The sequence below is a fragment of the Solanum lycopersicum genome, chromosome 5 (genome assembly GCF_036512215.1).
Source record: "Solanum lycopersicum chromosome 5, SLM_r2.1".
NCBI lineage: Eukaryota > Viridiplantae > Streptophyta > Magnoliopsida > Solanales > Solanaceae > Solanum > Solanum lycopersicum.
The window spans coordinates 4,624,160-4,694,490 of NC_090804.1; the positions used below are offsets into that span (position 1 = coordinate 4,624,160).

The window sequence follows — 70,331 nt, forward strand, 5'->3', positions numbered from 1 at the left end:
GCTTCTCGTCTCTCTTTCTCATCTGTCATCCTGTCAAAGTAATCACCTCTTAATCCGTAATACGTTTTACAGGACCAGGATGACGGTGACGATGATGACCTTCTTAGTGGTGCCGACCCCCTTAATGAGGTATTTGTTCAGACAAGTTTCATCATATCTTGAATCCTATCGTTCCATTCGTATAAACTGACAATCCAATTCAACCACATCAGATAAATCTGGTGAATTATCTAGTAGATTTTCTCAAGAAATTCTCTCATAGTGAAGGAGCAATTTTCAGTCATCTGTTACAGGTCTGTTCAAGTGACTCGATGTAACGTATTTACACGAATATCTTATCTCGAAGCCCTAGTTATCGTTTTAACAATCGATCTTTGCAGAATTTAACGAAATCTCAACACGATGCTATTCAAATGGTGTTGAAGCAATGAGGATTCTTTTGTTGTACAAAAGGTGAGTACAATGTTCATTGTGAAAGTATATCTGGTTTTGGCCTAAAATGGTTCTTGGTGAGTGACTATGCGTTTGTTTGTAAAGCGAAATTTTATAAATTTTTTGATTATTTTCTTTCAATTAAAACGCTTGTAATTTAAGGTAACGAGTAACAACTTGTATTTGTTTGAGGCAATGTAAATTTACGCGATGTGAGGCGTTTCTTTTATTGGTAATATTTGATTATATTCAAACTTGATTCGTTATCATTTATATTCGATTATGAGAAACATATATATCAAACATCGTTGTGATTGACCTTTAGGAGCTATTGCACTTATAAGCTACGATGATAGCATATTTAGTGTAATTTCACAGATCGTGTTCGGGGATGTCTACTTTGTGAAGATAAATTGATTGTTTATGAAGAGATTCTTTTTATTGAATAATGTAAGTCAAATAATGTAATTACTTTACTGAAGTAAAAGAAACAAGTTTAAGATTAATTTTAAATTTAGTTTTTAGATATTTGAAAAGGAAATAAAAGTTACTACAAAAATTGCAAATATTTATATCAATATGGTTTAAAAAAATAAATACATAAAGTTTTAATTATTTAAATTTCGATAAGTGAAATGCTGTAAGTATATAAAACGAAGGGATTATGATATTTATGAGAATAACACCTTGCATATTACATATTTTTTTAAATAGGAAGAAAGATAAATATACCCTTGAACTATCGTAAATGGTATGTAAATACTTTTCACCACACTTTAGGGATATTGGTGCTCATATCATTCAAAAACTAAAGCATATATACCCTTTATACTAAAGGAAATATATGTGTCATAATCTTATCCACCTACCCAACATCGGATCAATGGATAAGATTGCATCACGTGTTCCTATTTAGTCTTTCGTTAGAGTGAAGAATATATACGCTCTAATTTTTGAATCACAGAAACACCAATATTTCAAAAATATGATAAAAGTATCTGCTACCATTTATAATAACTCAAAAGTATAATATAATGACTACCACTCATCTAAAGTCTAAATTCCTCGTAATCAAAATGTACTATGTACTATATAATTTAATTAATTGACATAATTGCAAAGCAATCTTGTTCCACACATTTTTTCTCTCTCCAAATTTACCTAACGTTGCAAAGTGTTTGCTCGTCATTTAGGTTCACACATAATAAATCTTCTTGTTGTAATCATTTTCAATGTTCTTCACGAGATACAAATGCTCGTCATTTAGGATCACACATAATATACCTTCTTGTTATAATCATTTTTAATGTTCTTCACGAGATATAAATGTTCGTCATTTAGGTTCACACATAATATATCTACATGTTGTAATCATTTTCGAGATATATATCGCAAGAAACTAAGTTAAAAATATTGTATGGTTTACATAATTTTGTATTAAATGACAATTTTAAAAATTTTAATTTTAAATGTCAGATATATCTATCAATGAAAGGAAAGTTGGTTAACACAATTAAAAATATATCTACATGTTGTAATCATTTTCAATATTCTTCACGAGATATATATCGCAAGAAACTAATTTAAAAATATTATATGATTTACATAATTTTGTAATAAATGACAAATTTAGAAATTTTGACTTTAAATTTCAGATATATCTATCAATAAAAGGAAAGGTGGTTAACACAATTAAAAATATATCTACATGATAAAAATGTAATTTTTGATGTTAGCAATAATAACCATTCGTTTAAATTTCATAATCCAAATATATAATAAAAATTTACTATATTCTAGTATAATTTTTTTTTTTTGATATGATAGTTAAGTAATTTTGTTTCACACATTCATTTCTCTCTCCAAATTTTAAGAACAATTCATGACCTAAACACTTTTAATATTCTTCACGAGATACATATTGCATGAAAAAATAATAAAAATATTTGTTTTTTCTAAAATTTTAAATTATATGGTTCTGATAATTTTGTATTATATGATAGTTTTAGAAATTCTGATTTCAAATCTGATCAATGCTACTAACCAACAAAATAAATGGCAGTTAACACAATAAACGATGTACCTAATTAACATGATTTTCTTTAGTAAATATATATTACTTATATAAAGAATTTTCAACTTACAATTCACTTTTTTTCGTATATTTATAAATCGATAATATTTTAAATGACTTGAGGATATAAATTAGTTTGAATTTGAATTTTTTTATTGATCATTATCCTCCGCTAGATCTAATCTCTATTTCTTGTCTGATGTGAGATGTTCATATTGAGGTTTTAATTAAATTTCGTTTTACATAAAATTTATTAAATAGAAAAGTGTTATCTATCTGATTTTTTTAAATCTTTTTCCTAGGGGTATACATGACCGGGTTGGTTCAGATTTTTCAAATATCAAACCAAATCATTTGTGCTGGATTTTTAAATTTATAAACCTCTAGGCGTAACCTTTCGCTTAATACTAGAAATCAAACCAAACCAATAAAACTCGGGTTTTTTCTGGTTCTTCGGATTTTACGGATTTTTGGATTTTTTCGATAAAGTTCTCATACAAATATATAATTTACTTGTACTTCAAATATTTCTTTAGTCCTACCAAAATGCAACTATCCAAGTTATTTCTCAAGAAAATAATAAAAAATATGATATGATTAATGACACTAAAATATTCAAAAATAATAATAATAATAAAATTGCGTAAAAAAATATTGCAAATTAATAAGTCATAATGAAATTGATCATTAGTTAAAGTACTAAATCATACTAAAATAAGTTTAGTAAGTATTAGTTACATGACTAAATATTAAAAGAAGTAAAATTAGATTATGTATTTTAATTGTCTAAATCTATATAAAACTAAAAAATAAATATTGAATATTATTGTCATTCTTAGTGTTGACTTGATTTTCTTTTGCATTAGTATTAAATTTATTTTTATTTAAACTTTGTTATAATTACCAACATGTATGGACTATACTCTTTATTAGATTACTAAGAATTCTAACTTCCAAACATGAAATAAATATATTAAAAGATAAAAACTATGAAAAAGTATAAGAGATATTTAAAATTTATATCGATATAAGTATTTTATGTATAAAATAAAAATTTAAAATTTTATATATAACGTCGGGATTGATTTGGTCTCGGGTGCATTTTTTTACTTGAAACCAAATCAAACCAAATTACTAGTCATTTTTTTCCGATTTGACTTAATTTATGGCTTGATTCAGTTTTCAGTTCGATCTTGTAAACTTTTATCTCATGCGTATTCAAATTATAATAATTTCGATTAGTTAGAAATAAAAAACATTCTTTAATCAAATTAAAACTTTTTAGCTGACTATAATTACTCTACTATCCTCAATCCTTTTTTTTTCTTTTCAAATGGGAGTGTTTGTTTTTATTTTAATATTACCTGAAAATGGAATTTAAAAATAGAATTCTCTTTGACTCACTTAAAGAAAGTGAAATTTTTATTAAAACTACCACCTTGAATAAACAAAAAAAAATTATAATATTGAAATTTTCCATACTTGACTATCAATTAAAAAAAGAACTTGCTTCATATTTGGTGGCTGACAAAAAATTGCTATTGAATTAGCATATCATGTGACTCTACTTTCCATTTTTATTTTTATCAGTTCCTTCTAGGAAAAGTCCTCTTTTAAGTTTATTTAATTTTTTTTATATGAAAAATGAAATTTGCGGTCGCTATTCTTTTGGTGCGCACAGGGTAAAATTCTCGTTCTTATGCAATAGATCGTAAATCACATAGGAGAGGTAACCCGTATTAGGCAAGTCACTATAATAAAAATAACTTTTAGCGACATTAATAAAGAATACTAAAGTTTTTACTCGGCATTAGTTAAATGTTATTACAACCAACGTTGCTAAAGACTTTAGGGACATATACAAAGAGTGACAATTGCCGCTAAAAATACATATTTAGCGGCAATTAAGAAATAATTGCCGCTAATAATCATTTTTGTCGTAGTGAGCCTGATGCAATGAGCTTGATCCAGAAGGCAAACCCCTTGTCTTCGAACTTAAGACCTCCAACATGGAAGTTTCAAGCTCAAACCACTGGTTCACCCCGAAGTTTATTTAATAAATATTTTCAAAATGTTGTTGGGTTATACATTTGAATAATTCTTTATCAATTTTTCAAGTGAAATTCTTTTCCTACTTAAGGATGTTTACAATCAAACGATAATCAACCATCAAAATCGTAATTGAATAATGGTTGAAAGTGATTGAGAATCTCATTAAAAAATAGTCTATCTATTTGGAAAAAAAAAGATTATTTAATTTATATTAAATAATGAAATAACTCGATTATTAATTTAATGAATGAATAATCGTTTAAATCAAATCAAATCAATTGATATAATAGTATTGTTGACTTAAAGTTTCGAAGGGAAATAGAAGAAAAAAACAATAATTAACATTTGATTAAACATATGTAATTTCCGTCTGCTGAAATGACAATTAACTTTGATTAATTAAGAGGAATTACTAGATGTTAATTTTATCAAGGGAAAAGGGTCTAATATATCCCTAAATTTGTCATTTGGAGCTGATATATCCCTCGTTATAAAAGTGACTCATATATGCCCTTACCGTTATACAAACGGCTCACATATATCCCGGCCGTTACAAAATGGCTCACATATACCCTTCATTTAACGGAAGTTAAAAAATTAGTTTTAAATTTATATTTATTACTTCTATTTTTTTTAAAAAAAAATTATTTAGGGGTATATATGATTCTTTTATCAAAGTTCAAGGTATATTTTAATTTTTCATACATAAATTATTTTTTGACTTCTTTTATTATAATTATTTGAATTTCTTATTCTTATTTTTTTTTCTTTCATTCCTTAGTTTAAAGAATAAAAAATTAATTTTTTTTGTGTATATTGTAATTTAATTTCATATTCGAAGAAAAAAATTGATCATCTACAATAAGTTTTACAAGAATATTAGTGAAACATAAATAAATTTGATTATCAAAATAATAATTATAAATTAGTCATTAAAACAAAAAAAGTAAAAAAAAAATAATATGTTTGACGAGGATTAAATTTACTCATATGAAATTATATTTTTAGCAAAAGATAATAAAAATTTAGATTAAAATTATTATTTTTTCATTTTCGTTTGAGGAAAAGGATATATGTGAGCCATTTGTTTACAAGTAGGGGTATATATTAGCCACTTTCATAACAAGGTGTATATCAGCTCTAAATGACAAAATTGAGGGATATATCAGATCCTTTTCCCTTTTATCAAAAAACTTAAGAGCTAAGATGATTAAATTTCTTTTTGATTTAGTTCACCAAGACATTACAAATTATTTTTATGGTATTTTTAGTCTAGTTTGAATTTTAAAATTATACATTGTGATATTTGAATTTTTTTTAGGATTTTTATTTTAAGAAACACGTTTTATTACTAAATAACTTCTGTGGCTAATATTGTTTCTTGAGATTTGCATCATTAACGCACAATTATTCATGATATTTAAATACATTTGTCCTCTTTTAATTCAAGCTTCCAAGAAAAATTCAACCAACGTTTACAATGTTTATATATATATATATATATATATATATATATATATATATATATAAAATCTAAAATTAGCAAATTTAGAAAGGAAAATGGTATATAATGCCAAACTATTAATTCAAATTAAATGTTATTAATATAGTTTAATTTAATTGTATCCAATAGCAAACTGTTGCTATTTCACCTCTCTCCCTGGTGAATCTCACTCGCCATTTTTGTTCTGTCCTTCGCCTCTTTCGCTTTTATACAAACACAAATGTATAAAATGTGTTTGTGTTCGAATAAAGCGAAAGAAAATTGTATATACACATATATTTTCGTTCCCCTCTCTACCCTCTCCTAGATCTCGCTCGCCACTCTCCGAGATCTCGCTCGTCACTCTCACTTGCCTCTCTCACTTTATACAAACACAAATGCATACATTGCGTTTGTGTTTGTATACAACGAGAAAAAATTGTATATACAATTACAAATGCATATATTTTCGTCCTATACACTTATGATTATACAAATGCGATCTTCTACTGTCCAGTTTTTCTTTTGTCTTTCTTTCTCTCTCGCTTTATAGAAACACAACTTATACAATTGACTTTTTGTATATGTATACTGAAACAGATGATATAACTGTTTTCTTTTGTATATGTATAGCGAAATATATATATTTCTGTTTGCTATGGAGCGTAATTATGCAAACTATAAATACCGTAATATAAATATAATTTTTATGTTTGCTATATGTGAAAGTTAACCATGACATCTTATACTCTTAATTATTAAAATATCTAATTTAAGTGTGTATGCTATAAAATCAATTCAAGTTCATAAGAAGGAGGTAACAAAAGTATTGTGTTTAATATTAGTACAAAGTAAATTATCTAGGGTTTTATAACTTTTATTCAACTGAGTGCTCAAGCTTTGATCAGAACAAACCTATTAATTATATTATTATTTATCTATTTTAAAATAATTTATAATATATAGTATTAAAATAGGTTTTAATTTACTTTTAATTAATCTAGAAGTCTCATTAAGCACTTCAAAATGATTACTTCCTTAATTGAAGATTAAAAGTACATCAAACTCGTATGAATTTTTACCATGAGCAAAATAAATCAATTTGAATTAACAATATAACAAAAGCTAAGGTACATCAAATAAATTAGAACGTATTTATATTATACGTGCAAAAATTATATCGAATATATAGGTTAAACATATATTTTATTTATATTTTTTCCGCAATGATATAATTTATATGATGCACTTTATAACAAGACACATAATTCTACAAATAAGGAATAACTTATAATTAAACTTGAGATCCTAATCAAATTAGAGATATTTATTCTTTATAGATTATTTTATTAATAGTAAAATTATTTCTTTTAAATTTGAAAATGTATTATTTTTTTGGGAAAACTAAAGAGCTATGAATAACCAAACATTGAGGTTCTAACCTAATGATTGCAACTTCAAGTTGAGTTATATATATATCAAAACCTATATTACACACTAATTACTATAAATAGCGATGTATAATAATCTTAAAAAATGACTCTTTTAACCTTTCAACTTATAATTAGTTGTAATTACCAAGTGATTCAAATACATGCATATATATATATACAAAATCTAGGGATTTTTTCTTCATCATCATCAAGCTAACTTGCCATTATTTACAAAATAAAAGTAAAATAATGGCCATAATACATCCTAATAAGTAAGTAATTAACAACTATATATATTATTCATCTTTCATTCCACCTATGTTATTAATATTCTTCAAAAACGTCATCAGATGCATGTAATTTTTTGAAGAACCAAACAACCATGCAATTAAACGTTCTTTTCATTTATCGTAACCACCATTGACAACGATCTCTTGACCTAGTCCCCTCCACGAAATCAAACAACACAACCTCTTGATGCAAATTCACAAGTAGACGAGGTTGTTTGAGATGGTTTCGACACAACGGACACGTCATACGTCCCATACCTAACCACCTATCTAGACAAACCCTATGAAAAAGATGATCACATCTCAATTCTCTAACTTCTTCACCTTCTTCAATCTTGCACAAACACACTGAACATTCTATTGAACCCGAATTAGAAGACCCCGGTTCGGGTTCATAATGCATAACTTCAAGCTCATGATCATCATCATCATCATTTTGTGAAGAAATTGTATAAAGGTTATGAGGATGAGTAAAGGATTGAAGGAGAAGTACATTCCAAGCCCATTTCAATTGAGTAACTATAAAAACAACATAGTTTAGTACTATAGTTATCGATGATGATCGATGAACCATTTTTAGAGTTTTTTTCAAAATATAAATAGAAGCTAGAAAAAACATAAAAATAGTGATAGCTGATGATGCTGATCGCATATTTTCTTGTTTTTGTAAAATGTGCAACCTTTGTGATTTTTTCAAGCTCACAAAAGCATTTGGGTGTATATGTTTTTGGGAATATAAATGTGGCTATATATATATATATAGAATAAGAGGACTAGTAGAAAATTGGGAAGGCTAAAGAAGAAAATAAATAAAATAATGTTTTTTCTTTTTTTGTGTAATTGGATAATATTATATACACGTTTTTTTAAGAATAAAAACGATTAAAAATTATTATTAAAATGGAATGCTAAATAATGTCTGCCGCTGTATAATTTGGATAATAAGAGGGTCCATAATATGTGGCAGGTGACTTTTACTATAAGATTATTTTTAGAAAATATATGATACTTTTTTTTATATAATAAAAGTTAAAAAGAGAAAAGACAAAGAGAGAATATTATAATTATTATTATTGAATAAAATGGTAAAAAGGTATGCTTGGAAGATAGATTTTCAACTAGGGAAACTAAAAGGTACTGTCAAAACTTACTATTCTATATTTATATATATAAATATAATTCGATAAATTTAAATTTGAAGTTTATAAATTTATAAAACGAACTCAAGTATGCATATATATAGTAAGAACTCCATTAAAATCATTTTGATGGATTCTGCTCTTATATATACGCTATTTGTATTAATTTATATTGCATTATTTAATTTGATGTACAAAATTTTAAAAAAGAAAAAGAAATAATTTTGAACTTTGTGATAGTACTAAAACACTATCATTTGTGTGATTATAATTTACTTTTTATTAAAATTTAAAAGGAAATTTTATACTTAAATTATTTTCAAGTATAAAAAGATGACATTGATTTGAGGACAAATCAAATCAAATATTCAGATGTAGAAAATATTAATTAGTTTATTCTTTTAATTAATACGTTAATTAAATTGATTAATTAACTTTGATATTTTTTTTTAATTGAACTCTTGAAATTAAGAAGAAATTAATTATATAAATTTAGGTACTCATGTAGAAGTAGTGACGTTAATCTTGTAGAAGTAGTGACGTTAATCAAATGTATATAATTTTCTTATTTAATAATGTGTAATATTTAGTTTCGAAACTATTTTATTGCACCTTTTCAATACTAAAAATAGGACATATAATCTCATAAGATGGGACAAAATTAATAGGACAAAATTAATAAGACAAAATTAATCAGTATAACTATAATAAGCTCAATTTATATATTATTATAAGAAAAATCGAAGGTAAAATAATTAATGCATGAATTATTATGAATTTATTTCCTTACTATCTTGTAACTATTTTTTTTTTCTTGCTATAATATGATTGGTGTCATGTCAAACTCGTGACACCATATAAGTTGAAAACTTGGGTTGTTAAATTTAATAAATAAACAATTAAACTTAGATATTTTTTTCCCAAGTTTTGTTTATAAACACACTGATTTCTCTTGGGACTTTTTCCTGATTTATTAGGTATAGGGTAAAATTTATCTATATTGAGTGTTTATATTAAGTTTATATATATAGATTGTGTGTTTAAATTTATAGTTTATTTAATAGGAAATTTAGCTAACTAGTTAAAAAAATTAATTTATTTAGTGATAATATTTATATTTTAATAATATTAGTAAATATGTCAAAATGTCATTATTTTAAAAATAAATGATTATTCTGATATTATTAATATTTTCTTTCTTATTATTTACACCTTTTTTTCCCTCTCTCATAGATTATACATTTTTCTATATTTATGTAATTGGATAAATATTAATGTCATTTTAATTTTTTTCTCTCTTACTTTCTTCCTAATCAATCTCCAGATTTTTCTCTCTTTTCTTACTCTTCTTTTCAATTTCTCTCTCTAAATTCTTCCAAATCAATTTCACAATTTTCGATTCAATATATTAATATTTTCTATTATTCTCATTTAATTTCATTACAAGATTTGATTTGAAGATTAACATTGATTTGGGTATTATGTTTTCCAGATTCCTTATTTATTTACTTACTGATTTTGGTGTTTTTTTTTGTTTTTTTTTTGGTTTTGTTGTTGTTCTTAAAACATTTTTTAAGGTTTGAGACTACATAATTCTCTCTTTAATGGACATTTTCAAGAGAAATACTAGATGTATTGGACAAAATAATTAAAGTTCCGTTGATTTTCTATCATTTAATTTTTTTCACTCAAGAATTAAACAACAATTGGGTTCCACTTCTAAATCTAAGGAAGATATACGATGAAAAAAATGCCTGAATTATTTAAGTAACAGATCTGGAGGTACCATCTAAAGTAAGTATTTAAAGAGACTTGTCGACTTTCTATACGTTTAATTTTAATCGACTGGAAAGAGAATTTCTTAATTTATTTTAATAACTAAATAAGCACAATTTAGTGAAAGATATGTTTTCAACCTTTATATGAGGTATGTGATCTATTAAGCTATATTTATTAACTACTAATGTTGATTATAATAAATCAATAATCTCAATTTTGTGTGTAATTATAATGTACGATCATATTAATGACCATCAAAAGTGATAAAATTATAATTATTTTGAAGGCTTGAGGTTGGGCCTCATTATTGATAAGACGATAGATTTGAGTTTTATCGTACCAAAAGAATAAGATGATAGATTTATGTCCAATCGCAAAAAGAGGGTAAGACATTGGGTTAAAGTCTTGATACACCATGATGATAAGATATTGGGTTCAAGATCCATTGATTTATGACCTAAGACACTTTTATATAGATAAGACATTGAATGTGAGTCTCAATGCACCATACTGATGATATAATAATGACTAAAGAAAAATTAATGTGTTTTTTATGAGAAGTCATGAAATTTACTGAATTTGCTCCATTATGTAAAGTGAATGTGGTTGCAGTGCATAATATATCTGAAAGAAGACAAGTGATTGAATAATGTACATAGTTATGGAATGAGGTACTAAAAGTTATCATTAGATATTTTCACATTTTTGTGTTTCATTCATGAAGAATGATAACTTTTGACAAGAGCTAAAAATATAGATCAATTCTCTAAAGAGAATGATGTGTAAGCCACCATGCTAGGCATGAGAAAGATTACGACCTTTGGTTAACGATGTGGTATCATCAAGAATGTCTATGAGAAGACATGTATCATAGAAACGTTTCATGCTGTATTTTCAGGCTTGTATTGGACAAGAATTAGTTCAATTGAGGCACATTCTACGATAAATAAGAAGTTTTTTAATTTCAATACTTTTTTAATTTGACATGATTGTCTGAGACATTATTAGTCTATAATGTTTAGACGAATTATGAAAAATTAAAATGGACATCCATTGTAGAAACTAAAAAATCTTTTAAATGGTGAGTTTTCTTGTAATGGTTGTTAGCAAGACAAGCTAATTGTTAGACCATCACAAAAAAAGTTGAGATTGAATTCTCTGCGTTCTCGGAACGTATACAAATATTTGTGGACCTAGCCATTCACCTACTGGATTGTTTAGACATTTAATGGTCCTAATAAATGTTTCTTCTATATGGTCCGATGTGTGCCTATTATTATCTCGCAACTTGATATTTCTTCTATATATATATATATATATATATATATATATATATATATTTATTGATTATCGCTAGAAATTATTTTTATGATAACGTGTTTCATAATTAATAGATCAAAGGTCAAAAAAAGTGTCACCAACCAAATTTAATTTAATTTGTCAATCCAAGTAGAGAAGTACCAGTGAATTGAATTATTTTATTTCCAAAGAAAATAAGTGCTAGAAATTCATATAAATAAACCTAGTACTGCCAAATCCATGCACATGCACAAAGACCTTGAGGCCACTAGACATAAATTTGTACTAAAATTTTAGGGTGGGGAAATTATATAGACTTTATGATATTGAATTATTGAAAAGGGAGGAAGAAAATATTAGGGGTAAAAAGGTTATTTATAAAAATATAACTTTTTTTAATTTATCACTGTATGATAGTGTGATGTTATATTAATAAATATAATTATAAAGCTGAGAGGAGCATAAGCTTAACTTACTGTTTTCAGATCGTAATCAATATTTACTTCAATAAAATAAAAACTCGAATATATAAGATATCTCAATTATAGTAATTTCTATACAAATAATTCTTCCTCTACTTATGCCTTATGGACTTCATATATATATATATATATATATATATATATATATATATATATAAATTACATTTTTAAATTTTATACCCAAATTATGAAATCAATTATAAATCAAGATGAACTAAGTAAATAAATAAATATAACGATCAATTTACACATGCTCACCTTTTATTGACATCACCGAATCATTTATATAGATTTAATTTCATGTCAATAGGAGTTGAGCATGTGTAAATTGATCGTTATATTTATTTATTTACTTAGTTCATCTTGGTATAAAATTGATCTCGTAATTTGGATATAAAATTTAAAAATTTAATTATTTCAAGCATTGTTTTTTTGATATAAAAGTATAAAATTAAATGAATATTTTTCTTCCATTGGGTAGCATGATTTTTTAGGCCCAAATTTTCTAGCCACATACTCAAGTTAGCCTTTTAACAACAACGATTTTTTACTTTATTTTTCATGTCTCATATTTTTATATTGATTTCAAATAATTTGAATTTTGTATAGCATAATTCATAATCACAATTCTTACAAATTAAACTTATATCTTAAAGTAAAGAGGTAGATACAAAATAAATTTTGTGAATTAAATTTTAAAAAATCCTTTATACCCGCAGATTTTTTTTTTTAATATGTGGATACATAAATTAGCAACAATCCTTAATTTTAAGATGATCATTACTTGAACCAAGTTGCTACAAAATGATCATTATTTTATGAAATAGAAAATAATTTTCTATAAATTGTCATATACTTTATGTCATCTAAATCATATATGTCAACACTAATTAGTTTAAATAGTACCTTGGATGAAATAAATGTTTTACCTTCAATCTCTCCAAAAAAAAAAAAAAAGATTTTGTGATTGAGAATTAACTTTGGTTCAAAATATAATTTGAAGTAATGATAAGAACAATACATTTAACTTATTGGGAAAAGGTAGAAATATCCCCAGACTATGAACGAAATTTCTGGGACATACCTTAGTTAAATTAAGATTTTATTATTCCCTGAATTTATTCTTTTTTGTAATTTTGTGACCTTTTTAGCTTACGTGGAATCCAAATATCTTCCACGCGCCTCAATTACGTGGAGTCACGGAGTATGCCACGTAAAACAAAAGGTGTAAAGTTACAAAAAAAAAGGTTCAGGGGAGTAGTATGACCTTATATAGTATAGTTAAGGCGTCTCTATGAAATTTTGAATATAGTCGAGAGGAATACTTGTGCATTTTTCGTAAATTATTTCCAGTTTATGAGTTTCGTATTTTAATTATTTATTATTATATGAACGTACCAACCTACACTATATCACTCCCTTTTTATACTAAAAATACATCTCAATGTTGAGTTTGTTTCCTAAAGTGTGTACGTTAACTTAACATTAATATGTATTTTAATATAAAATAATAATAACGTAGATTGATAGATATAACAATAGATAATTAAAATATGATACTCATAAAAAAATAAAAAATATTGTTTAAATTTGTTCTTGACGGTTAATTCAATGACTTTTATTTTACTCTTTAAGTCCCACCAATTGCGCACCTAATACTAAAAACTTTATTCTTATACATAAGTTCTAAATATATGAAAGTCTTGTATGGTAAAGAAAAGTAAATAAGATTGTAACAAAAGTAGAACTTGTGAAATAAAAAAAGACTTTTCACTCTCATTGTAAAATTTATTTTATAATTTTGACAAGTCTGTTTTTTAAAATACAAAGGTTTAGAAATTTTGGATATACTCGATATGGATATATATTTTAATATAGTCTTAATTATTAAAATATTTCAATTTTGAAAACGTATAAATACTTTGATTATTTTGACTATGTTTCGAGTATATCCAATGCTGATGTAGTATATAAGTTTTTGTGGATATCTATTTATTTTCGTGATCATTTTGTAAGTTGAAGAATTCGATTAATATAATAGAGATAAATTAAGATGTTTAGTTATATATCCTCAAAATTCAAAATCAAAGTATTTAATTACCAATCAAAATAAATTTAAAATATTTATCCATGCATAATCATGACAATTTTTATTTTTTTTAAAAAAAGAGAGTAAAATCACTAATCAAATACATTAACAAGGAGATAATTCAAACCCCTCCGATAAAATAATTAGAACATAACTTATTTCAATTATAAATCAAGAAATTTAAACGACCGCTTCAAATACAGTATCAGAAATATCATCCATGGAACCTCAACCTCTAAAGACTTATTAACTATATAACAATTAACACATATAATACGTTGAAGAACTTTTCGTAGATTTTCATAATCATGTTTTGCAAAAATGGAATGTGCACTTAGAATTAATATCCAAGTTAAGATATATATATCATGTATAATACGAAAATAGACCGATTAATCTGTTTATTTAGCTAAATAAAAACATTTTTTAATTTATTATTGATCACAAAAATTTCTAAAAAAATTGAATAGGTTGCTAGTATAATTTTATAGACACAATAATATAATTTATAGGAATAATACATGATTGAAAGGAGAAATAAGAAGAGTAATAACAATATTTAATATTATCTAATGTACAACTATAAAATAACAAGCATTTTAATTGAATTAAATTAATATTTAATGGGTCATATTTTTAAAATGGTAATTCACAATGTTACAAAGAATAAATTACCCATGTGGGTAGTTGTAAATTGTAATCATATACTTTGAAGTTTCAAGAAAAGAACAAAATAAGTCTATAATTTTCATAAGGAAATACTTTTCAACTTTTTAAGAAATGATTGATGGGTATATAATAATTAATAAGCCGTTTTTCCACATTGAATTTGGAAAAAATTATAACTATCAGAAAAAAAAAAAAATTCAACGTTACACCAAAAGCTAGGAGGATTCATTGCACATAGCTAATTAACATTTTGTGTAGTCAATTTATTTCACTATTTACCTTTTATGATTTTAGGAACATAATGTATATATTGCTCCCGTACAATACAAACATTAACTAATTAAATAAGTTGTCACGATCCAAATCCGGGCCGCGACTGGCACCCACACTTACCCTCCTATGTGAGCGAACCAACCAATCTAAACCTTAACATTTCAATGTAATAACAACAGAAAGTAATGCGGAAGACTTAAACTCATTAATAAAAACCAATTCAATAACTATCAATATTCAACATCTATTATTCCCAAAACCTGGAAGTCATCATCACAAGAACATCTACTTTAAACTACTAATTCTAAGAGTTTCTAAGAAGCTAAAAATACATAAGAAGCTAGTCCATGCCGGAAGTTCAAGGCATCAAGACATGAAGGAGAAGATCCAGTCCAAGCTAGAAGCGTTAGCTCACCCTGAAGATCCGGTGTGACGAAGACTGGCTTGAGTTATGTTGAGTCGAAGATGACGGCACGTTTGCTGCACTCCACAAATAACAAGAAGAAAAACATAAAAGTAGGGGTCAGTACAAAACACGGGTACTGAGTAGATATCATCGGCCAACTCAAAATAGAGAACAGTATATATATCAATATTATCGTAAATCAACTATAAAACTCAACATGTAGCAACAACAAGTATTATAATCATCAATAAGTACCATCAAGTTCATCCATGAGGGCTCAAGGCTCAACACCATACTCATTTGGGAATTAAGTATATTAAGTTGAGTATATTATCATCTTTCAAGATTCATTATCTTTCCTCTTCTTGTGTCGGTACGTGACACTCCGATCCCCTACTACTATTTGTCGGTACGTGACACTCCGATCCCCTAATTCTATGTGTCGGAACGTGACACTCCGATCCCCTAATTCTATGTGTCGGAACGTGACACTCCGATCCCCTACATGTGTCGGTACGTGACACTCCGATCCCCTACATGTGTCGGAACGTGACACTCCGATCCCCTACATGTGTCGGAACGTGACACTCCGATCCCCTACATGTGTCGGAACGTGACACTCCGATCCCCTAATTCTATGTGTCGGAACGTGACACTCCGATCCACTAATACTATGTGTCGGAACGTGACACTCCGATCCACTAATACTATGTGTCGGAACGTGACACTCCGATCCACTAATATCATTCTGTAAATTATCAAGCCTTCTCTATTCCAAGGCATCATCAATCCCATTACTTTAATTCATCAAGCCTTCTTCTATACCAAGGCATCATCATTAATAATGTATATTAAAGTTTCTTTTCGAGATTTGGGATTCAATATTTTCATCATGCTTATCTTATCACAATCACATAATCATATTCATGCAAACATACCATTAAGCATATAGTAGGGTTTACAATACTACCAATACATATCATTCATTATTAAGAGTTTACTTATGAAGCATGAAAACCATAACCTACCTCCACCGAAGAATTGAAATCAAGCAAGTTAATCCTCAAAGCTTGGTGTTTTCCTCTTCTTCTCGATCGTTTCTCTCTCTCCCTTCTTGTTCTTTCTATTTTCTTATTCAAACCCTCTTTCTTTTACCCTAATTAGTATATAATTAAGAATAAAAGATGACAATAATACCCCACTAATTAACTTAGGGTTACCTCTTTTAACCCCCAAGAATTTGAGTTATTAATATAAACCCACGAAATCTATAATTAAGGAAAGAATAGTCCAAAAACGTCCCTTAAAACGTATAAGGAAATCCGATTCTGCCTGGGATTTGCGCAACCTGTGACGGGCCGTCGTGCCTGCGACGGTCCGTCCTGCAGGTCGTCGCAAGGGTCAAAGAGTCAACTTCCACTGAACAATCTGTGACGGTCCGTCACGCCTGTGACGGTCCGTCCTGCCATTCCGTCACGAAGTTCAGAGAGTCGATTTTCAGTACCCAATTTCAGATTTTCTAAGTGTTTTGAAACGAGACCCTGCGACGGTCCGTCATGCCCATGACGGATCGTCGTTTGGTCCGTCGCCTCAGCCAGTTTTTCCAGAATTGAAGTTTGTTGCTCAAAACGACTAAACAGGTCGTTACATAAGTACACGTAAAAGATAAAATGAAAACTTTCATGTTCTTCGTATAGTGAAATGGAAGACTGAAATGAATAGTGACTGATTATATATATGGATCGTTTGTGATTGCTACAATGTATCGAAGAAATTTCTATGTCACAATCTGAACTCTAATTCTTTTTATTGTTGAAACGACTCTTAACTTAACGCAAAGTGGATTAATTTCGTATCATCTTAGGAGCTAGTTGTAATTTGGAAAACTAGTTGGAGTGTGGTTGTAGTTTTACTAAATCCAATAGGGGTATAAGTGTTATTTAACAAAAAAATGTAATATATTTTCTCCGTCTCGAAATACAATTCGTGTTTTTCATTTACACGTTATTTAACAGAACATTAATTATAAGAAGTATTTGACCATCCATTTGTAAATATCATGTAAATATATTATTATAAGTGTTAGGGTTTTACTCCAAAATATCCCACTGCAAAAACAACTCATACAGATGTATTTTTCACTTAGGAGAAATTCATAAAGTAATCTCTTAATTAAACTATTTATAATAAAACTACTACTTATATATTTATAAAATATAATTTCGAGCTTATACTTATTGGTATATAAAATATGTTATGGTCTACGAATACAATATTGAGTTTGATATTAAAATTAAAATTTTTATTAAGCGTATTGAAAATATAAAAAAATAACTTACGTGAATATCAATAAAATCAATATTTACTAAATAATTATTTGATCAGATTCACCTTTATAATTGTGTTAATTAAACTGTCATTGGATCCCCTCATTTATAATAGTATATCCTATAAATATATACACTATTATAAATGTTGAAATCCACTAACAATTATGTCGTTAGGATTTTACTTCAAACAGTAAAATAGCTTATGATTGTTGTAGATTTATTTTTCGCTAAGAAAAAATTCATAAATTAATATTTAAGGTATATATTATTTATATAATATACATAAAAAATACAACTTTCAAGCTTTATATATATATATATATATATATATATATATATATCGAAAAAATTCATAAATTAATATTTAAGGTATATACTATTTATATAATATACATAAAAAATACAACTTTCAAGCTTTAAGTACATAATTTTCAAATTATTTCTTAAGTATTTATTTATTTATTTATTCATAACTGATGACTAAGGGACAAAATTTGCTAAAAAGATCATTGAAATATTTGAAGATCGAATTTTACTCCACTAAAATTAAATATAGTCTTCTTTAATATTGATAAAACATTTAAACTATTTTTAATATACATAGAAAAATACGTTTCTATGTTTAGCGTTACAAACCTTTTATTGTCTTTATTATATTTATTAATTTTTATCGTATTTCTTTTATTTATAAATTCTCAAAATTCATGAAGAAAGACAATGAATAATTCAAATTTTTACAAATAGGTATTTCTAATGATAAATAAGTACGGACTCATTCGCTCATAGAAAATGGAATCAACTCTCAGTATTGATACTTATCGAGTTTAAATCTGCTTCTCTTAGAACAAAATTGTTCCATTATTACTAACATAAAAGAAATCCTTTTTCAAAAATAATTGACTCAACAAGAATAGTCTCATATGTTCATCACAAGATATTTCTAAATCCCGATATATCCAATGCCATATAGCTGTCAAAATACATAACAAAAATATAATATATCTCAATATATCAAAATTTTATATTATTAAATCTTAAAATTAAACTTGATAAAAACAGAGAAATTTCATTCATCTCATCGTTCTCTAACATGTTTTCTTCTGCCATTAGTTATACATTTGGTATGATTTTCTAAGTTTTTAACATAATTATAATAATTATAATAATAATAATAATAATAATAATAATAATAATAATAATAATTCCTTCTTGACAACAAAGACGGCGCCCCATACTTTTATTGTCTTTATTATATTTATTAGTTTTTATCGAATTTATTTTATTCATAGATTTTCAAAATTCATAAAGAAAAACAATGAATAAATTTAAATTTTTACAAATAGGTTTTTTTAATGATAAATAAGTACAGATTCATTTGCTCATAGAAAATGGAAACAACTCTCCATTGCGTATTGGTATTTATCGAATTTAAATCTGCTTCTCTACGAATAAAATTATTCTATTATTACTAACATAAAAGAAATCCTTGTTCAAAAATAATTGACTCAACAAGAATAGTCTCATATGTTCATCACAAGATATTTCTAAATCTCCATACACCCAATGCCATATAGCTGTCAAAATACATAACAAAAATATAATATATCAAAATTTTATATTATTAAATCTAAAATTAAACTTGATAAAAAGAGAGAAATTTCATTCGTCTCATCGTTCTCCGACACGTTTTCTTCTGCCATTAGTTATACATACTTGGTATGAATTTCTAAGTTTTTAACATAATAATAATAATAATAATAATAATAATAATAATAATAATAATAATAATAATAATAATAATAAAACTAATTATTCCTTCTTGACAACAAAGACGGCGCCCCATACTTTTTATTTTCTAGTTGTAAGTCAAAATCAGTTCACCCTAGATTCAAATTCTGTGTACAATTTACAACCTATGTATAATTTGAAATAATTAGTAAATATTTCATAACATCAACTATACCTTCTTTTTTTTTAAAGAAAAAAAATCTATATAAAGCCAAGTGTCCACATTTTTCCCTTACGTCAAAATCCAAAACTAAAAATCACCAAAATAAAATAAAATAAAATTATGAGTCCTTCATTTTCACTATAATTTTGAGCTACATATTTAAAATAACATTAAAAATGTTTCCACAATCAAAGTTACTAAACTACATAGATTTCATATTTTTACAATTGAAATGGGCATGGAATGTTGTACTTTTTCAATCTTTCTCTCGTACTTGCATTAATTACAATTATTTCACTAGTCATTCTGAAGGTACACTTAATGGACGTGAACATAATGAGCTTAGAGTAACGCGTTTTGAGTGCGATAATTTGAAGGAATCATCAGTGGAGTGTGCAATATGTTTATGCAAGATTGAAGGTGGTGAAGAAGTTAGAGAATTAAATTGTGATCATTTTTTTCATAGGGCTTGTTTGGATAGATGGATGAATTGTGGACGTATGACATGTCCATTGTGTAGAAGTCATTTAACTAAGCCAAACACAACTTACTCAGAGCTTTGATATGAAGTAATCAATTTGAATTTGTTATCAGGAAGATCGAGAGATCGTTGTGAATGGTGACTAAGGTAAATATATCAAAGAGGCGCGGAAAGGGTATAATTGTAAATAATTGTTGTACATATGAAAGTTTGATTTTTATAGTTTTGGCGGTTAATTTTGGCATTTTAGTTTTTTTTTTAAAATTTATTTTTGTGATGAACTCTTTGAAAATTGAGGAAATAATGAATAAATATGATTTTTCAATCATTTCATTTTTAAAGAGAAATCTTATTTCAATGTTATATTATGTTTACTTGGAGAGAGACTTGAATCTCAATATAATCACTTTTTATTAACCAAGCTCAAATATAATTTAACTCACCATTTTGCTAAAACACGATTCAAAATTTGCATAATAGAAATTTAATTACACATATGAACTAAGCTAGTTATAATTTTATGATGTAAAAATCATAATATATATGGTTGATAGGGTTAACGAAAATGGAGATAATATAAATTAAATGACTCAATCACTCGTTGTATAAATCTTACTTTGTGGGCTATGCTAATAATAAAAGAATGTAACCAATATATAGTGAACATCATACATGTGTAAAGTATCGATCAAATCATAAAATTTAGTTCACTCAACTTTAATTTTTTATAATATACGAATATGGTGTAACGAATAAGATTGCGCCTCTTTTAGTTAAAGGTCTTGAATTTGAGTGTTGGATATGAAAAAACCCTTTGTAAGAAGCATTTTCCCCAAATGAGGTCTCACACCCCATAAATTCAAAATAATCGAGCTCTAATATGAATAGTAAAAATCGAACAGGAAACAAAAATAAAACTTTTCGTACATAACTATTGTATTCCAGACATATGTTTCAGTTGGTCTAATTAAAATTCACATCATAGGTATATATAAAATTACTTTACTATAAAAGAATACTAAATCAAAATGAAACGTACTGCACAAGTACCTTTCAATCTATGCTCGAAATTTCAGAGACAACTTATACTATATAAAGGTCCTATTATCTTCCTGAACTTATTTTATTATTAATTTTTTACCCTTTTTCGGTCTACGTGATACTATCTTGTTGGCCCAACACTGATTGATTTTTTTTTCAAACTAGTGTCACGTCAACCGAAAGGGGGTTAAAAAATAACTTATAAAATAAGTTCAGGAAGGTAATAGGACTTTAGTATAGTATGAGTGTGTCTCTGAAATTTCGGACATAAATTGATGGGGTACTTGTGCATTTTCGTGTTCTTTAATAGTGATTTAACAAGAAAGTACTCTCTACTAAATTTTCTTTCATTTCAACTAATAAAAGAAATCGCATACATTCACTCTCTTGCTCAAACTAATTCATACACTAACACAAAGTGGTTAGTTTCAATATTTTTTTTTTTAAAGATAATTGCTACACTTCCTTTTTAAAAATTTTAAATCTAATTGCTAGGACAATTTTGTTGACCTATTTCTGAAAGTTGAAGTATGGCACTCAATCTAGCGCACACACACAAAAATAAAAAATTATCTACTACACACACAATACAAGAAAATTTTTAGAAATTTGATATGGTATTTAAATGTTCATACGACTAAGGTCCAATATGGAAATATATTCACAATGCAATGTGATTGGTACATATATATATGTACAATCATATAAAATTCAAGGATATTAAAAGTGATCAATTTGCCAAAAGAGAAATTCAAATTTATCAAACATAAATTTATTAATTTAACATTTTATGCTAAAAATCTTTGGCGGTTGATGATAAAGAAATAAAATAAGTGCTACTATCAAACAAATAGTGTGCTATATGGACTAAGATATACTTTTATTATTATTATTATTATTATTATTATAAAAACATCATAATATTGTTGCTTTTTGTCTAGCTATGTGGACTATGCTATCAAAAAAATATTTGGTGATGGATAACCTAGTTTTATATCATAAATGAGTTCACTTAGCTTTCTCATTTTCTTTTATAACCACTTGATATATAGACTCAAGTATTAAGTTAACGAGTTGGATTGAATTTGACAGATTAGTTAATAAATAGACACTCATTAACGCGCTAAAATGTTACTTTCCTTAAAAAAAGTTACAAACAATTGGTTTCGTTGATCAATTTAGACTACATACTAATTCATCCAACCATAGAAAATAGGCTACATTTGTCACACCTATTATTTATATATTGAAATAATTATGAGTTGAAATCAATCGATACACAACACATACATTGCTAAAATATTAAACTTGTAATTGGTCAAAAAGTATATCTCAATGATTTTTTCATCTCTATTCACGTCTTTACTCGGATTATTCCTATTAAAGATCTCGAATTTGAAATCTTGAACAAAAATATAAAAATGAATAAAACTTATCCTACCACACTCCTTATTGTTATTACTCTTTAAATATTTTATTGATCAAATTTGCTAGGATACTTTCATTGACCTATTTCATACACCAAAGAGTCTGCAGACATCATAGAAGAAAATATCACAAATAATATATGTATAATTCATGAGCATGTATTGACTGCACTCAAAATTTTTGAGACACAATTTTTAGCAAACTATATAAAGCTAAAATATACATATTATTCATTCTAAAGTATTATTTTGAGCTACATATTTAATTGATAAAAAAATGAGTCCATCTTCATTAGCCATTGTTCTTATTCATTCTAAGCATCATTTTCAATTACATATTTAAAATAACATTACAAATTTTTCCACAATCAAAGGTACTAAATTACATAAATTTCATATTTTGCCAATTGAAATGGACATATAATGTTGTCCTCTTTCAATCATTCTCTCAAATCTTGTAGAAATTACAATTATTTCACTAGTAATAATTCTGAAGGCACCTCATGACCATGAACATAATGAGCTTAGGGTAACGCGTTTCAAGCACGATAATTTGGAGGAATCATCAAAGGAATGTGCAATATGTTTGTGCAAGATTGAAGATGGTGAAGAAGTTAGAGAATTAAATTGTGATCATCTTTTTCATAGGGCTTGTTTGGATAGGTGGATGAATTGTGGACGTATGACATGTCCATTGTGTAGAAGTCATTTAACTAAGCGAAACATAATTTACTCAGAGCTTCAATATAAAGTAATCAATTTGAATTTGTTATCAGGAAGATCGAGAGATCGTTATAAATGGTGGCTAAGATAAATATATCAAAGAGGCGCGGAAAGGGTATAATTGTAAATAATTATTGTACACATGAAATTTTGATTTTTATAGTTTTCAATCTCAAATTAATTGCTATTATTTCGATTAATTGTTAACACTTTGTTACGTATTCCATATGTTTTTATTGATTTGCAGGATTAGTTTTTCATTTATTCTTTAAAAAAATAAATACACGCACCAGTGCATCATTAGGTCAACGGATTAGAAGACATGACCAAACTATTTTGTTATACTAATGTATCTTAATTTTTATTGGGAACTTATATAATTCTTGCTAATCTAGAAGTTACTTATTTAGTTACACTTTAATTTGTTAAATTACATATTTTATTAGATTTTGGTGCCTCCATATACATCAGATATACGTATATCGGATATATGAGATCAAATTTAGGTATTATTTATTCTATATACGTTGTATCCAAGTGAATTCACATGTATTCGACGGATACATAACAAATCTCGTTAGCCTCTCTCGCCTCTCTCCCATCTCGTTCGCCAGTACTCTCCCATGTACTAATGTGAATAACTCTAGATACATACAAATGCATATATCTAGTGTGGTTCACATGTACTTGGGATACATATGAATCTTGCTCGCCACCCTCCCTAATCTCGCTCGCATCCCTCCCTAATCTTGCTCGCCTTTCTCCCTACTTTTGTAAATCTGATAGTAAAAAAGTATATATCTAAGTGTAGGATACGTAGAAAACTCTTAACTAATGATAAACAGTGTAATTTTTAAAAGTATATAATAATATTAGTATATATGCTAGTAAAGTATATCGTAGATTTTCCTTTTTAATTAATATTACTGTAAAATATCAAAATCAATAATGAGATTTAAGTCTCTATCCAAATAAATACTGATAAATAAAATATAAAATTTCTGAATAAAGTGAAATGATCAAATCAACTCATATACCAATTTTTCCCTTTAATTTGCAGAGTTATAAATCATCAGTACTCAAATAAATCGAATAAATCATGTGACGGAGCCGACTTCAAAAACCATGGCATAGCCAGCTTCCCATGTAAATTTACAATTTTACCCTCTCCGTGACGTTATTTTTTTTTTGGTTGTAAATTTACCTTAACCACCATTCACAACGATCTCTCGATCTACCTGATAACAAATTCAAATTGATAACTTCATGTTGAAGCTCTGAGTATATTGTGTTTGGCTTCATTAGATGATTTCTACACAATGGACATGTCATACGTCCACAATTCATCCATCTATCCAAACAAGCCCTATGAAAAAAATGATCACAATTTAATTCTCTAACTTCTTCACCATCTTCAATCTTGCACAAACATATTGCACATTCCACCGATGACTCCTCCAAGTTATCGCGCTCAAAACGCGTTACTCTAAGCTCATTATTATTACAATGATGACGAGGTGCACCTTCTGAGTTAATAGTGAAGTCGTAATTACTACAAGAATGAGAGAAAGATTGATAGAGGGCAACATTCCATGCCCATTTCAATTGAAAAAATATAAAATCTATGTAGTTTAGTAATTTTGATTGTGGAAACATTTGTAATATTATTTTAAATACGTAGCTCAAAATAATAGTGAAAATGAAAAAGGACATGGCTAATGAAGATGGACTCATAATTTTTATTTATTTTTTCTTTGTAATTGTTGAAATCTTGAGAGAAAATATTAATTTTGCAAGATTTGGTTTTGAAATATATATATAGAGGAGAAATAGTTGGTATTTAATTAAAGAAAAGTATATATATTATAATTAATTGTTTCCAACAGTGAGCATGTTATGTTATGTGTACACAATTTTTGACTATATAGTATTATAGTATGCTAGCAGATTTGACTGATTTTTCAGTCAAGATTAAACAGTTATATAATTATGTGGTGCATGAACCAACTTTTAGTTATTTGATATTAATACTAATTAATATTATTTCTTTGATTTTATAAGAACTGAATTTCCTTTTTGTCTGCGTAAAAAAGAAAATTAATCTTTATGAAAAGTTGTTATAGACATATGGTAAATATAATGACGTTTCAAAACTTTAATAAAACACAAAATGTCACTATAAATCACAAGTTTTGAAAAAATTTCTTGATTAACTCAGTGTCCGTTTAAATAATCACATAAAATAAAATAAATTATCATAAAAGATGATAGCCAATTACTAAAAGTAAGCTCTAGAGTTGTCTTGACCAAGGGGTGAGCAAAGTGAAAGTAAAATTAAATTTTTAATTAAAAAATCGTTATTAATAAATTAAATGTATTGGCGTGGAAAAAAATTATGGTGTTCGATTTAGCTTGTTGTATGTAGCTCAATGATTTCATAACAATTTTTTTTTTATGAATAGAATGAGTACGACTGCCAATGTACAGTGAATATTATAGAAAAGAGTACTAAGTACTTTAAAAGTATAATCATAAACATGCATTTAATTTGACTTTAGTTTATATTTATATTCTTCAATTTTGAGTATACACAAATCGATGCTTTGACTTATATAAAATTGAATAAGTAGCTACACGTGTTGTGCATAAACCAATAAATTCGAGAAAATGGCACCATTAGCAGCAAACCAGGAAAAGTAGAGTCTTTATAGCACATGAGTTGTGTAATTTGTGAAATTAGGTCTTAGGCCTAACTCACACCCCAAAAGTTAGCTCGAAGAATTGCCCAAGCCTTATAAGGAGTCCACCCATCTCATTAACCACCGATGAGCAACTTTTGTCGTTCTTTAACATAATTGGTGGTGAATGTCCTGGAAATGTGCCTTTACCTGTAGACAAGAATCAGTTGGTTTAAAATGAGTGTGAAATTATTACATAAATCGATACTCGAACTTGGATTCAGATGGTAAATAAGTACTTCAACTTTGAATACGCACATCTGAACACCTCAACTCGTCTTCACTTTGTTAGTTGAACACTGTAACTTACAAAATGATCATCTACATTACTACATACCAGTTTTGCTTCTTATACAAACATGTTACCATCTCGAAATATAAATACACGTAACAGACTGAGTATAATATAAGCATGTTCTGGTGTAAAAGAAAAATGAATGAGTGAAACATATACGCGGAAAGAACATACCAGCCAAGCAAGATCGTTTTAACCCCTAGGCCACTAAAGCAATCGCTTGGAACCCATGTTGCCACTTCTTTTCAATCATTAAACAAATTGTACAAGCTGAAGTAGAATATATATATTTTCAATAATGTAAACAAAGGTAGGATGAATTGTACAGAGTATAAACAATGTAAGGATTTATACAGAATGAATCAAATTTTTCAGTACTAAGAAAAAAAACTTAACAGTCTCGAGAGTCTCCTCGATCATATCCCTATAGCATCAAGAAGGCGCGAATGTTCTGACACAGAAACCAATGAATTCGCGACAATGGCACCACTAGCAGCAACTGCAGGAACTCCAATGCCAGGAAAAGTAGAGTCTCCACAGCACATGAGTTGTGGAATTGGTGTTGAGTGTCCAGGAAACGTTCCTTTACCTGCAGATCGATGAGTCAGTAGGTTTAGAATGAGCGTGATCTTATAATTCGAGTAGAAACTAATGAGTTCAGCTGAACACGACCATAGGTCCACCTCTATTTTACCTGCTAATATAGCTGGCCCATAGGTCCCTCTGTTTCTTCTAAGAAATCTTTGATGTGTCAACGGAGTTCCCACTAATTTCACCTCACACTTATCGCGATTAAATCCTGGCCCAAGTGCTTTCTCTACAGCCTTCCACATTACCTGTCATGTAACCGGAAAATCAGCTGAAGGTCACAAATTGCAAAGATACATATAGACGGAAAATGAATATGTGATAAACGATATCTAGAGTAGTGGAGGATGCAGTACTGAGTCATCGAGTTCATTTGAGCTCAGTATTTTTAACGAGGAGCATATATTTACATGTAAAGGTTCACTAAAATTGCGACAAATAATATATTTGAACCTGTAGTACTAAAATTTTAACGGATTCAATTCTAAATGTTTATAGATTGAACCTATAGCTGATGTAGAGCATAAATCAGTTAGGCACGATGGCTTGAACATTGTGAGTAAGCTTCCGATTCAAGATGGAAAATGCAACATCTAACGATGTATTAGCTAACTTTACACTAATGTGACACGATAAAGCAAGTTGATCAGCCATACTATCATCACAAAACTATGTAAACAACGAGAGTTGGACCATTCTTTGTCACCCCAATTTGTGGGACTATAATGGGTAATGTCGTTGTTGATGGACCACTATTTGTCATTAATCAATGAGAAGTTAAAAGAGTACCTCGGATCTTTCAGCCTTGAGGTTTTTGTACTCATTGCTTCGGCGATCAAGACCTTCCCAAATTTCAAATGGCTCAGTTCCGGGGGTATAAGCATGCAAAACGTGCTTTCCAGGTGGAGCAAGATCTGGACTAAGCACACTCGGGACAGATATCAGTACAACGTTCTGATCAGCATCAACCCCTCGGTCCCAGTCATTAACTACTATATGATGGATTCCCAGGTCATCAGATATACCCTATAGATCCATTACATTGACGGTTAAAGAAAACAATCAGTTCACTGTCCACGAAAGCTATTACAATGCATCATTGTGCTGTGCCTTACCTCTGCATCAAAACCCAAATGCAGATGCATGAATGATTCACACTGTTGAGTCGTTTTAATCCCGTCCTGGTATGACTTCGGGACAGCTTCTGGAGGCAATAAACTCAGTGTATCCCACATAGATGCATTGCTGACTACAGCCTTCCTAGCACGGACAAACTGCAACATCACAAAGAAACAGCACAACCTTAATAAAAGATATATATCATGTATCATTTCACAATGCAACATACTTTTTATTTACTTACTTGGCCACCTCTTAGTTTCACTCCAACAGCTCGACCCTTTTCAACAACTATGTTTTCTACGTGACTCTTGAGAGAAATCCGTCCACCAAACTTTTGTAATCCTCGAACAAGAGCCTCAACAATTGCTCCACTTCCATGAAGTGGATATTCTAGAGTACAACCTGGCTTATACCATTCTGAGAACATGTACACCTATGAAACATCAATTATGATATTAATGAAGTTGTATGATGATACTTGCTCCAATAAGTTAAACTCAAATGTAAGAACGTTAAACATGAAATCGAGTACAACACTCGTGAAACGGTGAAGATGAGACTACGTAATACCATATTTATTCTTTTTTAATGTAGAGTATAAATATGTTACCATTTCTGCTGAGAGTATGCCGTTAGTTTTCACCCCGGCAAGCAAGAAAGCTAGGAGATCCAGCCAATTTCGTATAAAAGGGTCTTTTATCCCCAAAGAATCAATGATATCTGAAAAGGGTCTGAGAAGCTTGGTAGCACCAAGGGCTCCTTGAGGTCCCATTTGAGCAAAAGATTTTAAGAGAGAAGGTGCATATCTAGCTGCAGCAGTCGAAAGAACGCCCAAGTCCCCTCGGATAGATAGTGGAGGCAGAGCCATTGCAGCTGCTGAGATTGGAAGTATCGCGTCCTGTAAAAACAACACTCTATGCTAATGAGATAAGATTTTAAAGAAGAAAGGACAGTAAAGAGCTCTTGCAAAAGTTCGAGAACAAGGGACTATCAAGAGAAACATCTCTGGATATTAGAACAATCAATAACGTAAGAAACACCAACATGTAAGGGTAAGTTTGCAATACTCACAAGAAGTTTCCGCCACTCTCTCACTGAATCTGGTCCTGCATACTTCTCTAGATCCTGAATTGTGACAAAGATTATCACGAAGAATGTTATTATGAAATGTAACCATTCAGTTAAAAGATAAAATGGTTTCATTCGGATACGATCACCATAAATATACAGGAAGTCTTACTGTCCTCTACTGTAAGCATCATACACTAGCTCAACATATAAGTTACAACATGAAGCTTGCAAATACTGAAAACACACAGGAAAAACTTCAATGATGTCTATGAAAGATGTTCACAAAAGCAAACAGGAGGTCAGACCTTAAAAAACTCTGTTGGGCCAATGCGTGACAGGAATTCACCTTCAGGTACATATACCATCCACGAGTCATAATTGACACAGGGAATCGATTCACCTAATGCATCAAGAACCTGAGAAACATATCATAAGTTGAGTTATTTGCTAACAAGAAACCACACCAAATGTAAACTAAATTACAGTAAAAATTTGTTAACATCTCATACACTTATTTCATGTGTAGTAACTTAAGAACATTGATGGGACAAAGAAAATGCTAGTATACAAGGCCCTTAATTATAGTTCTATCCACATTAGACAAATACTACATTAGGAAGGAAGGTCTAGGATACATACGAAAAGAAGAAGACTTATATACTAGTACGTTTCGATTCATTTGCATTCTGAACAAACAAAGCTAAATTATAAACATATACGAGTATTATAACCTGTGCTAATGGATTAGCCTGAGGACCTCTTGATTGGAAACCAGAGAACAGCGATGGACCAGAGTCGAATTTGTACCCTTTAACATCAAAAGAGTGAGCTGCACCTCCAGCTACATCATGGCTTTCGAGCACTAAAACATCTTGTCCATACCTAGCAAGAAGTCCAGCACAACATAGCCCACCTATACCGCTCCCAATAACAACGATATCTGCTTCTGGCTCGCCTGCACATTATTCTGCAGTCAAATAAACATGTTCATGTAGTGAGAGAACTTATCCGCATTAAACATCTACACATACAAGATCCTTAGAAAGACGGTATTTTCCTTCAATGGAACATCAGTTTACACCTTGAGGTCCATATTCATGCAAAAGCAAGTGGATACATCATGAGTTAACATGTCCTCCAAATGCCAATTTGTTGTACGCTAGTGTTATCAAAAGCAAAAAAGCGCAAATAGTTCTAAGGTCCATTGGGACTTCAAGCGAGAATAAAACGTGAGCTTTTTAATGAAAAAGGATACAAAGGGAGAAAAATACAAATACATATGTTTAGTCTAAGACAACTAGTCATAAGCATGAATGTCAGATACATATGTGAAAATAAAACTTAAGAATTTTCTTTTAGTATAAAGTGAAATATCAATTGTTTAGTATCGCCTCTTCTAAAGAGGTTCATTGGCAAGAATATGTATGTCTTAGAACCTTGATGACGACATAGAAGCACACATTAAGCGAGACGAATCACATCATCACTTCACTTTGTTTTATACATGTCAATAAATGAAACCAGGTGTTATGGTGTTGAATTAGCCCATAAAAATATAATCCGCCTAAACGGATCCATGAAAATCTTATCAAAATGTTTTAATTTTCTTATTTAATATATATTTTTAAATTTTATATTTACCCCTCCCTCGAAACTCCTGCCTATTTTTACCCCACATCGTCGTCTTACAGATGAAGGATGTTTACCACCCGAGCAACCCTTTTTTGTTTTTGATATAACATTTAAAGACATAATTATAAAGAAAGTTTTATTACTTGAGTTAAATAAATGATTTTTAAAAAAAAAAATTCTATAAAAAAAGTAAAGGAATTGGGTTGTGACACATTTTTGACAGTCCAAGTTACTAATGCCCTATTCATTTATAATCAACCAACGGAAAAATTCGTAGCTCAGCGACTCACAGTCTCCCTCTTGCCCAAATAAATGAAATGTGATTAATCAAATCAATAAACTTCAAATTCAAATTAATGTGTTTTAAAACTCCTTTCTCAAGATTAATACTACAACAACAAATTCAGTGTAATCTCACCTGAGACGGATTGTTTGGAAGGAAGAGTAGCAGAGGTAGAAACTTCACTACGCATCGAAAATCTACGTTTTCGATTCGATGAGCTGAAATTGAAGAATGGAGAAAATGGAAGTAATCTCAACGCCATTGATTATGAAAATTTTGAATCTTTGCAGCTAAATTTGGCTAAAGCACAAAATTTATACTGTTACATTTCCATGGCTAAGTTTGTTGATATTTAAATTTCCACGTTCTAAGTTTCTTCACCACAGATTTATATTGTATCTCACATAACTTACTCAAGTTGTGTGAGGCTCCTTAAGAATTTGACACGTGGAAGGTTTTAGGTTTTATAGATTATCTAAATAGAACATAATTAAATAAATAAAAAATATGCATTCTTTTAACAATTTGATTATTTAAGCAAAAACGATTATGTAGATTGACATTGTACTAAAAAGCAAATAAAAGAACTACTAGGTGCGTCGAATCTCATCGCCACCTATTTATTGTAAACGATTCGAAGAATGATAATTGAACAACTTAGTTTTTAATATTGCGTACGATCTTCATGTCGCTATTTGGAAATAGTGTTTGAGGGGTTGATGGTGGCAATGAACCTTGAATGGGGCAAAAACTTTTGAGTGTCAAGGGTAAAAGTGCACCAAAAGGAAGAATTTTAGGCCAACAACTATCGTGAATCTCTAATACAGCTTTGCAACATTGAGGTCCGATTAATCGAAGTCGAATAGTTAAGAAAGATGTTATAATCTCTTCAACACATCCAGGAACATTGAATACTGATGCTAAGCATTTGGAAATATCTGGGAAAAGACCATTATCAAGCTGACCTCCTAAACCTGGTAAAAGACCTTCTCCTCCGAGTAACTGTGAGACGCTTGGAGAAATCTCGATCGATATGCATAAGAAAATGAGCGCATACGCATACTGAAAAGTCATTTTTCTTATCGAATATATAAGTTTATTTATAATTGTATCTTGGATTTTGATGAATATTTGGAAAGGGGGACATGCCATATTTATATGGTAACATATATGGTTACTTTTTCCCCCTTTAAATTAAATGTCTTTAATATGGGAACTTTATTGTACATTTTAATAGTTTCAATTAATTATCTTTTAAGTTTTAATGCTTTTAAAGAGTGCCATTAATCTATACGATATTTACTAAGTGAGAATATTTGTTATGTTTAGTATTTTCGTTTAAAAACGGTAAACATAAGGATTATATTAAACTAAATGTGTTAAATATTATATTCTCATGTTTCTGTTTTATTCATATACCAAATAAATATTTTTTTATATAGACAAACATCGTTAATCAATTTGAACAAAATAAAATCCTCGATAATAATTAAAATTAGACTTCCAATCTGGGTAAGTAACTTTTTGTACTAAATTTCTAATTTCTGTTATAATATGATTTATAGAATAAATAAATACATACTAATAAATAAAACGATACGAAGACCCTAGCCCTCGTTGACCCCCATTCAATTTCCTTGATGCATTCAATTTATATAACCTTTTGTCTGGCTTAATTGGTGGTGTTGGGTAATCTGACGGACTCTCAGCCCTATTAGGGCCACTAGGAACCAAACGGTATGAAGACCCGGACCCTTGTTGAACATCATTCAACTTTCTTGATATCTCGTGAACAGCTAAAAAAGGTTGAAATATTTTTTCACTTTTTGCTAATAAACTCTCATGTGGTTGAATAGCTTGAACCATTTTTTTATTACTAGGAACAAAGAGAGCAATAAGAATGAAGAAGATTAAGTTAAAGAAATTCATTTTTGATTGTTTATTTTTTTTGGATGAATGGGTCTTAAATAATAATTATTGTAAATGTGAACTTAATGGTATATATGGAAAAAATCTTTGAAGATTAGCTTACTATAAATTCATAAATTTTATCTACAAATTTATCATGGAGATTTGTAAAGATTTTGCAGTACTAATTTAATTTTTTTTCCTAATTAATAAATGCAGTATCATGCTCTATATATGTAGAATCTTTTTTTAATTAAAACCCAAATTATGTTAATCTTGTTATGAATTTGGGCTTATTGTTTAATTTCATTTTAAAAAACTTTGAATATTTTTCTTCATCGTAAGTTCTGCAAGATTCGATGCATTTAATTGAGTGTAAAATATTTCATAGACAATTTAATAGATTTGATTTTTTCATTTCGATTATTTATGGTGAAGATAAGTTTTTATTTTATTTTTCATTTTTATATTATTAAAATTATTATTTACGTATTCTTTTAAGAATAATATTTTAATTATTTTTTCAACTCAAATCCTTTGACCATGGCTTAGACTTCTCTGATTTGGTTTTTCATGAAAAAAATATAAATCAATCGTGTTAATTTATTAAATCTAAAATTCAAATTAAATCACATAAAGTTTTTTTTTTTCAGTTTTTCGAATTCTTACAACTATATAGTATTTGGAAAAAAAAATCAAATATATTTTACATACCTATGTGATAAGCTAAACTTAAAAAATATTAAATGAACAGAATTTTTTGAAAGACGATAAAATTCACATGGGTACAAAATATTATTTTTGAAATATCAATGTTTATTCTGTTAATTAATAAGCTTAAAGGCAAAAAAAAAAAAAACTGAATACAAAACAAAATATTTACAAAGTAAATTGTTAACTTCGAATTTGAAAACTATGACAATGTAATTATAACTTCGGATCTTAATACAAAATAAAATATTTACAAATTTTACAAACCCAAATTTGAAATAAAATATATAAACAATGAAAACTATAAACTAACTAAGAATATATTAACAAACTAGATTATAAATAATATTTTTTATCTATAAATAATATAAATGTTGGTTAGGTTTGGATTTGGTTTAGCTTTTTTTTTTTAATACCAAACCAAATCAAGAGTTATCGATTTTTTTTTCAACCGTCAAATCAAATCACAAATCATTTTTTTTCGATCTAATTTGATTCGTTGGTTTAATTTGAATTGTACACCCCTAGTACACCCTTTAAAAAAGATAAACTAGGAAGCACTTTTTTCCTTAACCATTTTTTATATAACGCCAATTTGAATTTGTTGAACCCAATGCGAACTTACGGAATGAAAATAAAAATTAAAATAATATATACTCTTTCCATTTCAAAAAGAATGATTTTATTTCCTTTTTAGTTTGTTTTTTTAAAAAAATGATCCCTTTTTTTTTTTAGCACCATTTTAACTTTAACTTTCCACGTAACATGTTTACGACCACAAGATTAAAGGACATTTTTGTACATTTGACATAACTTTAATTTAGAACCACAAGATTAAAATGTATTCTTTCTTTTCTTAAACTCCGTTTTAAGTCAAATTAGGTCATCATTTTTTAAACGGAGGAAGTATATAATATATATATATATATATATATATAAATTTTGGGTTCTTTAATTTAGAGGATGTGCTATGTACTATAATAAACATTGAGATTAATGCTGAAAAACATAAAACTTGTAAAGATATTCGATTACAGTTTTACTACTGTTAAAATGTAAATAATAAAGTCTTCATATAAATGACATTTAAAGGGCATAACACATAAGCGGCCCCTTGAATTTGTCAAAAATTTTCGTATAGACACATTAACAGGAGCTCCTTCCTATTGAACACTTAAACCATTCAAAATATGTACCTATCAAACACACTTGGCTGACTTGTCACCTGTCGTTTGAGGCACGCCTTTGAGCGCGTGAAGTAAGAAAAAAAAAGCGGATGTGTCTGATTGACACACTTAACGGTCCAAATCTTCCCCTTTTATTTATCCAACCCTAGATTTTTCCTATTTTTTTTATTTCTCATCTCTTTCTTCTCCACATCTCAACATTGTTGCTGAAAATCAAAAAAAAATTCTTCATTCATCTTTATGATTAAACAAAACTCATAAACAAAGTCACTAAAAATAACTAAATACGGAGTTGTACCTTTATTATTTCTTGGTAATTTCAAATTTTAATCATATTTGTTAATGATAAAAAAGAGAGGAAGAAGAAGAATTGAGCTATGCAAGTTAGAGAATATTGTATGGGAGGAAAGGGAAGAAAAATTATGAAATAATTTTAGTGTTTGGGAGGAAAGGGAGGATAAATTATGAATTATTTTTATAATAAAAATAAAAGGAACAAATAGAGAGTTCATAAAATTGTTAATGGTGGGATTTAAGTTGGCAATGAGGAGGGGTTTCAAAGAAGAAGATGCAGAGGGGGCTGCTGGAGATATTTTTTTTTAATTTGCCACATCTCACGGTATGATTGACTCTTTTTTCATATTATAGTGTTTGAAAGTCACGCACTCTATATATTTTCGGGTAATGTCATTGAAGTGTCTAATAGACACAACTTTGTGTATACATAAGGTGTTCAATAGGAATATGACCTCATTAAGATGTCTAAACAGAAAAAGCGTGCAAGTTCAGGGACCGCTTATGTGTTCAACCCATTTTAAGAAATTAAAAGGTCACCATACATTCGAGTTACATCCTACACTATATAAATATGAAATCATCCTTCCAATTTTTCTATCAAATTCCAAATCCTCTAAAAATGACTCATATCTATGCTTATACGTTTTTTTTTATGTATATCAATTCAGGTTTCTCCGAGCGTCTCACAATTACTCGGAGAAGGAGGAGGTCTTTTGCCAAGTTTAGGTGGTCAGGTCGATAATGGTCTTTTTCCGGATATCTCCACATGCTTAGCATCAGTGCTCAACGTTCCTGGATGTGTTGAAGAGATTATAACATCTTTCCTAACTATTCGACTTCGATTAATTGATCCTCAATGTGGCATAGCTGTATTAGATATTCATGATAGCTGTTGGCCTAAGATTTTCCCTTTTGGTTCACTTTTTCCTTTAGCATTTAGAAGTTTTTGCCCTATTCAAGGTTCATTACCACCAACATCCCCTCAACCTCTAGTTCAAAATAACGCGTAAAAATTGTATGTGAAATGAAGAACTAGGTTTGTTCAATTATCGTTTTTGGAATTCTTTCGATCCATTAAATAAGTGGCGATTAAATTTGCACCTAGAAGTTTTTCTATTTTTAGTATAATGTTAAATTGTGTGATCGTTTTTCGTTTTGTGTTACATATATATTGCACATGTTGTAACACTTGCTAGTACAAATGCTTTATTCAAATTAAATAACAAAAACTAAAGCTTATATGTACAATCTTAATTGTTGTGAAAAAAAAAATACTTCAATAAATTTATTTCATTCTAATTACTTATCAATTTTGAAAACAAATAAAACGTAATTAGTACTCCTATTAGCTCAGGAATGATAAGTAACAAACCCTTGTAATTAGCCTATTCTGATTCATTAGTCTCCTAATCAAAATATAATTCCTCAAACACATGGTTGTCTCTCCAGATTATTATATTCATTTAATAGATTTATCGTTTTCCATGACAAACACACATCAAGAATTTGAATGATAAACCAACTCAAAAATAAAATATGATTATTACGATAAATAAGGTACACTAAATTAAATAGGTGTTGGTCATTTTTTAATGTTTTCCCCTAGTATATGTTAGGAAACTCATAATCCCTAACTCTTTGTTCTAATAGATTTGGGATAGGAATATTTTGTTCTTTTAGTATTGGTAGAACCTTTTTCTTATAGGTTTGAGATTACTCGGGATCTAGATGTAGTTGGGATTCTAAATCATTGTATGCTTTTCATTTTCTAGTAGAAAACATTATGTGCTTTTGCTTGGAGGATTAGGCTTAGCAAAAGAGGTGAAGTCCCTGTTAGCTCCACGTGATCTAGAAACTTCATCCTACAACTTGGCAGTAGTAGAGTTGGGGAATTATCTATGTTTGTGTGATAGTAACAATACAGAGTATATTGATATATGGTGGATAAAAGTCAGCTCCATCGGGATTGGTAAATCCACCCTGGAACTTGAAGCTAGTAAAGTTGGGGAATTATTTATGTCTGACTAATTATTACAACACATCATCCACTAATATTGATATTTGGTGGATGAAAGAGTATGGATTTTCTGAATCTTGAACTAAAGATATCATTTTGGTGGATTCTGTTATGCGTGGTATGGTTCACATTAATTTTGAACCGATTCTTATGTGGAAAGATGGAGAAATCTTAATTCAATGCGGGCAGAAAACTAGCTTCGTACAACCCAAAAATGAAGAGTTTTAAGGTGGTTTATATTTACGGTAAGGTCATTACAGCGATCACATACACTTCAAGCTTTTACTCGCTCAAGAGTATCATGAGGGACAACCTTGAACTCACAAATGTTTATCCAAATAGTGAGATAAACATTTCTGAGTTGAAAGTCGCCCCTGTGATAGTCATGAGAGAGTAAAAGCTTCGAATGTATATAATCGTTGTAGTGACCTCACCGTAAACGTTAACCACCCTGAAACTCTTCATTTTTGGGTAGTACAAAGCTAGTTTTGTGCGACTTTGAATAAAGATTTATCCATCTTTCCACATAAGTATCGATTCAAAATCAAAGTCAACAATACCCCGCGAAACAGAATCCAAAAAATTATATCTTTAGTGCAAGATTCAGAAACCCCATACTCTTTCATCCAACGACAATATATGTACTTTCTTTGGTGTAGGAACAAAAACTGCTAGCTATAAATTGGTAATAGATTCAATAGAATCTCAAGAAAGACAAAAGAATTATATATTGTTTGAGTCTCCAAAATAATACCTTATATATATAGGTTTGAGTCTCCAACAACAATATATGTACTTATATATATAGGTTCCCTCCAACGGCTAGCTAACGGCTAGTTAGACTTTCATTAATTACTAAATATTAAGTTGGTGTAAAAAATAATATTAGGAAAAAAAATTAATATTAGCTAACGGATAGTTAGACTTTCATTAATTACTAAATATTAAGTCGGTGTAAGAAATAATATTAAGAAAAAACTTTTGATATTAGCTAACGGCTAGTTATTTCAATTTACTTGTGAAACTCAAGTAGCCTCTATAGTCAATTTAGAGTCTATATATAAAATTCCAGTCAATCATAAGACATAAATCCTATATAAACTAGCTCCCTTTTATAGGGTTTCTATAAGAAAAAAAGTTGTCCTTTTGGCTGCGGATTCCTAAATATTGTATGAATCAGAGCATTAACATGAATCATATATTATTATTATAAGTGGAAAGCTTCAAAGTGAAAAGTTAAATTATCATTTTGCACTTTTTCTAAATTAAAAATTTGATAGTTCTAATTAAATACAAATATATTTCAATTACATTTTGGTATAATTTAAGTCCTTAAGCACATTAATAATGTAAATTATTATTTTCTTGATCATAATCATGTTTCTCATAATGGAAGAATTTGAAAAATTATGATTGACAAAACAATGTATCAAATCATCATCATATCATATATTATTAAAAGTGAGAATTTCTAAAGTGCAAAGTTAGATTACCATTTTACTCTTAAACTAAATTAAAATATTATGAATTATCTAATAAATTATGGTTCATATCCTTTAAGAAAAAAATGCATCATTTAACATTAATTTATAACTATATTTCTAGGAGTTTACTTTATATGGCATTTATGTGAAGTTTTTATACCATCTTAAATTATACTTTCAAATATTTGTTATAACAGTTTATTTCAATATGAGATAGAAATACATGAATCCAAATTATCAGCGAAAGCAAGAGATTTGACTTCTGAGTCGAGTTCATCGCATCGGGCTTGCCTAGTGCGGTTTACCTCTTTTATGTGATTTGCAAGCTATTGCATAGGAGTAAGATTTTTACCCTGTGCGCACCCAACAATTAAGTATGAATTTCATGAGTTGTTTTTTTTTTGGTTAAAATATCTTTAAATTTTGATTTTCTTCAGCTTCATAGCTTTAATAATTTCATTCTCTTCAACTTCTTAGCTTTAATAGTTTGATTCTCTTCAACTTCCCTTTTATAAGCCCTTATTTAAAGTCACACAGAAGAGCACTAAATTTGCAAATCTCATTTGAGCATTTTCTCAATTTTCTTTTATTATTTCTCTTTCTATATTTTTTACTTTTTTGATTACTTTACCGATCTTCTAGGTACAGAAGAAAAAAATACCATTGTCTATGAAGAACTGTTAGGGCTAGTACCATTAATGTTGCATTGGGATCAAAGACGTCATCGCATGTGATAATATTGATAGATAGAGAATGAATGTTTGAAGATTTCAATAAATTTTTATCATTATGTATGGATTAGAATAAAATAAAGATATATTTTTTTATACACTGATAGTTTTTATTTTAATTGATGTAGATGAAGGATAATATCTTCCCGAAGATGTTTGAAAATGTTCCAAGAATTTAAACTTTGGTATTATTTCATGTAAATTGGTTTCATTGTAAGTGATTTTTATGTTTATTCTTAAATTATCTTTTTAATGTTTTCAAATTGGATATGAGAACTACGTGTAAAGTGCGTAATGAGAGATTATTGAGGATATGTTATATCGACATATTCATATCATTACATGTTACATTATCTTATTAGCTTTACAAATTTAACATTCAATTGTTATGGATTTTATTTAATGAGTATGATGTAAATGATAAAGTTAATATTGTTAGTTTTAACATTTTCTACATAATAATCCAATAATATAGGATATACATGCAATACATGTTGCTAATGACTAGTATTATTACAACTGGAAGCTCCTAACTTAAAATTTGAATTACCATTGTGCCCTTATTTTATCCCTAAACTAAGTTAAATATTAATATAAAATTAATTTAATATTAAATATCATATTTAAATACATACATCTAAACACAATGGTTTAAATTTTAATTATCTAAATACTAAATAATAATTATATTAGGGAAAATGCACAAGTACCCCCTCAACCTATGTCTGAAATCCCAGAGACACACTTATACTATACTAAGGTTCTATTACCCCCCTGAACTTATTTTATAAGTAATTTCCTATCCCTTTTTAGCCTATGTGGCACTAGTTTTTTAAAAAAAGTCAACCATCATTGGACCCACAAGATAGTGCCACGTAGGTCGAAAAGAGATAAAAAATTATTAATAAAATAAGTTCAGGGGGGTAATAGGACCTTAGTATAGTATAAGTGTGTCTCTGAGATTTCAGGCATAGGTTGAGGGGGTACTTGGGCATTATCCCATTATATTATATTATACTAAATAGTTAAATACTAAAAATAAGTAGGTGTAAAGTCAAAATTTGAAAGACAAATATTTCATAGAAAATTAACTTAAACAACTCTTCACCTTTTCATCTTATCCTACTAATCTTTAGTTATATATATGTATCAAGCAAAAGTAATTTTTCTTTACCACTTGCCTCTCATTGATGTCAATCATTAGACAATTTCATGTACTTTTTTTTGTTTTAAATATTAATATTTCTTTGATCCTAATTAGAATGATATGATGTATCACAGTTTTAGATGATTTTTTTACGGGAGAAGGTATCATCAAGAATTCTATTTCTTATGTATTTCTTTTTACAATATATATTGTTATAATTAAAGTCTTAAGAAGGATATGAATGTTGTATTTGTTCTTAGCTGTTTAATTTTTTTTTTTTGTATTCTTTACCGATTTATACTTCTTTAATTTAATCTCCTATGAAATTATGAATTTTATAAGATCTATTTTTATTAGTGCTGAAATTACTAATTTATGACTTTTATAATCGTTTTTAAAGGTACTTTTATAATAGTTCTTTTTTCTTTTATCCTTTCCTTACTGATATAGTTTTAGCTACATATTTGTGTACTTACTCGTATGGAGCGTAATTAGATATTATTAAGGATAAATCATATAGATATATTCATATTATTAGATGTTATAGTAATATTATTATTTTTCCATCTTGCTTGATGGTCAATATACCATTCAATTATTATGAATTTTATTTAATGAGTAAAATATAAATTGATAAAACAAATATTTTTAATTTCAACATTTTCTATATAATAATTCAACTTTATAATAATTGTACGGGATAAACGTGCGTTGCACATTTCAAAAACTAGTATTATTTTACGCAGGAAGGATCTAAGTAAAAAGTTGACTTACAATTTTACCCCTATATTGAATTAAAATTTTAAAAAAATATTTAATAAATTAAATAAATTTGACATGATAGTTAATGCATACAATATTTTATTCATCTTCCTCTCTACTCAATGTGTGACAATTTATTCTTTTAAGAGAACTTCTTAAATGATAATTTTGCTACAATAATAACATATCCAACTCCCATCTAATTTTAATTTAAGCAGAGCATAACACATGGTAAGTGTTGAGGATTATTCATCTTATAATAGTCAGTTTACTTTTTAGTTTAAATAGTTTTGACTTTTGCCTTCCTCTAGTAATACTAATAATTATGTATAGTTTCTTATATCTTTTATTGCGGTACATAAATGAATAGCTTATACTTTACCTCTTCTTTATGTTAGAGTTTTACCCCTATAAAAATTGTTGACCCTCTCATTTGAACTTGCAATGCTCCATACCTAAATCAGTTAAATTTATGTTAAATCAGTTTTGTGTTCAATTTATGTTTACATTTACTATTTAGGTTGTGTATTTATGTGTATATTATATCTATGAAAGAAAATATTGTACTTATAAGTTTCTTATGAAGTCTTTCCCAACAACAAATTGTTTCTTGGCATCCGTATGATAAGATGATCTAGTGATATAACCCATGTTGAATAGGTGTTGTATGATTTATTTATTTTCCACCTCCTTCATTTTTGATGACCAACCTCTCAAAATTTTATGATTTTGGTTGGTTGGTTAACGATCATATCATTTTTTTTTCTCGATTGAATAAAAATATTTGATCTAGACAATTATATAGATATTTGAGTGTGATTATAAACTAAAAAATCTATTTGATAGGTACGAAAGCTTGATAGTGGCTAAATTAGCACCAAACTGTTGTTTGATATATCCTCTGTATTCTCCAATTTAAACTTCCAGTTTAATCATGGTCTCTCCTAGAAAGATTATCAATCGAATTAATTAGAAGACTATCATTAATGTTTTGAGATGTAGAAATACATTATATATCTAATAAGTAAGAACAGACATAATATGGTCTTCGGCTTTATTCCTAAGGGTTTAAGGATATGTAATTAAATTAATCTTTTTTATATCTTTTAACGTTTAATATATATAGCTCAATTAAATAATTTTTATGTATAACTTGTAGTTATAAATATACAGTTGAATAATAATAATAATAATAATGATAATAATAATAATAATAATAATAATAATAATAATAACAATAACAATAATATGGGATACACGTGCAAAACATATGTCAAGATACTAATATACAAAATAAGTGAATGTGAATTATAACATTCATTTTAAATTTAATTCTATGTTATAGGGTTTTCGAAAGATAGTTTTTTCTTTTCAATTCATGAACCTATAATAAATACTTAAACGATTCCAATGCGAAGCACATTAATGGACAATAACATATATCAAGATGTTTTAGAACACCTCTTTACTTTCTTTGGTCGGTAAACAATAAACCGCTAGCTATAAATTGGGAATATATACAATAGAATCTCAAGAACGATATATAAAAGAATTATATATTCTTCGAGTCTTTAAAGTGATAGCTTATAGATATAGGTTCACTCCAACGGCTAGCTAACAACTAGTTAGACTTTCATTATTTACTAAATACTGAGCCGGTGTAAGAAATAATATTAGGCAAAAAAAATTAATATTAGCTAACGACTAGTTAAATTTCAATAAATACTTTCAATTAGTTATTTTAGAGGATCACACTATTCATTCCATAAGGCCCAAACGTTATAAACTAGCTCACTTTTTGTTCAAACGAAGTAACAATCATGGATGTCCAAAGCTCTAAGCTTTTCAAGGGAGATTGGGAAGGAAATAGAATTTCTCATGTCACGACAATTATGGACCTCCATATAGTGGTTATGGTTGACATTCTTTCACGGTTGCCAATCAAGTTAAGTTTTTGTTGTAAGATTGTTTGTAAGCTCTGATATCATCTTCTGACTTCCGACCCTTTGTTTTGGAAAATGTATTACAAAAGATCATCTTATTTTCCCAGCATTTGAATTTTGATAAATCACTTAGTTCGGTTACTTGTGGAACTCAAAGATGATGTTTCTCACCCCCTAAACAAACCATTCTGTTGAGCCCTAGGTTTCACCTCCCCCCAACTTTATATAGACAAAACTTGATATTAATTAGTTCATGCAATGGGTTCATTTGTTTGTTTAATGGTTTGAGGCATAGCGTAAATAATTTGGTTTACATTAGCAATCCTCTTTTGGGTGAATATTTCGAGGTTAAATTGCCCGAATGGGACAAAAGAATTGACTGTGTTGCTTATGCATTTTGCTTCAGTGAAAACTCTAGACAATATAAAGTATTGAGATCAGTAGTTAGTAAGTTTGAGGGACGTCCACATATATCAGAGTTGGAGGTTTATTCTCTTAGATTTGATGAGAGAAATGTGGGTGAAGTTCCAGAACCTCTATGCGGACCATTTTGTAAGGATAATGTCAATGGTGTTGTTCATTGGTTGAATTCGGAAAAAAGTGACAGCATTTACTCTTTTAACAGTTGGACAGAAGAGGTGAAGTCCCTTTTAGCTCCGCGTGGTCTGACAACGTCATCCTACGGCTTGACACTAGTAGAGTTAGGGAATTGTGTGTGTTTGTGTGATCATACTTACCATAGTGAGTACGTTGATATATGGTGGATGAAAGAGTATGAAATCGCTGAATCTTGGACTAAAGATTGCATTTGAAAGGACACTATTCAACCAGATATCAGTTGTGATAGATTTATACCAATCTCAACTTGGAAAGATGGAGAAATATAAATGCAAAGGTATCGTGGTACACATGTAGTTTCGTACAACCCAAAAGAAAATAAGTTTACGATGATTAAGGTGTACCCTGGATTTGCAGGGACTAGCTACATTCCAAGTTTTCACTCACTCAAGACTGTTATTGGGGAGAGTTTACAAGTCTCATATGCTTATCCGAAGGTTGAGATAGTTTAAATATTTAATTTGTCTTATTTCCTCCTGGATATTTTGTTTTGCTACTATGTGTCTCTACAAGCGTGCAGAACATATATACCTTGTCCATTTTTAAGGTTTCTATTCATTTTGTTCAATTCATTCTGCACTTGTCTGAATAGAACAAACTAAGGAACAAAATGTACGATGTGGAGTATATGAATGATCAATCTATTGTTTTATGAAATATATAACCCCTAAAATTAAAATAACATTTATATAACATAGAACAGTTGAAAACGTAAGAATAATAGTGCACAAAGCCTATCAATTTGATGAATGTTGCGAAATTCATGCTCCTAAAATAAAATTACACTAATTACTTATAGCGTAAAAAGAATCATTATCACACAATAAAGAAATTAAGTGTCAAAATTATTTTTCTAAAATGTGATTATAAAGTCATGTCAATATACCAAAATGAGAATTTTCAATACTCTGTAAGAATATAGGCATAATAAAAAGCAAGAAAAGGCAATATGCACAACATTTAATCTTTTGTACTGACAAATATCAACTACTATACCTCACTATCTAATTCAAAGACTTGCATTACATATTTATGTTTATATAGGGATATATGAAAAAACACAATAAATTATCACAAATTATACACATTTAATTTGGGGGTTGTAAATATAAAAGAAATGAAAACTACAAAGATTATTAAAAAATAAGTTATGGCACTGAAGAGGTGCGAATTATTGAAATGTGACCTTTTAATATAGATGAAATATCCAAATTAGAAAAATAACAAAACTTCTATGTTATATATATGCAAAGTTAATTAGAGCCTCAATACCTACATGTGAAAATCAGGAACACATATAAACTATTTATAATAGCTAAGATTTCTATCAATTTCAAGACCTATGGACATATTAAAAATACTTGTGATCTCAAAAAGAAGGGAGAAAAAATAATAGAATGTCAAATGGTAATTGATCCATGTTATTTTGGATAGTGACTTATCATTCAATCAAATGTATCATTCAATCTTATTAGAACATAATGTCAAGTGATAATGGATAATATCAGATTAAATTAAAAATATGTACATAAATAATATAATTTTACAAAAGAATATGTATTTATTTGCATCATAGACTACAATTGACTTTCTCTATCGATATATTTATCAATCTCATTGTTATTGGCCTTTCAATTTGTCATAACACCTATAAAATGATACTACAATCTAAAATTCAGTCCAAATTCATGTAAATAAATAATAGTAACAATTACTAAAAGTTGAAACATAAAGTAATCAAAGAAAGAAATTTGACAAGGGAACTTATTGTAATGACAAGATGTTCTTGGATAAAAATGAAAACGATACAAAAGAATGCATATGACAAATATTATATTTGTAAATCTACATATCGTGACCCTTCTTCGACTATTACAACTTTTAGTTTTCTTTTTTTATTAAAGCAATAAGATCCAAACTTCGTAAAAAGTGAAACAAACTCTTAATAAATCTCACTTTATTGAAGCAATAAAAGTCCAAATTTCGTAAACAGTGAAAGACCCTTCATGTGTGTGCATTCAATCAACCTTTTTCGTAACCCAAATTCAATCAGAAAAAATAATCTCGATTTTAAATTTTTCTCAAATCAGAGTTCAAAATTTAGCTGATTTCTTCTATGGAGATTTTGGACCATGTTTTATGATATTTATTTGGATTATTTGGATTGAAAGTAAAATAAAATTGATGATAGATATTGAATCAGGTGGTAGTGATGGGATAAATTTGGTAGTGGCTAGATTATAATTTTCAAGGTGATTGTTAAGAGTTCTAATGGTTAAAATAAGTGGGTTTAGCAGTTATGGAGTGAGTGCTGATAATGAAGAAACAATCAAATGACATGGAATTTTATCTTTTTTTATAGATCTGATCATTTATTGACGTGGTGCTGACATAAAGATGATTTGGAGGCGAGTGTAAAACACCTCCTATCATCTAAGTGGCTAAATAAGTTTTAGGATGTGTTAAGGGTGCGTTTATTATACTTAAAAATAATTCAATGGTAATAAGACTTATGCATAATTAAAGTATGACATTCAAATTTGCTTATAGTTGAAGGAGATACTTCTATATTTTTCTAATAAAATATAATAAGTTGTTGATAAGAAGCAAAAAAGATCTCAACCTTGACTATCATTACGGTATTACGGTCATAAAGACAAACAAGGCCATTGCAATGATTTGAGCAAATAAAAATCTCACTATGGTTGAAATAGGTTACAAGAACCCACTAGTTGTAAAGGGAATCATTCAAGTTGTGTTTAGGAATAGAAGTTCTTTTAGTGCTTGGTACGCAGTGGCGTAGCTAAGAATTTCAGGAAGGGCGTCCAAATTTTTAATAGTAATTTTTTAAAACAAAAACGATGATTTAAATTTTCAAAATAGATAATCAAGTTAAATAATATTTAATTATATATAAGAATATTTTTAGTAGAATTACAAGTGTATAATTCAAAATAAACATAAAGAAAATAACTATTACTGAAATATAATTTAAATATATTACTACAATTGTGCTCAACAAGGTTTCATGTACTGAAACATTTTTATAATAGATTCCTTAGAAATAGTACGAAATACTTTTTTTTCTACATAAAGAATTATACAACCGTCTAAAAACACTTTCACAAGTCATTTTAAATATACTTCATTGCCGAGAAAGTTCTTGGTTGCAGTAGCAATTAACAAAAGCAAAACAAATTTCACTAAGCAAAATATAATTTAAGTTAGTGGAGAAGGGATTCGAACATGGGTCTAATTAGAGAAAAAAAAGAACACTCCTATAGAGAATCAAACCGGGGAAAAGAGTAGGATTGTGTTAGCTATTACCAACTCCGCTACGTATTACCTTATTATTTTAAGAGGTCCAAATTTTATATATATCAATATAAAGTCAAAACTTTACGGGTATATATAGTATAATTTTCGTATATGTCAAAACAAGACAAGGAAAATATTAAATTAATTTCAAAAAAGAAAATTCCACTATGTAGTAATCCTGAAAAAAAGAAGAAGACATAATTAGAACTATTAAATAAGGAATAATAATTAATAGTCCTTATTATAATAAGGCATATTATTCTCCTAATCAAAATATAATTCCTCATACAGACGGAATATATTGTTTTAATAAATAAAACAGGATTATTACGATAAACCTAAGAAAAAATTGTGCTTCTAGGATTGAGATTGGTTATAAGAATGTATTTGGGGATTTTGAAAGCAGTGTGCACTTTTATTTTCTTTGAGAAAACTGTCTCTGTTTTAGTTTGGGGGATTAGGCTTAGTCGAACCTCGATTTGTTCAAAGAAAGTGATAGTCATGGATCCCGGAAGGGATTGCAAAAAAAGAATCTCTAATGTCACCACCATTATGGACCTTTCGAGTGATATTGTGTCGGAAATTCTTTCGAAATTATCAATCAAGCCCCTTTTTTGTTGTAAGATGGTTTGTAAAATGTGGTATAATCTTTTAACTTCCGAACCATCATTTTTTAACATGTATCAGCAAAGATCGTCAGCTTATTTTCCGAGGCTTTTGCTTTCGGTTAATTACTCTGTCTACTTTCTTGTCGATCTCAGATGATTCTCAACCCTAAAGAGAAACATTGTGTTGAGCCCATATCCCTTCATCGAAGTTGAGATTAATTGGTTCGTGTAATGGGATTGTTTGTTTGTTGAATAGTAATAGTGGAACTAATCATTCGGTTTACATTAACAATCCTGTTAAAATGCATGGACAGGAGGAAAGAAACCATGTTGCTTATGCATTTTGCTTTAATGAAGCTTCGGGACCGTATAAAGTATTGAGATCCGTACTTAGAAATTTTGAAGGATATCCAAGCGTATCAGAGTTCGAGGTTTATACTATTGGGGTTGATGAAAAATGGAGATATGTGGGCAAAGCTCCAAAACCACTACATGAATCATTTAGTAACAGTAACGTTAATGGTGTTGTTCATTGGATGAATATGGATAAAAATGACAGAATTTACTCGTTTAACAGTTGGACAGAAAAGATGAAGACTTGACTCTAGAGTTGGAGAATTGTCTATGTTTATGTGATACTAACCACAACCAGTATGTTGATATATGGTGGATGAAAGAGTATGGAATAGCTGAATCTTGGACTAAAACTCGCATTTTGAAGGATACTATTCAACCAAATATCCGTTGTGATAGATTTATACCAATCTCAACTTGGAAAGATGGAGAAATATTGATGCAAAGGGATCGTGCCACACAAATAGTTTCTTACCACCCAAAAGAAAAGAAGTTTGTGTACCTTGGATTTGAAGCGTCTAGGTACATCCAAGTTTTAGTTTTTACTCACTTAAGACTATCATTGGGAAAGATTTACAAGTCTCATATACTCATCCGAAGATTGACTTAGTTTAGAGATTTAATTTATTTTATCTTATGTCCTCCTGGATATTACGTTTTTTCTTCTATGTTTCTCGTGTAATCTATCTTAAGACCTGTCAACATGCTTTTAATTTATGTCAGTGTACATTCGTTTTGTTCAATTCACTACGCACTTGTCTGAATAGAACGAACTAAGGAATAAAATGTTGGCCTTATGGCTTTGTTTTAACATCTCGTACGCATCTGCAGAAACAACAGGTTTGCTTGTTTTTTGTGAACAAGTAAATGCTTTTCTGCGGAAAAAAAACATTCAGAAACTTTAGTGAATGACAGATATGGCATTCTACAAAGATCGATTGGATACATCTCGTCATCTAATGAACATATGTGTCCTAGGTAGATCGGATTACATCTTAACCATTCAACAAACAAGTGAACCAATTACTTCCACTATTGGTTTTTTACCGAATTTATTTATTCTCGATTCAAATGGAGGGAGGTGAAACTTAGGCCTCAACATAATCAGTCTGTTTAGCGGGGACAAAAAAATATTAATACTCGAGTGTTGCTTATGCATTCTGCTTTTGTGAAGTCTCTAGGCAGTATAAAGTATTGAGATCAGTAGTTAGTAATTTTGACAGACATCCACAAGTATCAGAATTGGAAGTTTTAACTGTTGGAGTTGATGAAAAAAAGGAGATATGTGGGCGAGGTTCCAGAACTTCTATGTGTATCATTTAGTAATGCTAATGTTAATGGTGTTGTGAATTGGATGAATTCAGAAAAAAAATGACAGCATTTACTCCTTTAACAGTAGGACGGAAGAGGTAAAGTCCCTATTAGCTCCGCGTGATCTGGAGACTTCATCCTCCTGCTTGATGCTAGTAGAGTTGGGAAATTTTCTACGTTTGTGTGATAGTAACGATACTCAGTATGTTGATATATGGTGGATGAAAGAGTACGGAATATCTGAATCTTTGACTAAAGATTGCATATTGAAGAATACTATTCAACATGATATCAGTAAAGAGGTTTACGATGGTTAAGGTGTACCTTGGATTTGTTGGGACTAGCTACATCCCAAGTTTTTACTCACTCAAGACTATCATTGGAGAAAGTTCTCAAGTCTCTTACACTTGTCCGAAGATTGACATAGTTTAGATATTTAATTGGTCTTATTTCCTTCTGGATATTATGTTTAACTCTATGTTTCTCGTGTAATTTAGATATAGACCTGTCGACAATTATACCCCTCAACTTTGTCATTTGGAGCTGATATACCCCTTGTTATGAAAGTGACTCATATATATCCGTACTTATAAATAAATGGCTCACATATACCCTTTTCCTCTAACGGAAATGAAAAAAAAGATAATTTTAATCTAACTTTTTATTATTTTTTTCTACAATATATAATCTCATATGAGTAAATTTAATCCGAATTTTTAACCGAACTAAGTCATTATATAAAACAATTTACCAAAGTAATACATTTTTCTAAAATTTTACAAAACTAGTATAAACGTATTTCACGATAACGTTTTAGGGTATATTTATTTTTTTAAAACTAACAGCATTAGGTTGATATACGTTACTGTAAGTAACATTTTACTTTTAAAACGTTATTTTGAGTAACGTTTTACTCCTAAAACGTTACTGTGAGTAACGTTTTAGAGTAAAACGTTACTGTGAGTAACGTATATCAATCTGACGACATCAACTTTTAAAAAATAAAATATATCCTAAAACGTTACTGTGGAATACGTTTATACTAGTTTTGTAAAATTTTGGAAAAACATATTATTTTGGTGAATGACTTTATATAATGGTTTAGTTTGGTTAAACATACTCTTTTGACTTTTTTTGTTTCAATGACTAATTTAGAATTATTATTTTGATAATCAAATTTATTTATGTTTCACTAATTTTCTTGTAAAACTTAGTAGATGACCAAACTTTTTTCTTCGAATACAAAAATCAAATTACAATATAGACAAAAAAAAATAGTTTTAATTTTTTTCTTTAAACTAAGGAATGAAAGAAAAAAAATAAAATAAGAATAAAAAACTCAAATAATTATAAGGGAAAAGAGTCTGATATACCCCTCAACTTTGTCATTTAGAGCTGATATACCCCTTGTTATGAAAGTGACTCATATATACCCCTACTTGTAAACAAATGGCTCACATATACCCTTTTCCTCTAACGGAAATGAAAAAAAAATTAATCTAAATTTTTATTATTTTTTTCTAAAAAATATAATCCCATATGAGTAAATTTAATCCTCGTCAAACATATTTTTTTGACTTTTTTTTATTTCAATGACTAATTTATAATTATTATTTTGATAATAAAATTTATTTATGTTTCACCAATATACTTGTAAAACTTATTGTAGATGACCAAATTTTTTCTTCGAATACGAAATTAAATTACTATACACACAAAAAAAATAGTTTAATTTTTTATTCTTTAAACTAAGGAATGAAAGAAAACAACAAAATAAGAATAAGAAATTTAAACAATTATAATAAAAGAAGTCAAAAAATAATTTATGTATGAAAAAAATTAAAATATACCTTGAACTTTGATAGAAGAATCATATATAGCCCTAAATAAATTTTTTTAGAATTAAAAATAATAAATATAAGTTAAAAACTATTTTTTTAAACTTTCGTTAAGTGAAAGGTATATGTGAGTCATTTTGTAACGTCAGGGGTATATGTGAGCCGTTTGTATAACAGTAAGGGCATATAGAGCCACTTTCATAATGAGGGATATACCAGCTCCAAATGATAAAGTTGAGGGGTATATCAGCTCCAAATGACAAAGTTGAGAGGTATATCAGACCATTTCCCATGTTTTTATAGATGCTTTTGAGTTATGGTAGTACAACTCTGCCTCAATAATTAAGCCGGGGATACCTTGTCCCATTTTAACGTTATTCCTTATGTTTCTATTCATTCTGCACTTGTCTGAGTAGAACGAACTAAGGAACAAAATGAGAACAGAGAAAACATGGAGGAGCTCGAGCACGAGATATGTTCATGCATTTTTGTAGCATAAGCAATACTTCATAAGCGTAAGCTATTTTCGTAATATATGGGCATTCTATAGCTATATAAAAGAGATCAATAAACGCATAGAAGCAGCAACAAAACACTACTCCACCTTTCTATGCTTTCAAGTGCAGCAGTGACCCTGAACTTGTTATCGAACTAGCCAATTTAATTACCTCCAACAGTATAATTCAAGAAGACATAAAAGAGAAAAAGGTTAATATTACCTCCATTAACATAATTAAGGAAGACATAAAGAGCAAAAAGGTAAATATTACCTCCAACAACATAATTCAGGAAGACATAAAGAGAAAAAAGGTAAATATTACATCCAACAATATAATTCAAGAAGACATAAAGAGAAAAAGGTAAATATTACCTCCAACAGTATAATTCAAGAAGACATAAAGAGAATAAAGGTAAATATTACCTCCAACAACATAATTCAGAAAGACATTAAGAGAAAAAAATAAATATTACCTCCAACAGTATAATTCAGGAAAACATAAAGAGAAAAAAAGGTAAATATTAACTCCAACAGTATAATTCAGGAAGACATAAAGAGAAAAAAAGGTAAATATTACCTCCAACGGTATAATTCAAGAAGACATAAAGAGAAAAATGTAAATATTACCTCCAACAGTATAATTCAAGAAGACATAAAGAGAATAAAGGTAAATATTACCTCCAACAATATAATTGAGGAAGACAAAAAGAGACAAGTAAATATTACCTCCAACAACATAATTCAAGAAGACATAAAGAGAAAAAAGTAAATATTACCTCCAACAACATAATTCAGGAAGACATAAAGATAAAAAATGATAAATATTACTCCAACAATATAATTCAGGAAGACATAAAAGAGACAGAAATAAATATTACCTCCAACAACATAATTCAGGAAGACATAAAGATAAAAAAAATGGTAAATATTACCTCCGGCAGTATAATTCAGGAATATTACCTCCAACAACATAATTCAGGAAGACATAAAGATACAAAAGTAAATATTACCTCCAACAACATAATTCAGGAAGACATAAAGAGAAAAAAGTAAATATTACCTCCAACAACATAATTCAGGAAGACATAAAGAGAAAAAAGTAAATATTATCTCCATCAACATAATTCAGGAAGACATAAAGATAAAAAATAACAGTATAATTTAGGAAGACATAAAGAGACAAAAGGTAAATATTATCTACAACAACATAATTCAGGAAGATATAAAAAGAAAAAAGTAAATATTACCTCCAATAAGATAATTCTGGAAGACATAAAGTGAAAAAAGTAAATATTACCTCCAACAACATAATTCAGGAAGACATAAAGATAAAAAAAATGGTAAATATTATCTCCAACAGTATAATTCACGAAGACATAAAGAGAAAAAAGGTAAATATTACCTCCAACAGTATAATTCAGGAAGACATAAAGAGAAAAGGTAAATATTACCTCCAACCGTATAATTCAGGCAAACATAAAGAGAAAAAAGGTAGAACTCAAAGAAAGTTATCATTATTATTATTATGGTCGCTCTAAAAGACCTATTCCGTTGATCCCCAAGTTTCACTACCCTTCAGAAACAGTATCTTTAGTTGGTTCGTGTAATGGATTCATTTGTTTGTTGAATGATTCCATTTTTATTGAGAAACATTCAGTTTACATTTGTAATCCTTTTTTAGGTAAGTATTTCGAAATTAAGTTGCCTGAAAAGGAGATGAGTGCTAATCAAGTTACTTATGGATTTTGTTATAGCGAAGAGTATAGAGTATTGAGGTTAGTAGTTAGAGAGTACATTGTCATGTCCCACCACATCATAGTTAAATTTTGCGTCCAGACAGAGGCGGAAGGTTCTAGAGTTGTGGAGAGGTTTGCGGAGAACTCTAGAACCTTCTAGATTAATCAAGAAGGCTAGAGAATTCCTTAGAATTCTCTAGAATAACTTAGACTTTTCAAGAAAGTCTTTGAAAAATCTTAGAAAGTGTAGACTTTTCTAGAACAGGGACCAAAGTGTAAATAAGTAAGGACTTGTAAGTAACTTTTATTTACACTTTAGCCCCCTAGGAAGTAATATAAATAGAGGGGCTCTCATTTGTTAATCAACCAAGCAAGTTGTAAGCAATCTTCCAAGCATAATACAAAATCCTTCTTTAATGCACTCTTTCTTGTACATTTGTAATCCTCTTAGGTGAGTATTTCAAAGTTAAATTGCCCGAAAGGGAGATGAGTGCTAATCAAGTTACTTATGGATTTTGTTATAGTGAAGTCTCTAGAGAGTATAAAGTATTGAGGTTAGTAGTTAGAGAGCAAATTCACATATCAGAATTGAAGATTTATACTCTTGGAGTTGGTGAAAAATGGAGGAATGTGGGTGAAGTTCCATGTCCTACACGGTATAATTTTTGCCAGGTTATTGTCAATGGTGCTCTTCATTGGATTCATAACGAAGACGATGATAGAATTTACTCCTTTGATATTGAGTCAGAAATGATCAAGTCTCTACCAGCTCCGCCTGGTCTGGAAACTCCATTATGTGCCTTGAAGATATTAGAGGTGGGAAATTGTCTGTGTTTGACTTATAATAACATTAGACGGTTCGCTAAAACTGATATCCAGTTGATGAAAGAGTATGGGGTTGCTGAATCTTGGATCAAAGATACCATTTTGGTGAATTCTATTCCGCGGAATTTCCGTCAATGTAATTTAAACCCAATATTAATTTGGAAAGAAGGGCAAATCTTGATTCAGAGTTACAGAAGCCTAGATTCATACAGACCCGAGTCGAAGAGGTTCATCTAGCTTAAAGTTTACGGTGATGTCAGTGCAGCGACTAGATACATCCCAAGCTTTTACTCACTCAATACTATCATGGGGGACAACTTTCAAGTCACAAATGTTTATCCAAAGACTAAAATACTATAGAGTATTTGTTTTATCTTATTTCCTCCGTAATATATATGATGTTTTCCTTTAGTGCTTCTTATATAAACTTTTATTATTTTGTGGATGCTTTTGAATTCTGGTATATATATTGATGTCCATTTTAACATTGCTTAGTTGATTGCTTTGCAAAGTCAACAAAGCTGCATTTCTTTTATTCATTTTATAATAACACACATCAACAACTTGAATGATAAACCTACAAAAAAAGTAGAATATAGTGTAAAACTTCTATAAAACGGTAGGGTAAAAAATAAAATAAAATTATTATAAAAACCAAATGAAGAAAAAAAAGTAAAGACAAAATGAGAAGAAAAATGTTAAAGTACAGACATAATCAAACCAAATAGATCGTTAACATAAAATGAGATATTTCATCATTGCCTAATGATAAATTTAGACATAATGTACACTTAATTTGAGTAATGGTAAAAATAAACATGATATTTAAACTAAATCCATGCAATACACTTCACTCTTTTAGGAAAAGTTGCTTTTTTTTCCGAGACATTTCCACAACTCCATATCAATATTTCACTTTCTATAAAATATAGTATCAATCTCCTTACTTAATAAGGTAAGAGAAGGTATATAAAAATTTCAATGGTAAGATCTTAAAAAGGTAAAATATGGATGATATCCTATTCAAATGGCTAAATAAGGTAAATGTTAAAAGAAGTCACTTATTATTATTATTATCATTATTCTTATTATTATCATTATTATTATTTTTGACTTTGAGAAGTCATCCAAAAGAAAAATGTAAAGTAGCATTTAATTTTTTTTTTCCTTAAATAGTTTTCTAGAAGTCATCCAACTGTATCTAGTCAAGGTCTACAGTCTATATATATGAAATTTCAATTGACCAAACCCCTCAAAACTAGAAAATCATTTTGTTCAAAGGAAGTGACAACCATGGACGTCAAAAGCTCATCTTGCAAAAGAAGCAGAAACTCTCATGTCCCAAGGATGAGGATTGTGGATCTTCCTTTGATGATTTTGATCGACATTCTTTCAAGATTGTCAATTAAGTCCATTTTCCAATGTAAGACTGTGTGTAAATTTTGGTACAATGTTTTATCTTACGACCCTTTATTTGTTAAAATGTATCAAACAAGATCCCAAATATTCCCTTGCATTTATCTTATCGATGGTGTGGGCAATCCTTCGTTTCTAGAAATCAAACCAGAGTATAGTTCTTATGCTCACCATTGTAACAGACCCATTCAATTGACCCCTAAGTTTCACTACCCTCCAGGGAGCGTGTTTTTAGTTGGTTTGTGTAATGGATTTACTTGTTTCGTGAATGACTCGACGAATATTGATCAGAAACATTCTCTTTATATTGGTAATCCTCTTTTGGGTGAATATTTTGAAGTTAAATTGCCTAAATGGGAGATTACTGACTGTGGTGTTACTTATGGATTTTGTTTTAGCAAAGCGTCTGGAAAATATAAGGTATTGAGATTAGTAGTTGGAAAGCTTACTAAAGTATCAGGATTGGAAGTTTATACTCTTGGAATTGGTGAGAAATGGAGAAATGTGGGTAAAATTCCATGTCCTGCATGCTATAAGTTTGGCAAGGTTAATATCAATGGTGCTCTTCATTGGATGGATAGCGAAAAAAATGACATCATTTACTCCTTCGATATTGAGACAGAGAAGATCAAGTCCCTGCCAGCTCCACTAGGACTGGTAAATCCACCCTGGAACTTGAAGCTAGTAGAGTTGGGGAATTATTTATGTTTGACTGATTATTACAACACTAATATTGATATTTGGCGGATGAAAGAGTATGGGATTTCTGAATCTTGGACTAAAGATATCATTTTGGTGGATTCTATTCCGCGTAGTATGGTTCACTTTAATTTTGAACCGATACTTATGTGGAAAGATGGAGAAATATTAATTCAAAGTGGCACAAAGCTAGCTTTGTATGACCCAAAAATGAAGAGTTTCAGGTTGGTTTATTTTCACAGTGAGGTCATTACAGCGGTTACATACATTCCAAGCTTTTACTCACTCAAAACTGTCATGGGGGACAAATTTCAAGTTTCAAATGTTTATCCAAAGACCCGGATAGTTTAGAGTGGTTGTTTTATCTTACTTCCTCCGGGATATGATGTTTTGCTTTTGTGCTTCTGATATAAAACGTTTACTATTTTATGGATGCTTCTGAATTCTGGATAGAGAAATCTTAATAAGCTTATTACTATTTTGAATTATGAATATATTTGATGAAATTGATGGTTGTTGGAATCAGATGGTTTATGTTTTTCTTCTATGTTGTTAATATTAAGATAACTAGCATACGTTCAAGCGCAATGCGCGAATAATATTTAAAAAAAAATAAGAATTTTAAATTGTGAGTGAGTTTGAACTGGCAAATGAACCATTTATTGAACCTGAGCTCTAACTCTTCCATTTTCTTTATAATTGGTAACAACTCTTAATTAATTTTTGTGTTAATAATTTATACATCATCAATATATAGAACTTGAACTTTTTTTTCCTTTAATTTTCTAGTGAACCAACACAACTAAGACATTTACGTTATAAAGATTATGGGGAAATTTATATATCATCAGTCAAAGAATCAATCTTTAAATACGAAGAGGATTATGTATAACAAACGAAATGAAATCCAAAAAATTCTCAAATCAAACATAGATTTTAATTATGTCCAACTTTATATAAAGATATTTCACTCATGTTTCACTTTAGACTTCATTAAATGCATGCCAATTTACTTACTCTTCTTCCTTTATATAGTCCATGGCAATCAAATTCTATTATGTCCAACTATAAAGATATTTGCGAGTCCGGAGCCTAAAAGGTATAAAATATTAACAAAAATTTCAAAACGTTATATAAAATTTTATATTAACCAAAATAGTAAAATCGCTAGAACAACAGCGATTACTCCACCGGAAAAAGCAAAATCCACTGCAGCGATTTTGCAAAATGTGAAAAAAAAATTCAAATTGCTACCTAGGTAGCGATTTTCAATTTTTTGTAAAATTTTTTTAAAATATGGAAATCGCCGCCTAGGCTGCGATTTTAAAAAAATGGATATCGCCGCCTAGGCAGCGATTTTATAAAAAAAAAATTAAATGAAAATCGCTTTCTAGGCAGCGATTTTCTTTTTTAAAAAAATTCATTATTTGAATTTAGAATTCTATTTGAACTCAAACATCATTTAACTTTAAATTCAATATAATATCTTTTTTTAGTAAGAAAATATTTTTGTTACCTTACATATTCTTAATTTATTTTAAATAATGCATATTTTCTTATAAGCTATATATTTAAATTTCAAAAAAATATTTGAAAATCAATGAAATTTGTTTTTCCTACGATTTTCTTAAAAGAATTTTTTTTTTGAAAAAAAATGTTTTTTTTTGAAAATTTTTTAAATTTTTTTTATTTTAGGGCGATTTTCATTAAAAAATTTTATAAAATCGCTGCCTAGGCAACAATTTCCATATTTAATTTGATTTTTTTATGAAATCGCTGCAGTGGAAGCGATTTTGCTTTTTCCGGTAGAGTAAATCGCTGTTGTTCCAGCGATTTTGCCGTTTTGGTTAATATAAAATTTTATATACCATTTTGAAATTTTCGTTAATATTTTATACCTTTTAGGCTCCGGATTCAGATATTTCACCTCAGCCACTGGATACCTGGTACCTTCCATCAACACAAGTACCACGTAACTCTGCTTCCACATTAAGGCGGCTGCCTAAAACCTCTTTTCAAAGCTTGGTTTCTCCTCCTCTTCTTCTCCCCGTCTTCCTCTTCCAATTACTTTTTTCTCTAACGTTTGGTAAATTCTGTAAAGCTACATTGATTTGTGTTAATTTCATAAATTTTGCACAACTTCAACTGACTTATAGCCATTTCTTTGTTTTAGGCTAAATGATGAAAATATTCTTTATTTTGGGCTATTATATTCTCCCCCTACTTAAATAGCATTTGAGGAATTGGACACCAACTTTAGTGGTCATTTGGACGAGTAATTGCCTGTGACAGAGTTCAGAGTTCGCTTATGATAACACTTATTAGTCTAGTATGCAGATGGTGTTTTATGAGGCTTCACATGGACGACAATGTAACACCCCAGAAAAAATTTTCTAACTAAGACTTGTCTCGTTAATTGTAGTGAGTGAGATTTCACTAAGGAATTAAAAATTTCTTAAGTATTAAGGTCAGTTACAAGATTTAGCATCGTGAGTTTCAAAAAAAATTTAATTGGAAATAACAAAAATTTGAAATTTGGAGAGTAAAGTAAAGTATGAATTTTGGATCAATTTCAAACGACCATAATTCCTAGCACGGGATGAGTTAGGTGTGCTAAAAGATACCATAAGAAAGATATTTTAATTACCTTTCCAACTCCGTTGAGTTCGCTAAATTTTGAGTTCGGATGAGTGAGATATGACCTTTTGAAGTTAGGTTTTCCAGTTAAGGAAAGTTAACCGAAAATAGTGAGCGGTATTTTCGTTCATTCCTTACCCAATCAGGTTTAATACCTTTTAAGTATTATTTTAAGGATCTAATCCTTTTAGATTCAGTTTTAAAATCCTAATATACACCTAGGGTTTTAGTTTAAAGTTCATGAAAAGGCAAAAAGAGAAAAGAAGAGAAAAGATGAAAGGATGAAGGTGTTCATCGACGTTCTTGAGTTTAGTTGTGGATTTTCGCCATGGGTTTAATCCCCTAAGAGATATATAAGCTTCTACAGTGTTGGGTTAGTTCACCCACATGCCAATCATGTTAATTTTCAGTGTCTTATCCAAAAAGGAAAAATATTTTATATTTTTGTAAAGTTTTCTACTTTTTAGAGTTGCCACTTAATTTTTGAGAAGAATCAAGAAAACTGAATTTTCAAAAACTTAACAGAAAAATCATTTGAAAACTTTAAAGAGGTTTGGGGATTCTTATTAACGTCTTAGGAAGGTTCAAAAACACCTAAGACGCCCGCTAATTTGCAGTTATCCAACAACTAACTATTTGGCTAAGGCTTACAATTGCGATAAAAATATTCTTTAGATTTGTTTGAAAAATGAAAGCCAAAAATCATTTAAGATTGTTTTTTGAAAGTGAAAATTTATTTATCTAAGTGAATTTTAATTTGTAAAACCCTTAAGCCATTTATTTGATTTGATCGATTCGTTAAAACCAAAGTGGCGTTTTGCGGGGAATGGGATTTTCCTAACCTTTAGAACTAACGACAAGTAAAAAAGATAAGTAATAAAAGCAAGTAAAGAGCGAGAGAGATTTGGATTCAAATCCGAGTTTTCTGTTCGTCTTGACAGGTATTTGGACCCACCTTTCTTTGGAATTTTGACTCATTTATCTTTTGTACCTATCCTAGACTAAACATACAAAAATAATAAATAATCATTCAGAAAATAAAGAGACAAGGGCTTAGGCCCCAAAATTACAAAACGATAAAAATGAAAAACGCAAAATAACAGAGGGGGTTAAGTCTTCAAACACTCCCAATTCGATTCGAGTTTTCTCCACTTCAAGATTTTGTACGCCTCATTCCACGAATCACTCGACTCGATGGAAGGAAGCAAGTTGGGTGCCCATGGTCCAAACATTCACATGCAAATCCAAAGGGTACATAATTAAAATAGGTAAAACTCACCATATATCAAAGAATAAGCTGAAGCGATGGGATATCCTAAATGTAAATATTAATAACATGCTGGATAATTTTGATAAAATCTTTATAACACTAAATTTTAATAATATGCAATTAACACATCATCCACAGTTTCTAAGGACAAAGGAGGTACGATATTCAGAACATGCATGATAAGATTCTCATTATTTTCTTTTCAAAAATGCAAGATATATGAACAAGGAAAACCTAACACATAACAAACTAAATAAAGAACATGCATGATAAGATTCTCATTATTTTGAAGTATTTACTGCTTTTAATTTATGTAACTACTTGTTTTTTATGATTAATTCAACAACTTTACTCTTCTGATCTTGTTTAATATGAGAACTTGAATTCATTGCACCTCTCTAATTATTAATCAATACAAATTAGCTTATTGTATTAAAGGAATAAGACCCTTATGGATACATCCTATATCATTAATTAATAAAAATTCTTGCGAAATATAAAATATTAGGTCATTTCTTTTCATGTGTCAAAATCTTAATTATTGAATAGAGTTATTACGGTATTTGTGTAGGTGAGACGTGCAGGTACCCCATGACCCATGAAATTACTCAATGTATCACGTCAAAAGTTGAAATGAACACCACGATCATAATAAAAATAAAAGTCTACATGATACATTTTTACTCACCAACTAAACACCGTAGAAAGGTTTACCAAGAAAATATATGGATACATTGTTTAGTGTATACAATGAACAATTATGACATTCTTTTTTTTACCCTTTCTAAAAGTTTCCACATTTTTATTCTCCTAATTACTCAAACTCGTTATTTTAATATTATAGTTGGCGGGTGCAAGACTTACTACCTGAGCAACCCTCTCTTAGTCGTCTGGCTAAATTGAAGAAGAAGACAAAATAATAAAAAGATATAAAAATAACACTACACACACATTTAAGATGTTAAATATCAAGTTATAAACAAACTTTTTAATAATAAACTACTTATAACATATTATTATCAAGTTATAGCATATCAAGAAATAATATATTATTCTCATTAATTTTTTAAAATAATAATTAACTTATTTAAATAATTTAATTACCATATTTAAACCAATGTAGTTAATTACACTTATTATTTTAAGTTACCTTTTTTAAACAAAACTCTTAATTAAAGTAATTCAAATTAAATATTATTTAGTTACCTTTTTTAAGATAACTACAAAATTATAGGGATTTTATCAAAATCTAAAACAATTACAGTTTTATGTTTAAAAAACTGTAAAACGTTATCTTAAAAAAAAATTATATTCCCCAAATTTTTGTTCTTCCCCATCACTTTTCAAAATCATTAGATCTGCACACCTATCAAAACTTTTCACCATTTTCACACGCTTAAACTTTTCTCCATTTTCGCACGACTAACTTTTCACTATTTTCTTCTCTCTTAACAGTCTTCTTCAAGATTTCTCAAATAGTTGCATTCACATCTTCATTTTTAGCACTCAAATCTTCAAATCTTGCAATAGACAAACCACACAATGTCTAAAAGAGGCAACGAAACCCCGAGAAAAAGTAGAAGATTGAATGAAGAAGCAAGTTCAGACGATTTCCATGCTCCATCTTTCAAAATTTTATCACAAACACAATCTCAACCTTCATATGTTAAAGTTAAATCTAGATCAGTGAAATCAACAACAGGAAAAAAAACAAACAAACATCCAAAGGAAAATGAGAAGAAGAGAAAAGGGAAAGAAAAGAAAAAAGAAGATGAATCTGAGAAAACGACGAAAGAAAGAGGAATGAAAAGGAAAGGAAAAGAAATCGAGGAATCATCAGAGTCTGAATCTGATTTTGTGGAAGAATTGATAAAATCAAAATCCAAAAAACCAAGAGCATCTGGAATCGATACTTCACATTTACAAGAAGAAGAAGAAACAGTTAAACCCAAAAAAAGTTCAAAGGTTAGTAAAAGTTAATTTTTTAATTTTTTTATGTTCTGTTATTTTTATTTTCTGTTATTTGGGTATAAAATAGTTAAAATACAATTTTTGTGAAAAATAAATAATGTATGAATTGTGTATGATTCCATGTATGAAATTTCTGTTTAAATAAATAATGTATTTTTTATGTATGATTCACTGTATGAATTGTGTATGATAACTGTATGAATTTTGTATGACTCACTGTATGATTCACTATATATATAAAATGTGTATGAATTTTTTTTATCAAGTTTTTGGGTACTGTTTACTAGTAATATCCATAATTAGTTATACTTTATATTTTGAGTTGTATTTTTTGGTGTTCAATATATTGTGTATGAAAGAATGTTGTAAGTTTGTTTGAAATGTGTATGATTATATTGTATTATGTTTTGTATACTATGTGTATGAATTATGTATTATGTTTTGTATACTATGTGTATGAATATGTGTATGATTAATGTATTTAATTTTTACAGTTTTTTTAGGAGAAGAAGACACAAACACATCTGTCTTCATGTATTAACATGAATGTGTTTGCGGATTTGTTGACATTTTTAGGTCAAGATAAGTTTCAACAATTCCTAGATGAAACACCTTTTGGATTTTTTTATAATTTGCATCACATTAAAATTCAATGTCAATTGTTGAGACACTTATTTATGATGGGAGGATCTGTTTATTCAAGGAAAGTCAAAGAAGCCATTGATAAGTTTGCAACCATGGTTTCTTTATTTCTGACGAGCACAGGGTTTTATGGCAAAAGGCTTGATTTGTATGCATATAATCTCCCTGATTATCAATAGAAGTCTCACTCTAAACCTCTAAGCATCAAGAATGTTACACATGTTCCTCAACAAGAAGAAAGTTCAAAGTATGTATATTTCTTACATTATTTTTTATTCATTTTAAATTGAAATTGCTATATATTCATAACTAATTTTTTTTTCAATTTGATTACAGTGATTGTGGTTTATACACATCTCTATTTGCCGAATACATGAGCAGTGGTGTTTTTGATATGTCACATATTGATATTGATTCAACATATCATCGTCAAAGATATGCTACATTACTTTGGCATTATGGAAAATCAAAGAATGATGAAGGCGCTATCAGTGAAAGTGAAGTTACAGGAACAGTTGCTAGCAAGAAGGGTGGACCTCGAACTCATAAAGAACAAGTTATGGACACCACCAATTATCCTACTCCAAAATTTCGTATCAGGAAGTAGAAATCTTCATGGCACATAGTACCTTCTTTTTTTTTTTAACTTATGAACAATTTATGTATTTTCCCAGTTTTTTTATTATGAATACTCTGATGGTTTTATATAAATTATTACAGATTATTACTAAATGTGTCTCAATTTAACATATATGAACACTGTATGAATCATGTATGAAAATCATATGAATTATGAATGTCATATGAAAATTTGATATATAGTACATAGTAATGTTGAAATTTGTTTTGCTTGAATACTATATACTTTCAAAATACAAACAGAAACATATATTAATTATATTACTGGTATGAATACTGTATGAAAAATGTATGAATTATATCATACAATTATACATTAATAAATGTGTATCACCATCTTGCATACATTATTCATACCAGTAATATACATACAATTTGTTTCTGTTTGTATTTTTATTATGACTACTGATGGTTTTATATAAATTATTACTGATTATTACTAAATGTGTATCAATTTAACATATATGAAACTGTATGAATCATGTAGGAAAATCAAATGAATTATGAATGTCATATTAAAATTTGATATATAGTACATAGTAATGTTAAATTATTCCATAAATTTGTTTTGCATGAATACTATACACTTTCAAATACAAACAGAAACAGATATTAATTATATTACAGGTATGAATACTGTATGAAAAAATATATGAATTATGACAAATTATAAAATATATTTTTCAAAATACAAACAGAACAAATTTATGTATATTACTGGTATGAATAATGTATGAAAACTGTATGAATATTGTATGACATTTGTATGAATAGTAATATTATTCAATAAAAATACATTTTATAACAATGTAATGCCTCAAAAACACAGATTTAACATTACGACATCATTGTTTTTGTACAGGATAATTTGAACAAGTCTTCCTATTGTGTCCAACCTGATGGCATCTACTGCATGTGCTTTTTGTCTTCCTATTGTGTCCAACCTGATGGCATCACATCGACGTATTTCCCTGTTTCACAACATTAAAATTACATTCAGTGCATCCCATAATAAAATTAAAAATATATTCGTACATAATTAACACACATTTCATACACAATTTATATACAAGTCACTGTTTACCACACAATTCATACACTTCGCACAAAAATAATACACACTTCATACAAAATTAATACACAAATCATACACTTTTTACCACACATTTCATACAGTTTGTACAAAAAATAATACACACTTTATACATATTTTAATACACAAATTACCACACTGTTTATACACTATTTTAATTAATACACAATTAATACATTGTTTACTACAAAAATCAATACACAAATCACACAAAATTATATACAAGTCACTTATATATACAATAACAGAATTTTAAATTAATACAAAATTAAAACAATTTTTATACATACTGCATACTACACAACTAAATACTACATACAATCTAAAATATAATTTCATACTCAATTTATCCAATTTAATATAAAAAATAATATACAGTTAATTCATTTTTTATACAGAATTTATATATATATATTACAAATCAATAATAGCTACGTACAACTATAAACATTGATTTTCGTATATATTGTTCATACACTATTTATATACATTAGAATACAAAATGTATACATTATTAATACAAAATGTCAGATATTTGTTCTAATGTTTCAAAAACAAAAAAATTGCTAAATTTATCAAAAACTTTAAAATTTTAAATTTTAACCAGTAATCACATTTACCATCATTCTTCGTTTTAATTACACATGAAAATGCATTTAATATTACGAAATTTTTATTAGTAGAAACACTGAATTAATGTTTCAAAAAAAAATTATATCAATTTAACATATGCAATATAACAAGGGAAAAAAAATAAAACATTACGAAAATATTAAAAAAACTAACCTGATGAATTCCATTTGCCACCATGTTTAATTAAAATTGACACAATTTTCTCCATCAAATCAAATATAAACCTTTTCAACCTTCAATTTTAATTGTTTTTTCAAAAAAAAAACGATACAATATGACAGAATTCGAATATAAGAATATAGTCCAATTTCTGGAAAAAAAATGAAACACGTTTATGAAAAGATAGATAACAGAATAGAATTTTTTTAGCATAAAAAATCAATAAAAATTACCATTAAAAACTGATTGAGATAATTAAGGAGCATATCTATAATTAATATATTTTAAATTCCCTTAAAAAGTGCACATTTGGTTATCAGTTAAAAACAGTAACTACATTCACAGATTATCCAATTTTAATTACTCATCTTTAAATTCTTTTTTTCTTTCTAATTTAACTGAATAAATATTTACAATATTTTTAATTAAAAGAAATGTTATAAGTTGATATATTATATGTTATATAATGAAAATCAAAATCTTGTGTCATAACTTGAGAATATGACTACATAATATGCTATATACCTAATTTACACTAAAAAGATCCCAAATTGCCTTTAACTTTCTTTGTTTTGGGCCACAACATTACAGGCCCAAATTTTATTATATTTTTTCTGCTCAAATTTTATAGCATCAAATAAAAAACAGATTTTTATATTTGTGACTGATATTTTCATTTAATATCTTTTCTTATCCCTCTATTCAGTAGCCTTTAGCTAAAAAAAAAACAAAAAAATGAGTTGTTCTTTGAATCATTTACCTGCAATTACTTTGAAAAATGGTTCAGTAAATAGAATTTCTAAAAGGGTTTCTTGTTCTATGTTGAACACAAGAGCTATGGCTAAAGAACTGTACTTTAATCATGATGGTTCTACAACAAAGAAGCTTTTGGTCATTATGGGTTTTTTTTTCTTTATTTTCTTGAATTTTTGCTAATTTTTTTTTTTTAATTTAAAGATTTTGATTTGGATTGAAATTTTGTCCAGGCAGGTGTCGATTTGGTGGCAGAGCTGGTTGGTGTAACTTTGGGTCCAAAAGGAAGAAATGTAGTTCTTGGAAATAAGTATGGTCCTCCAAAGATTGTTAATGATGGTGAAACTGTTCTAAAAGAGGTAAGGTACATTACAACTTACAAGCATTGTTTATGAGTATGCACGTGTAGATACCTCAACTCGTACCCATTGTGTCAGTTGAACACTTCAACTTACAAAATAATTGTCTAGACACATCCAAAATTTATGTTACACGTCAGCATTGGGTATTCACGAGATATAGTGGGGGGTTGAGGGTGAGTTGGATCGTTTAGTTGTCAGTTGAGACCAAGTTCAGGTGTCTATAAACAAAATTAGAGTGCTTACTTGTCAGCTGAGACTAAGTATGCGTGTTGATTTATATTGGAATTCATGTGACTTAGGAATATGTAAATGAATAGGTATTTCAATGTCATCAAGTTACAGAATAGCAAAACACATTTGTTGATTTCGTTGGACTAGTGGTGCTTCATGTTCTTACAAGTTGTTTTCACTACAGATTCAGCTGGACGATCCTCTGGAATATGTGGGAGTAAAGTTGGTTAGAGAAGCTGGTGCCAAGACTAATAATCTTGCTGGTGATGGTTGCACAACATCTATAGTGCTTGCTCGAGGTCTGATTGCTGAAGGTGTCAAGGTTTGAATAGAACGAATAACATAATCTGCTTTCGTATTTTAGTTATATCTGGTGATTCGTTAGTATCTTTGTCTAGGTTACTGCAATGGGCGCAAATGTTGTCCAAGTGTCTCGTGGAATTGAGAAAACTGCTAAAGCCCTCATTTCTGAGCTCAAGTTGATGTCCAGAGAGGTAATAACGACAACTTGCTTTCCCCTTTTAAATTACTTTTGTACATTAGACGGAGAGACATAAGCGTTTGGTCAAGTTGATGTATGAAGTTTGTGCTATCTTCAACATGCCTTTTGACATTCATCGAACCTGCAGGTTGAGGATCACGAGCTGGAAGATGTTGCGGCTGTTAGTGCTGGCAATGACTATGCCATCGGGAACATGATCTCGGAAGCTCTTAGACAGGTCGGAAGAGAAGGAGTTGTCACAATTGAGAAAGGCAACTCTACTAAAACCAATCTAGAAGTTGTCGAAGGAATGCAGTTTGATCGTGGCTATTTGTCACCTTATTTTGTAACTGATCGACGAAAGAGGATTGCCGAGCTTCACGATTGTAAGGTTAGAGACTTCTTATGTTAAAGCACTAGCGCTCTGTTGTATATCAGGTGTTTATAGTGCATACATTTTCTTATGTTGCAGTTGCTTTTGGTCGATAAAAAAATTTCAAACCCGAAGGAGTTGGTTAAAATTTTGGACAATGCAGTAAAGGAGAAATACCCGGTTTTGATAATCGCAGAGGGCATTGAACAAGACGCTCTGGCTCCAGTGATTAGGAACAAGCTCAGGGGTGTCCTAAAGGTAGCTGCAATAAAAGCTCCATCTTTCGGGGAGCGCAAGAGTCATTACTTAGATGACATCGCTATCTTGACTGGAGGTAGTGACATATGCAAAGCAGAAATCGTTTAGTTTCTTATAGATCTATCACCTCATTTCATTTAGTCTCAATGTCTCTGCAGGAACTGTGATCAGAGATGACATAGGGTTGACTCTCGAAAATGCCCACAAGGACTTGTTGGGCAGTGCTTCAAAGGTGGTGATTACGAAAGACTCTACACTGATAGTTACTGATGGAAATACTCAAACAGCTGTTTCAAAGAGAGTTTCACAGATACAAAATCTTGTTGAGGTGTGTTATTATGGTTACATCTGATAGATTCGCAAGTCTTGTGGACGGACTTAGAAGTAGTGTTAGAGCTAACACACACATAAATATCTCATCAGTTTGATTTTTGCAGAACACAGAAGAAAAATTCCAAAAGAAAATCTTGAACGAAAGAATTGCAAGATTATCCGGTGGTATTGCCGTCATTCAGGTAACAAAAGATCTGTCCCCGCGTCTTGTCAATCAATATTACAAAATATGTTTGATACCCACGGTGTATTTGATTGTATAAGTTGTAGGTGGGAGCACAAACACAGGTTGAGTTGAAAGATAAACAACTACGGATTGAGGATGCGCTCAATGCAGCACGGGTAATTTACCTATTCTCCCACCACTTAAACGCCATGGCTGATTATACGTGATCCATTATGATTATATTCTTCTGTTTGTCATTGAAGTATCAGACACAAGCATAGCCACTTGTCATCCGATTACTTTATAGAATAACTTTTAATAGCGTAAAGTCTCATTCCTAGGATCAATTCTGGGGGTGCTATCAAATATTTCTCAAGCTTTTTTTACTTTGCCTGCTCAGGCTGCTAGTGAGGAAGGAGTCGTAGTGGGCGGTGGCTGTTGTCTGCTGAGACTATCATCAAAGGTGGATGCTATCAAAGAAACGCTAGACAATGAGGATCAGAAGGTTAATAATCTAGATTGTTCTTATTCAGTTCTCAGTTTCTTGAACTGGTTGTTTTACATTAAGAGTATTGGGTATTCGTGTTTTTCTCCAACTGGTGTTGCTTTTGCATATCTGTTCTCCGGACTGACAGTTCCCTCGAATTATTCACAGATAGGAGCTGATATTTTCAAAAGAGCACTATCCTATCCGGCAAAACAGATAGCAAAGAATGCTGGTGTAAATGGGAGCATTGTTGTAGAGAAGGTACCTCTGAATGTTTCGTCTTTGTTACAGCCAACTAAAGTTTGTTAAACTCAAAACTGGAATACGTTATCTGGTGGTTGACTTGAATTTTTAACACAATTGCAGATATTGTCAGTTGATGACATGAAATATGGATATAATGCTGCAAGAGACAGATATGAAGATTTGATGGCTGCCAAAATTTTAGATCCTACAAAGGCAAGATACTATATCTCTTAGTATGGTAGGTGAAGGAATCAAACATCTTAACTGATACTACAAAACATAACTCTATTTTCCAACACATATTCCTCGACTCCTCTATTTATCGATGGTTAACAAGTCTGATTACGTTAGTGCACCATAAACTTCCTTGAAATCGTGAAACAGGTTGTTAGATGTTGCGTGGAGCATGCAGCAGCAGTTGCCAAGACGTTCCTGATATCAGATGCTGTTGTCATTGACATCCCCGGACCAGTATCTAGACAAATAAGACCACCAACACCACCACCGCCGCCAATGCCAACTTTAGGGACTCCTCGTCCTACCAACAACTATAGTAAGTACATTGTCTATAACTCTCCCCATGTCTCTGTATTTGGTCTGATATTT

General features: G+C 29.2%; 6 protein-coding genes across 12 annotated transcripts in view; 4 read left to right on the forward strand and 2 right to left on the reverse strand.

The window, feature by feature from the left end:
* The window catches only part of LOC101246715 (uncharacterized), a 15,232-nt gene extending 14,546 nt beyond the window's left edge, over positions 1 to 686 (forward strand). The window contains exons 31-33 of the mRNA XM_004238937.5: positions 73 to 129; positions 213 to 293; positions 381 to 686. Coding sequence (XP_004238985.1) covers positions 73 to 129; positions 213 to 293; positions 381 to 431 — 189 coding nt within the window. The 3' untranslated portion in view covers positions 432 to 686. The remainder of the gene's footprint in view (positions 1 to 72; positions 130 to 212; positions 294 to 380) is intronic.
* Positions 687 to 27,147: 26,461 nt separating this feature from the next.
* On the reverse strand, positions 27,148 to 31,944 carry CRTISO-L1 (carotenoid isomerase). The gene is made up of 10 exons (XM_004238938.5): positions 31,718 to 31,944; positions 30,399 to 30,622; positions 29,973 to 30,083; positions 29,668 to 29,721; positions 29,207 to 29,494; positions 28,838 to 29,029; positions 28,590 to 28,748; positions 28,264 to 28,500; positions 27,581 to 27,722; positions 27,148 to 27,475 (listed from the first exon to the last, which is right to left on the reverse strand). Exons 1-10 carry the CDS (start codon positions 31,842 to 31,844, stop codon positions 27,303 to 27,305), a joined length of 1,707 nt encoding a protein of 568 aa, XP_004238986.1. The 5' UTR covers positions 31,845 to 31,944; the 3' UTR covers positions 27,148 to 27,302.
* A 295-nt stretch (positions 31,945 to 32,239) lies between these two features.
* Positions 32,240 to 32,656, reverse strand: LOC101249550 (uncharacterized). Its single transcript, XM_004239378.1, has one exon. The coding sequence runs from the start codon at positions 32,654 to 32,656 to the stop codon at positions 32,240 to 32,242; it is 417 nt and encodes a 138-aa protein (XP_004239426.1).
* Positions 32,657 to 36,146: 3,490 nt separating this feature from the next.
* Positions 36,147 to 55,113, forward strand: LOC104647457 (F-box protein At3g07870). Its single transcript, XM_010322870.2, has 4 exons — positions 36,147 to 36,188; positions 36,354 to 36,645; positions 53,997 to 54,090; positions 54,576 to 55,113. Exons 1-4 carry the CDS (start codon positions 36,147 to 36,149, stop codon positions 55,111 to 55,113), a joined length of 966 nt encoding a protein of 321 aa, XP_010321172.2.
* On the forward strand, positions 52,090 to 57,578 carry LOC101249823 (F-box protein At3g07870-like). Its single transcript, XM_069297811.1, has one exon. It carries the CDS (start codon positions 56,104 to 56,106, stop codon positions 57,340 to 57,342), a length of 1,239 nt encoding a protein of 412 aa, XP_069153912.1. The 5' UTR covers positions 52,090 to 56,103; the 3' UTR covers positions 57,343 to 57,578.
* A 9,114-nt stretch (positions 57,579 to 66,692) lies between these two features.
* LOC101250405 (chaperonin 60 subunit beta 4, chloroplastic) overlaps positions 66,693 to 70,331 on the forward strand; it is a 4,154-nt gene continuing 515 nt past the window's right edge. For 2 of the 7 annotated variants that reach the window (XR_011221103.1, XR_011221104.1), the window contains exons 1-13: positions 66,702 to 66,926; positions 67,022 to 67,147; positions 67,566 to 67,703; positions 67,780 to 67,875; positions 68,011 to 68,253; positions 68,335 to 68,569; positions 68,652 to 68,821; positions 68,931 to 69,008; positions 69,097 to 69,168; positions 69,393 to 69,497; positions 69,648 to 69,740; positions 69,846 to 69,963; positions 70,110 to 70,278. Coding sequence is in view for 4 of the 7 variants with exons in the window: in XM_010322497.4 (XP_010320799.1) it covers positions 66,771 to 66,936; positions 67,026 to 67,147; positions 67,566 to 67,703; positions 67,780 to 67,875; positions 68,011 to 68,253; positions 68,335 to 68,569; positions 68,652 to 68,821; positions 68,931 to 69,008; positions 69,097 to 69,168; positions 69,393 to 69,497; positions 69,648 to 69,740; positions 69,846 to 69,938; positions 70,110 to 70,278 (1,780 nt within the window). In the remaining 3 variants the exon portion in view is untranslated. Of the gene's footprint in view, positions 66,937 to 67,021; positions 67,148 to 67,565; positions 67,704 to 67,779; positions 67,876 to 68,010; positions 68,254 to 68,334; positions 68,570 to 68,651; positions 68,822 to 68,930; positions 69,009 to 69,096; positions 69,169 to 69,392; positions 69,498 to 69,647; positions 69,741 to 69,845; positions 69,964 to 70,109; positions 70,279 to 70,331 lie in introns of all 7 variants that reach the window. The other 5 variants (XM_010322497.4, XM_010322496.4, XM_026031051.2 and 2 more) reach the window with 4 other exon arrangements.

What these genes read in the sequence shown, in the direction of transcription:
- LOC101249823 (XM_069297811.1), top strand. Translation starts at nt 56,104, where the DNA reads ATGAAATTTCAATTGACCAAACCCCTCAAAACTAGAAAATCATTTTGT.
- LOC104647457 (XM_010322870.2), top strand. Translation starts at nt 36,147, where the DNA reads ATGTCTAAACAGAAAAAGCGTGCAAGTTCAGGGACCGCTTAT. An exon ending in CAAGTTCAGGGACCGCTTAT is followed by an intron (nt 36,189 to 36,353) that starts GTGTTCAACCCA and finishes ATATCAATTCAG; the next exon opens with GTTTCTCCGAGCGTCTCACA. An exon ending in GAAGAGTATAGAGTATTGAG is followed by an intron (nt 54,091 to 54,575) that starts GTTAGTAGTTAG and finishes ATTTTGTTATAG; the next exon opens with TGAAGTCTCTAGAGAGTATA.
- CRTISO-L1 (XM_004238938.5), bottom strand. Translation starts at nt 31,844, where the DNA reads ATGGCGTTGAGATTACTTCCATTTTCTCCATTCTTCAATTTCAGCTCA. An exon ending in GCCCAACAGAGTTTTTTAAG is followed by an intron (nt 29,722 to 29,972) that starts GTCTGACCTCCT and finishes GTCACAATTCAG; the next exon opens with GATCTAGAGAAGTATGCAGG. An exon ending in ATTTGGGTTTTGATGCAGAG is followed by an intron (nt 28,501 to 28,589) that starts GTAAGGCACAGC and finishes ATGGATCTATAG; the next exon opens with GGTATATCTGATGACCTGGG.
- LOC101249550 (XM_004239378.1), bottom strand. Translation starts at nt 32,656, where the DNA reads ATGACTTTTCAGTATGCGTATGCGCTCATTTTCTTATGCATATCGATC.